Genomic DNA, 72089 nt, shown 5'->3' with positions numbered 1-72089 from the left:
GCTGATTGAAGCATCTTCCCCAAAGGGTAATCTATCAGCCATATAAAAACAGTTTTAGGATCACACTTGAATAAATTTCAAGAACCAAGCTCTTGATGCCAATTGTTAGAATGTATGGCTTTAAACTAGAGCGGGGGTGAATGGTTTAAAAAGGGTTTTCGCAATCTTTTTAGTCTAGAATGAAATTCCTTTGAGAAAACTTGATTCAGAATTCAGTTTGCCAAAAACACAAAGCAATTTAACACAGCACCAGAAAAACAATCGGTTGTTTTGCAGAAACAATTGGTTGTTTATACCAGTTGACAAATATACAAACTGAAGTTAAAGAGTTTAAGGGAGAGAGAGATTGCACACACAATTTATATTGGTTCACTCTTAAACCAATAGCTACATCCAGTCTTCCCAAAAACCACTAGGGAATCCCACTAAGTAACCAAACCTAGATTACTTACACACACCACCAAAGAAGTGACCTTGATCCCCTCAAGACACACACTTCCTTTGGCTCAGCACAAATACCACCAAGAATGTTGATCTTGACAACCTCAATAGCACACAACACTTTTTAGCCTATCACACCAGAGTTTACACAAAGTACAGAAGGATTACACTTGTTACAGAATGATCTGAAATAAATACAAATGAAACTCCTATTCCACTCTCTTTTAATCAAAGCAATCTTTAACTCTTGAAAGAAAAATCAGTGAAAAACTCAAATTTGTTTTTCTATGATTAAATCTCAGTTGTTGTTTGTTACAAAAGCTGAACAAAACTCTTTATAGCTTTCAAAGACTGGTCAAAGCATTTAAAACAGAAGCACATTCAGTTACAAAATCATTTAAAGCTCAGTCAACACTCAAAACAGTTTTCTGTTATGATTTGAAAACAAACAACAGTTGAATGTGTGAATCAATCGGTTGTTTTTGGTTTGACAGCAAGTCAACCACCAAAAACAGTTTTCAACCTTTCTCAAAACACCTAAGAGTAAAACAATCGGTTGTTTCGACAAAACAACAGGTTGTTTTTCACTTAGTTTGAAAAACACTTTCAATTCAAAAGATTTGAAAATACTTAAGCTTTGGATTCAATCAACAGTAAGCACATCCAGCCTTCCATCAAACTCAAAGGATTTGGATTCTTCAAAGCTTGAACACACTTGATTCAACACTAAGCCCAAGGGTGGCTAATCTTTTGGAGGCCCAATTGTTGAATGACCCACAATTTAAAAAAGACTAAGCTAATTATTTTTCTTGGAGTTAGGATTTGAAAATAGGACCAGTTAGAAAGTATCAACTTAACCACTGGTTTTACAATTAATGGCTTAAACAAGAAGATGGGTGAATTGTTTATCAAAATATTTTCGCAAAGATTGAATAAGAATGAAGTTTTATCGACAATCACAGACTAAGAAATCAAGGAAGCCAGTCAAACAATGTAAAAGAAACTGTTTGTAGAATTTCAATCGGTAAAAACTTTGTTTTAATCGGTTGTTTATGACAGCAACAAAAGCAGAATTAAAACAAACAATTTATAAGGAGTGTGTGTGAGAGAGAGAGAGAGAGAGAGATTTACTCACCCAATTTTATATTGGTTCACCCAACCTTGAGCTACATCCAGTTCCCAGAACAACCACTAGGTTCCACTAGTAATCAATCACATATTACAACTTACACAAACACAAAGAGGTGATCTTGATACCACAAGAACAACTCACCCTCTTTGCTATACACACCCTTGGTCAGAATACCCTCTGACTTTACAGGATTTCCACACACTTACAAGTTTATAAAAAAAATAATTACAAGAATCTTAAAAGGAATAGATTACACCTGAGTTTACAAGAATCACAGAGCTCCTATGATCAGACCTTGAACCAGTGGACAGCTATTTAGCAATCTTGCAAACCTTTGAAAAACTTTTCTCAAAATCAATCTCAATATCATTGTATTTGATATCTAACTTGTGTTATTTGTTTTAAAAGAAAAGGCATATTTATAGTTCTAAAAACTAGTCGTTCAAGGCAACAATTATGAGCCAAAACAGTTTTGATTCAAAAGCAAAACAAATTAACAGGTTTCTGAAAAGCTGTTATGAAATGTCACAATCAACCGGTTGAAAAGTCGTTTTAACCGGTTGAATTGGTTAGGCAGTTATTTAACCAAGTCAAAAACACTTTTAAAACCTTCAAACAAGCGAAGTGACACACAACCGATTATTTCGTGGTTTCAACCGGTTGTTTTACTCTTTTAAAACAAATTGAGCAAGCTTGTGCAAGGGACTAGGAATGATCTTTTACAAGAATTCTAAACAACCTAGACTAAGCCCAAACCAAAAGCAGCACAACTTCAACCTTCATCATAGATTTGAATTATCAAAGCTCCCATGTTGTACAATCTCCCCCTATTTCATGGAGACAAATCCTTGGGATGCTTTTTGGAATGTTCTTGTTTAGAATCTTGTATAACGTGCATTCATACGCAAACATAGACACACAGGATAATCTATTCCAGTTAATCAAGCACCACAAGTTTCCACTAGGTGATTTCCAAAGGGGAACATCAACCAAATCAATGTGAGAAATCAGTCAAACATACAAATGTGCAACATAGATAAACAATCGGTTATTTTGCAGGAATAATCGGTTGAAATTTTGTATCAGAGTTTCAATTTTCAACCATAAACCAGTTATAGCAATTTATAGCAGTTATAGCAATGTTCAAAAGCATAAATAAGTGCAAATATTAGAACATTACATATCCCAAACACTTCTCCCCCTATTTGTCTTCACAAATAGACAAAAAGAAGGATAAAAAATAGCATAAAATGGAAAAAGAAATTGTTCAGAAACATAAACCAACAATTTAAATGAAGGACTCCAGCTTCCTTCAATCATTCCTACCATATTGTAAGTCCAGAAGTTGATTATGAATTTCTTCAATCTGCTCATCCAAGGTTTGAAACCTTGAATCCATATGGTGAAACCTTGACTCACACAATTCATGAAGACTTCTCTGGTTTTCAGCAAAGGTATCCATATGGTTTACCATTAGCCTCTCAAAAGAAGACATTGAAGTCATCATTTCACCCATGTAACCATCACTAGGACCAGCTTCATGAGTCTCAGCAGCAGGTTCCTCTTGATTTACCACTGCTTCAGGTTCTTCACCATCATTAATTCCACTAGGGCTAACATGGTCACCATCCTTGCTTACCCATTTCCCACCAATCTTGGTAAATCCCATCTTGCTTAGAGATCCACTATTGATCTCACTTGAGGGTTTAATGATTTCAGCCATCTCTTCTTCAACATCCACTTCAAAATAATGTAGAAATTTAGAAATCAATATTGCATAGGGATAGTGCAAGTAACTTAACCTTATGGTCTTTTGCATATGATCTTTGATTATGTGAATCCAATTAAGCTTCACTTTGTTCATGATGCAGTAGATTAACAAAAATTCTTCTTCAGAGAGAGTAAAATGATTGCTCCCCCTTGGTGTGATAGTCCATGACACAATGAAGGCAATGAGCCTTTCATCAAGTTTCAGCCCTCCAAAAGAAAAGTTTCTTACCTTTGAGAGGGGGTTCTTGAGAAAATTCTTGTAGAATTGCATCTTATTGATCTCTTCTATCACCCCTAGATTTTCCTTGTTAATCCTTACTCCAGAAAACTTCAGCCCAGTTATGGCAGCCCACACATCATTGGTGATAACGATGTCTACCCCCTTCACATGAGAGTTAAGAGAGTCACCATTGAATTGAAGGTTAGTGTAAAATACCTTTACCAAATCTGGATAAATGTTTCTAGAAAGCTCAAGAAATATTTTCAGCCTTTGCTCATTGAGAAGACTTCTCACCACAGTCAAATTTTGTTGCTTCATCCATGTGAAAGAGACAAGTTTTGGTGTGTTAACAATCTTCCTACTTGTTTCATGTAGGTACTTGTCAATAAGTTCTGTTTCCCCTGAGAACCAGCCTTCTAGATTTCCATCACTCCTTACAGCTCTTGTTTTCATTCTCTTAAAGGATGGGGGAGTTGCAGCCATAGCTCAGATTAGAGAAGGATAAGCACACTGCAGAAAAAGACTTAGAGCAGAGTGAAAAAGGAAGAAAAACAGGTTGTTCTTTGTGAAAATAACAACTCATAGCTTCACATATTTAGCCACAACATTTGATCAAAGTTGACATTTAGTGGGTTGTTTTCAAAACAGAAAAGAGAATCAAATAAGAACCATAAAGCAGTTTTTGTCAGTCATAACAGAAAGTACAAAAAACACATGTTGATTTGACCAAACTTTAAAAGCAGTTTTAATTTCCAAGATTTAGAGGAATTTGATTCATAAAGAGCAATTATTACAGAGATACTTTGTATTCAAAGATGTAATTAAAGCATTGTTGACCACAAACATCACTGGGTTTGAACAGAAAAACAGATTAAAGCACTTTGAATCAAAAACAGATTTAACCAGTGCTGACAGAGTGAAAACAATCGGTTGTGTCGAAGAAACAATCGGTTGAATTTTTGCAACTAATGGAAAAATTTGAGAAAACCATATTATTTTAACAACCATACTATATACAAACATCCAGGTCTTAAAGCACATAGATTTGTATAATAACAAAAGGAATACAAAGCAAATATAATCCAAATACAAAAATAATGAAAATTCAGAATTGGATTTGTAATCAAATGTTCAACAATAAGAATAACAAAGAGATATTCTTCAAGATTTTAAAGTACACATATGAAAGCAGTACGTAGTATCAGAACAAGGCATTGTCTTGCAAATATGCTTTCTTGAGATCCTGATCTTACTGACCTTTCATGTGGAGTCAAAAATCTACAAAAGAAAACTTGTTAAATCACAAGATTTGATCCCTTAAAGAACTTGGGACCTTTTGTGTTAGATTTATCTTTGGAACCATAAAAAATTCTTGGAATCCATTTAAAGATTCCTTTAGGAACAAGAGATTTGCGAAACTTGCAGAATCTAACTGAATGACCTCTCTTCATACAGTAAAAACATGTAACAACCGGTTGTTTCGTTCTTTTAATCGATTGTTTTTCTGACACTGATGAAAAAGGTTTTGAAATTTTATTTTTTTTTTGCTTTGTGTATAAAATCCTAATCCAGCTTTTCCAAAGACACAATTTTGAGATACAAGAACATTCTCAAAGTTGGATTTTCCAATTGTAAGCTTATCCACAGTTTTCAAAAGATAGTGAATCTTTCTTTCAAGATTTTCACAATTTTCACAAAACTTTGAGTCACAACTGCATGTGGAGTTTTTGTAAACCAAATCAAGGTTTTCAAAATCAACTTTAGATTTTTCAAACTCTTCGTCCATTGTTTTGACTTTATTTTCAAGTCAGTTGTTCTAACCTTTCAATCGGTTGTGAGAGAGAGCCAATCAGTTAGCTTCTTCATGAGTTTCATTGAAAGCTTCAAGAAGTTGGTAATAATTATTACCTTTCATTGAAGAAGATGAACTCATGCTGCTAGTTACAGATGCTTTCAAACACAGGTTTGCTTCTTCATCTTCTGAAGAGCTAGAGGAGGATACCTCATTATCATCCCATGTTATATATGCCTTCTTGGCTTTTCCTCTTCTTTCACTTTTGAAATCTGCTTTTTCCTTGATTTCATTATTGGGGCACTCAGCTTTGATGTGACCCTGTTCACCACAGCCATAACAAGTATATTTGTTAAGATTAAAATCATTTGGCTTTTTAGAATTGTACCTTTTTTAAGCTTGGCCTTTATTCTTTTTCAAGAATTTGCTAAACTTTCCTGACATCAGACTCATGGTGTCTTCATCTCTATCACTTGAGTCTTATTGCTTTTTATGGTTGCCAACTTTCAGTGCAATGCCCTTGCTGCGTTTGTCCTCACTCTCTTCGACAACCAACCTATTCATCTCAAGCTCAGGCTCCCTTAGCTTACCAAACAAAGAAGCTATAATTGATGTTATGTCCTTCGATTCTGAAATGGCAGTGACCTTTGGTTGCCATGTCCTATCAAGACACCTCAAAATCTTGATGTTTAGCTCCTCTTTATCAAAGTTCTTCCCAAGGCTCATCAAATGATTCACAATATGAGAGAACTGTTTTTGCACATCACATATTTTTTCCCTTTTTTGCATTCTGAAAAGCTCATACTCTTGAATTAGAGCATGCTTTCTTTCCCTCTTAACATCATTTGTTCCTTCATGTGCGACTTCAAGGATGTCCCACATCTCCTTTGTTGAAGTGCATTGTGATACCCTGAAAAATTCATCACAACTCAAAGCAGAGGTTATTATGGTTTTAGCAATCCAATCAAATTTTGCTTTCTTGCTTTCAGCCTCAGTCCATTCAGATGAAGGTTTATCAATTAAAACATCATCTCTTTTAACTTGAGGAATAAAGGGACCATTTTCAATTGTTTCCCAAATACCTTTATCTATGGAATGCATAAAGATCTTCATCCTTACCATTCAAAACTGGTAATTTACACCACAAAACAGTTGTAGTCTATTTATGGAAGCACCTTCCCCAAAAGGTAATTTGTCAGCCATTAAAATATTTTTCAAGAACCTAGCTCTTGATGCCAATTGTTGGAATTAATGGCTTAAACAAGAGGGGGGTGAATTGTTTATCAAAATATTTTTGCAAAGATTGAATAAGAATGAAGCTTTATCAACAATCACAGACTAAGCAATCAAGAAAGCCAATCAAACAATGTAAAAGAAATTGTTTGCAGAATTTCAATCGGTTGAAACTTCGTTTTAACCAGTTGTTTATGGCAACAACAAAAGCAGAATTAAAACAAACAGTTTGTAAGGAGTGAGAAAGAGAGATTTACTCAACTAATTTTATACTGGTTCACTCAACCTTGAGCTACATCCAGTTCCCAGAACAACCACTGGGTTCCACTAGTAATCAATCACAGATTACAACTTACACAAACACAAAAAGATGATCTTGATACCAAAAGAACCATTCACCATCTTTGCTATACACACCCTTGGTCAGAATACCCTCTGACTTTACAGGATTTCCACACACTTACAAGTTTATAAAATAAAAAATACAAGAATCATGAAAGGAACAGATTACACCTGAGTTTACAGGAATCACAGAGCTCATATGATCAGACCTTGACCCAGTGCACAGCTATTTAGCAATCTTGCAAACCTTTGAAAGCTTTTCTCAAAATAAATCTCAATATCATTGTATTTGATATCTAACTAGTGTTATTTGTTTTAAAAGAAAAACCATATTTATAGTTCTAAAAACTAGCCGTTGAAGGAAGCAATTATGAGCCAAAATAGTTTTTATTCAAAAGCAAAACAAATTAACAGGTTTTTGAAAAGCTGTTATGAAATGTCACAATCAACTGGTTGAAAAGTCATTTTAATTGGTTGAATTGGTTAGACAGTTATTTAACCAAGTCAAAAACAGTTTTAAAACCTTCAAACAAGTCAAGTGACAAACAACCGATTATTTCGTGGTTTCAACCAGCTGTTTTTCTCTTTGCTTAGAAAAACATTTTTCTCGTTTAAAACATATTAGCAACCTTGTGCAAGGGACTAGGAATGATCTTTTCCAAGAAATCTAAACAACCTAGACTAAGCCCAAACCAGAAGCAACACAGTTGCAACCTTCATCATAGATTTGAATCATCAAAGCTCCCATGTTCTACAACTAGGACAAATGATCCTTTCTTGAAAGAGAGGGATTGTATTTTCACTTTATTTACTTACAAACGAGTCAAGACCTATAACTAAATTTGTATTTATATAATTTTGGAAATCATGATAAAGGGGAATGTTTTGACAATTTAATAGAGATAATATATCACTCCTAGGGTTTTTCTTTGCATCTTACGATCTTATCAAGAATCCACCAATTCTTGTGGCGATCATCCTTAGGCTTATCAAACTTTTTTTGTGGTACCTCCCTCTATCCAACTTTTCATTGTTACTATTTTTAATTGATTCCATTCCGTAACCCTAAATTCTCAGGATCTAAGGATTTGATTGAAAAGTATCTTTAAGTACCTCCCTCTATCCAACTTAAAGATACTTTTCAATCAAATCTAAGGATCTACATCATGATAAACAAGAATTGCAAATAAAATGACAATACCAATCATCAATCAATAACAAATATATTATATTTAAATATCATCTCAATACATAAGAGTTTGAACAAATTACTCTTAATCCCAAAGGGTAGAATTAGTCATTCATGTTAGCCATTACAAGCATCGAAAGCAAGAAAAGAAGATCCAAAATGTTTCTCCTTGATGACTGCCTCCTCTAGGCTTTTCTATCACCTCATATTCTCCCAATTGATGTCTAGGGTTGTGCATCAAGCCTCATATTTAACCTAGTTGGGCTTGGGTTAAGTGACTTCTCGCATGGGCATGATTGGGCTCGTCTGGGTGAGTTGGACGGAAACAAGCCCAATGTCTCTATGGTAATCTCGTCTGGCTGAGATTGGGCTCGCTTGGGCGAGATCCTCTGGGAGCTTCTGACTTGGGTGAGTTTGGGCGAGTGTTTGGAGTGTTCCAACTTTCCCTTTTTATCTTGTATATTCTCCTTTTGCCTTTTCATCTCCATTTTTCCCTAGAATCCTGAAATTAACACAAATTTGGGAATAAATCGTTCTTATTCATATTATAATAACGAAATATGTAAAAAGGATTAAATTCATAAGTTAGGGGTTATATTATAGTTATTTTATCAATTAATATCGATAAGTGTATGTATTTTAATATAAAATATTACTGAAATATGACACTTATCAGTATGCCACATACAACGAAGAATATACTAAAGCACATGCTTTAAAATGTGTTAAATAGGTGTTGGATAATCTTGTAAAGTACAAGGAATTATTTGAAGTCAAGATGTTGACAACTGGTTTAGTCAAACCTAATCATCTTGTTGTAAAAGGTCATTTATGGTGCATGTGCTTCTACTCCTTTTAGGTTATCTAGTGTAAGTGTCTCATCCAGTTGAATAAAGTGTATTTAATCAAGAGCGTTTGGTAGTAGAATCTCATCTACTAGTTAAAAGCATCTCATTTTATGAAGCACATCTTGAAAACTTATATGATGAAAGAATGTCTTGAATATCCAATTGTGTTTGTTGTTATATGTAGAACGTCCAATGTGGTTTGTGTCTTGTGTTAAGCACAAAACACACATTCCTCTTGTGACAAATTTGGTTGTTTAATATGTGGTCTGATTCACAGGGAGATAATTACAACTACATTGTATAAATAGGCACCTTATGTAAATTATGATAAAAAGATAGAGAAAATAAGAACCTGAATATGTAACAGAGTTATTGAGTGAGCTTTCACTATTCTTGAGAGAGTAACATTTGATTTAAGTTTTTTCTATAACACACAAGATTAAAAATAACTTGTACTTAGTGAATTTTTCTATTAACATTGATTTGAGTTTGTTAACACTCTAGTTTAACCACATTTAATTTTCATGTGTTTGATTCCCTTCCTTTTTGTTCCTTTATTTTTGTTCTCCTTGTTGTTAAAGTTTAAGATTTGATTATATGGTTGCAACCTCTTTGAACAAGTGTCTTGATGAATATTTAATAATAATGGTTGTGTGAGTAAATTCATAATGCTTCATTTTTATTAAATCATGCTTTCAAACTAGTTTTAAAATGATTTAAATTGAATTTTAACGAAGAACAAGTAATTTCAATTGGTGAAAAGTAATGCTTAAACATTCCAACCGATTGAAATAGGATTTCAACCTACAAAAATTATGGAACCTCATCAAAAGGAAAATTCGCTCTATTTCAATCGATTGAAATGTGAATCGAAGATTTGAATCACTAAAATGTAAAATTCAAATGATTTCAATTTATCAAAACATATTCCAACCAATTGAAATAGTCACTTGAACTATAATACAGTATGGATCAGTCAATCAAAATGTTTTCAACTAGTTGATTATATCATATTTTCTTGTTCATACTGAAAACCTTGTGTTAAATACATGAGCTTCATTGAATCAAAGGAACTTTTGATATAAAAAAATTGGTAATATTAATGGAGGACCATCTGAGAGACAACACATTAAGCCTTTGACAAGGTCCATGATAGGGAGTGTGAAAAATAAGAATTTACAAAAAAATGAGGATTGAATTATGATTTAATTACTTCTAATTATCTTTTAAAAAAATTTATCATTTGGTTAATAAGACAATTAGACTAAAAATATTTCATCTAATATGTCATGTTAGATGCACTTTTCCAACTTCTCTAAACATTTTTTGTCTGACGAAGCATAAACATTTTTCTTGAAGGGAACTTGTGACTAATATATTTAGATGGACATGTTAAAAACACTTTTTTTTTCTTATCTCTTTCACTCTAGGGGTCACATGAGGTGCAAATTTTTCCAATCAACTAAATTACTTCTTTATCATATCTTCGTGTTTATTTTAACAGGTGATTAAATCAAAACTTTAGCATTTGACCAAGCAATACAAATGCAAAACAATTACTTAGTTTTAAAAGCATTTTTGATAAAGAAATTTAAAAAGTTTCCATATTATAACTCTTTTTCTTAGGTTGGTGCAAATGATAATAACATGTAATGAAAAAGAGATAGGGAGGAAACACATGTACACAACAATTCATACTAGTTCATTTGTCACAACAAACTACATTCAGTTTTTTACCAACCAGATAAGTTTAACTAAGCAGACTATTTTCATGAAGTACATATCAAGTATTATTTGGGCTCTTAGCCACTCTTAGCTAACCCCTTTGATATTCTTGACATCCACTATTGACTTAACTAAATATCTTTTGGGTTCGTAGCCACTCCTAGATAACCCCTTAATTATTCTTCCCTCGTGCCACTCCTACCTGACACCAAGTATTCTTTTCTCAAACCACTCTTGGTTAACCTTGTGTATTCTTTACACCTAGCCACTGTGAAGTTAAGAGATGTGCTTTATCTTCTAAAATAAAGAATTTTGGTATAGTAAAACCTCTTCTCTATTGGCTTAGAGGAATACTCTTCAATTGAGCAATCTTTTAGCATCATATATCCTATTTTCTATATGTTCTTCTTCTAGATGAAATCATTTTAATATACTCTTGAAGAAGTTGGTAGTTAGGAGATCATTTCTAACTGTTGAGCATCTTTAGCTCCTATGCATGTCCATTTATGCTTGACGAGCTTTAACATGATTGTTGCATTTAAAGCAATATCAATCTTTGTTCTTTTCCTTTCATAACGTCCTTGATAACTGACTACGCTTATCTCCCTACGTAGTATAAACTTTTTACACAAATTCATGATTGACGTGCATTATGATGACTTTCTACGGCAAATGCACCACTTTGTCAGAAGTAATAATGTGTCCCTAAGGACAGATATCGAACCCACAAGGAACACTTGAATATTCAAGTAAAAGATTCACTACATATAAAACAGAATAATAAAGGTTTGTTAGGATTTGTTGGAATGGCAATTATTAACAAGAAAATAAAGCTAAGAGTTGTTGTTTCAATTGGAAAAATAGGGATTGGGTTTCATCATTCTCACTCTTTTGTATTTAGATTAACCTGATAATATTATGTCCTTTGATTAATATTGATGCTCGTATAAAAATCATTTATATCAATTCCTTGCATATAAAATTCTTAAGATGCTTCCTAAATATCGATTCCTCGCATATTTATAAAAATAACTCAGTATTAAGATCAAACGTTGATAGCAATTAACATTTCATGTCTATTCCTAGCACTCAAATATGTCAAGTATTATTGATTAAGTCCGAACCCTAAAAATACTCTCAAGTCAGATTTAAGATTCTAGACCAAGAATTAGAAGTAAAACAACAATACTAATAATCAATCAAGAACAAAATATTATGTTCAGAGATCGCCTCAATACATAAGAGTTTGAACAGATTACTCTCAATCCTAAAGGGTAGAATTAGCCACGCATCTTCTAACACGTTTTATTCTTCCAATTGGATTACAATTCACTCAATGGTGTTTTCCTCTCAATCGTGCACACTAGGATTGTGCCTCAAGTCCCCTATTTAACCTAATTTTCATGGGCTTAAGTGGGTTCTCGCTCAAGCGAGCCCATTCTCACTTGAGCAAGCAAAATAACATCCAACCCAACTTCATTGGTGTTATCTCGCTCAAGCGAGATATAGCTTGCTTGAGCAACCTCCCCTAATGGTGAAGTGGCGCTTTTACATCTTTGGGCAATTTTAGTGAGTGTTGATGCATTCCAACTTTCTCTTTTAAGCTTTGTATATTCTCCTCCTGCCGAATCATCTCCATTCTCCCTAAAATCCTGAAATTAACACCATATTTGGGAATAAATCGTTCATATTCAAATTTAAATCATAAAATATGTTAAAAGGTATAAATTCATGAATTATGGGTTATTTTATACTTATTTTAGCAATTAATACTCATAAGTGTTGAAGAAGAGCTTTGATGACTCAAAATCTTCATGGATTGCTTGAAGGTTGATTGTAGCTTAGTTGGGTGTGTTCTGGGGTAGTTTGAATTTGTTAATTCACTCTTAGTTTGAATCCAAAAGTTGGTTTAATTCAAATCTTTTTAAAAGAGTGTTTTATGAAGAAGCAGAAAAACAACCAGTTGTTTTATCGTTTTAATCGGTTGTTTCATACTTAAGGTTTTTGAAACTGGTCTTGGCAAATTTGAACTTGGTTGACTTTCCTGTCAAACCAATTCAATCAGTTGTTTTGACAAAACAACCGACTGTTTTTTAACTGCCTTAACAAAATTCTGTTAAGTTTGTTAAATCTGCTTTAAATGTTTTCAAACTGATTTGTCTTTAATAATAAATTCTTTTAATTTCTAATTGGAGTATAAATGTTCTGTTATACGCTCCTAGCAAAAAGTTACAAGATCAGTTTTTGAAATCAAGTTTTCTCCAATATTGCTTAAAGCTTTGGATATTTCTCTAAGAGTAAAGTAGGACTTGTTGTGTACTTTGATTTGATTTGAGGTGTGATTAATCCTATTTCCTCCTTCAATTGTATTTCTGTAAGGACTTGTGTTCACAGAGTCAGAGGGTGTTCTGATTTGTGGTGTGATTGTGCGTGTCAAAGGAAGTGTGTGTTCTTGAGGGGATCAATATCACTTCTTTAGTGGTTGTGTGTTTGTAATCTGGTTTTTGATTACTTAGTGAATACCCAGAGGTTTCTAGAAACTGGATGTAGCTCTTGGTATAAGAGTGAACCAGTATAAAATTGCTTGTGTGATTCTTTCTCTCCCTTATCTCTTTTATATCTTTTTTTTAGTTGTTTTTATACACTACTGCTAAAAACAACTGGTTGAATCGCAGAAACAACCGGTTGAATTTCTGGAATTCAACTAAAATTGCTTTCTATCTTGCATTCTTTTAATCCTTTGGTTGTGATTCTTCTTTGACTCTCTTCATACCTTCAAAACTTTCGAAAAACGTTTGAAAACATTTCACCCCCCCCCCTCTTGTTTAAGACCTACAATTCTAACAATAAGTGTTTATATATTAATAGGAAATAATACTTAAATTTGGCACTTATCACATTTCGTACAGGGCAAATAATTGCTTTGAAGTTGAAAATCTCTTTATTTTAGGAAGTTGATGAAGGGAACAACTTTAGCTTGCATCTCGAGTGATCTTTGATATCTAATTTTGAACGAATCTTTTAGTCAAATGGAAATTCCCTGTAAACATAGAGTAAGAACATGGATATATTTATTTTAGATATGATGCTTCTTAACCTATGTGTATCATATGATGTTTGGTGCATGTTTCATTTTTTTTATGTTCGCCTTATTGCACTTTAATAAAATGCTTTATAGTATTGTATTGTTTGTTATATGTAACACTTGTGTTTTACATTATTTTTTGTTTTTATTGTACTATTGTGAAGTCTTATCTTTACATCTAATAAGCGTAATGGATACCCATATGATCGGCATGTAGTCTAAGCTAACCTCGTACCTCTTTAATATATATATATATATACTTATTCTATGTTGCAAGAAATGTATGTTCCTTTCATCTGCCAAAGAGATTCTTCAAACACCAGTCACATCAAGTAGTCCCTTGGATAAAGAGCTGATATAAATAAGGATGAAGAAGAACTTGAGGAAGAAAAAGGAGTGGAGCTTAAAGGAGTACAAACAAGAAGAGTGATAAATAAAAGGGAACTCCAAGGAAGGTTAACTAGAGGGAAACTTAAAGCTTTGGTGGATTAAATTAGAGGATTGTTTAAGAGTAGTCCTTAGATTTTAGAAGGAACTTGAGACAAGTAAGTACTTGATGACTAGAACTTGAGAGACCATAGGTGTCTCCTTCATTTGTAAAGATAGGACATCTTGGAAAGTGAATGAAATCTCATTTGTTAGTTTTGTTAGAGTTTGAATTCTTCTCTTCTCTTGTTTTAGTTTTTATCTTGAGAAGATTTCTCAAGTGGTGAATCCCTTGCATTTATCCTTTTGACTCATGGATTAAAGTGTTGGATATCTCAGGCTACTCAACTAAATATGTTTGATGAAGTCATAAGCCTTGAAGAGAAGACTTGTTGCCTCTTAAAGAGTCTAGGTAGCTTAGTTTAGTGTTTGGGTGTCTTAATTTATCTTCTACCTTGATCCGATCGGTCATCGGTCGTCGATGACGTCAGCAGTAGGGGACCACGTGGACCACTCGCAGAGCGACACGTGGACCAGGTGGCAGAGAGATCAGGGAGACGACCGCCAAGAGCGGTGATCGGGGGGTCCGTAACCAAGTGACCACCGACAGATCAGGCGGCAGAGAAGTCAGGGGACAGATCACCTAGAACGGTGATCGGTGGTCAGTAACCAAGTGGCCACCAACAGATCAGTTCCCATGCGAGCGCCTGGGGGCAGAACGCGAGAAGCAATAGAGCACTGATCAGTCATCGGGGTCTCGTGTTACACGCAGTTAAACTGGGACTGAGGTTCCCAGCGAGAGCGTTACGCATGGACCTCGCATGAGCACATCTCAGGGAATCATGCACGAGAGTGGCATGAGGGAACTAGTAAACCAGTCAGTGATTGGTGATTCCCTCAACCCATTACGTGCGTGACACCGTGAAGGGTAGGCTGTATATGCAGAGAGCAACGTTTGGTGAGTGTGCCTAGACCAGCCACACCTGACGTTCTCCTAAGAGTATGCAATTTACCCAGATGAGAGAAATATCCTAAGTTACTCCGCAAGGGCGTAACTTAGGCACACAAAGAGAAACGCCAGAGCCCCTCCAGTAAGTGACACGTGTGTGGTTAGATGTGAGTTGCAGGCCCCCACGTGTCATCGTCTGAGAGGGGCGCGGTCCAGACAAAAGTGCACTCCGTACCACTAAAGGTACAGACAAGCGCAGCCAAGCGCAGAGACGCGCGGACACGCACAGACACCCACACTCTACTGATTCTGCAGGTACACTGTCTCTGAAAAGCATAACAGGGTTCTGACACATGCCAGAAAAGCATAACAGAATTCTGTTATGCCCAGAAGCAGAGAGAGAGACATAAGAGGGAATCAGGGAGAGATTGAGGGGGATACGAAAAACAGAGAGCAAGAGTTTTTCACACACACTACTGGTTTTCTCATTTGGTGGTTCTGTGGACTAACTTGATCGTCGGAGTGCAAACGGCCGCTAGAGGCGCCGTCTGTGTGTTTTGCAGGTCACGTTTGAAGACTCAAGAGAAGGTTCTGAGGGTGACTCTGCAGAGAACGCAGTCGCGTAGACGGGACAGAGAGTGCTACAAAGCGATTCCTCCACGTTCGAGTTGCCGGCAGGATCATTTGGCGCCCACCGTGGGGCTCGAGTGAATCGTGGTCCCATATACACCACAGTTTTGAAGCTTACTAGAGTTTTACCAACTTCTTTGATAAGGAAAGATGCCAAGAAATAGACAACCATCACCTGCGCCATCTGCTGACGAAGGAGCTGTGACAATGGCGCAGGTCCTGGAGATGGTGCGCACGCTGCAGGATAACGCCGCAGCGTCAAAAGCTGAACAAGAAAGGATGCAGACGGAGTTGACCGCGTCCCAAAGCAGGAACGACGAGCTTAATCGCGTCAATGAAGAATTGAGGAGGACGTTGCAGGCGCAGAGGGAACACGTGGTTGACGAAAGGGTGTCTAGGCAGCCATCACCTCCAAGAGCGTTCCCCATGCCATTCTCCCCTGAAATCATGGGAACCATGGTGCCTCCCAACCTGGTGGGGGTGAAGGCGTCGTTCAAGGGGGTAGAAGACCCGGAGGCGCATCTGACGGCGTTCCACACCCAGATGATGTTGTCTGGAGGCTCAGACGCTGTGTACTGCAAAATGTTCATGAGCACACTGAGCGGAATCGCCATGGAGTGGTTCGTGAGTTTACCAAAAGGGCATATCACGTCTTTCTCTCAGTTTTAAAAGCTCTTCACGGAGCAATATATCGTCAACAAAGCACCTGCAGTGGTGTCATACGACTTGTTCGACGTGCGTCAGTACCAAGGTGAGTCGTTGAAAGACTACCTCAACCGCTTTGGAGCACAAGTGGTTAGACTGCCCAGCAAAGATGAAGATATGCTGGTGCACGCGTTTAAGAAGGGAGTACTGCCTGGCCCCTTCAGCGAGTCTCTCATCAGGAGCCATCCCAGCACCTTTGCAGAGATCCGACGACGTGCGGTGGCGCACATAGTAGCAGAAACAGAGGTTTCTGAGAAAAGAGGAAGTGCTGCACCGCCAAGACCGCGTGGAGGACCAGGAAAACCACAGCAAGCAAGGGTGCATGAAGCCAAGGAGGGGAAAAAGGTGCGGGAAAAACCTCGTCCCTATGCACCAGGCAAAGAGCAGAGCAGGGGGCGTGCGAGGGAGAATAACGCACCCCCAAGATACAACTTCATGGTGGGATTGGCGGACCTCATCGCCCTTCCTGCTGTAGCAGCAAGACTACGCGTACCGGAGAAAACTGATAAGTTACTTGGTAGAAAGAAGAACGAGTGGTGTGAGTTTCACCAGGCCTTTGGCCACACACTTCACTCCTGTTTGGCGTTGGGGCACCAACTGGCAGAGTTGGTGAAGTCTGGTTTCCTAGCAGATTACCTGCGTGAGCCGCAGGGTGATCGCGCATCAGGATCCCAGACTGGAGAACAGCAGCATGAAGTCCCTGTGCACGGGGAAGTGCAAACCATCGCGGGAGGCTTCTCTGGTGGGGGATGCACGGCGTCACAGAGAAGGAGGTACGCTCGGTCGGTTATGGCGGTAGATGCGGTAAATGAGAGCCATTACCCTGAAGTAGATATTGTCTTCAGGAAAGCTGATCTAAGGGACGTTGTCCCGCACGACAATGACCCTGTGGTCATCTCCCTCATCACGGCTGGAAGACGAGTGCACCGAGTGCTCGTAGATCAAGGAAGCTCGGCAGACGTCATGTTCTGGCCAACGTTTAACAAGCTGCAGTTGTCCCCTGATCAACTGAGGCCGTATACCGGGTGTCTTTACGGTTTTGCAGGAGATCAGGTCGAAGTGCGGGGGTACATGGAGCTGAGGACAACGTTCACTGATGGAACGACAGCCCGCACTGAGAGGATAAAGTACTTGGTGGTGAACGCCCCTTCTGCGTACAACATTTTGTTGGGGAGGCCCACCCTTAATAGGTTGGGCGCAATACCGTCGACGAGGCACATGAAGTTGAAGCTGCCGTCGATGGAGGGGACCGTAATAACCATCAAGTCGGATCAGGCTGAGGCAAGACGCTGTTATGAAAACAGCCTGAAGCAGAAGAGAAGTGTATGCCACGTCACCACGAAACCACCACCAGGATCGCGCGAAGAGCGATCGGTGGTTAGGGAGACACAGGGCGCTTAGAGGATGGAGAACGCTACGGTAGGGGGGCTCCCGGGTAGCTCGGGAGGAAGAAGAAGAGGAAGGCGCGATCGCTCCTCGCAAGTCAGGGATCGCAACGGCGGTCATCGCCAGTAAGAGAAGGCCCCACCCAGTGGAAGGATGGGTCGAAGTTGTAAAGTAGTTGCGTTCTCGCGCTAAAGATAAATGCTTTGTATGTGGTGGAAACAGTTGAACAGACCAGGGGGCACTCTTTTCCCTAAGGAGGGTTTTTAACGAGGCCACCAATTAAAGAAAAATTTCCAGCATATCAAGTGTGAGCAGGTATTAAAGTTAAAATCCTCCTTGCCCCAGGAGCAAGTGTAGGTGATCGGTTAGGCCTTACTTGCCCTAGGCGCAAGTACTGGCACCGATCTAAGTCTTCCTCACCCCAGGTGTGAGCGCAAGCAGTTAAGGGTTTGAAAAGCCAGGGGTGCTAGTAAGACCAAGAGAGGGAAAGGAAAGACTTTGACAAATGTCCTTACCCACTTGGCATACACCAATATTGGCCCAGTAAGGCTCTTAGTCCGAAACCCTTCTCACCCCAAGAGTGAGGCAGGGAATGAACGACTCAATCCGCCGAAGGGTGATGACCTTGGGGAAAGTAAGAGGGGTTAGCGAGAAACACTTTTCTTTCCCAAAAACAAGGCATCACCTCGAGCGATCGATGTCAAGGTCCTCTATGCACTTAGCGCTGGAGCGACAGAGAAGCTAAGTGAAGATCGAAGAACGATCACTGATGAGTCGTCAGTGATTGGTTAGTGGTGCAAAGCAGCGCACAAGAACTGTTAAACACAAGGCTAAGGGAGTAGCTAGTCGTGATCAAGTAGAGGCCAAGAACAAGGGAGGCAGATCGCGCTAGGCCCAAGCTGGTTAACACTTAGCCGTGTGCAAAGGGAAAGACGAAGCTTAAGATCGCGCTGAACCTAAGCTAGCTAACAGTTAGTCGTGCGCATAAAGAAAGGTGAAGCTCAGGAAAAATACAAGAGAAGAAACTTATACAAGAAAAGAAGCATTGAGAGTTTATATTCACAACCAAGTCTTATACAAATTTTGAGTACTTAGAAAAGTTGTGCAGAAGTTAAAATTTACAAGAAAGAGAAGAGTTTAAGGGGCAGGAGGGATGAGCTTTCCATCTACCACTTCGTGATAGATGCTGAACTGCGAGAGGTCCAGGTCTGGGAGAACGCATCTGATTTGCTCGAGTGCTAGCTCGAACCCGTCGGTAAGGGCATCAGCACCCACGTTCATCAAATCAGCCTTCTCCACCTCCAGTTTTTGCTTTGAGGCCTCCGCAGCATCTCTCTCAGTGGTGAGGGCAGCAAGGGAGGAGGCAGCTTCTTCTAGTTGGCCCTTGGCTTCAGACAGTTTGCCTGCCACCTCCTCAAGTTTTTTCTCTCCAGCAGCAGCCGCTTCTTTGGTGGACTCGAGCTCCCCCACTAGTTGAGTGTTCAGTTGGCGTAGGGAGGAGGTCTCGGCCCGTAGCTCCACCACCGTGCAGTCCAGAGAGCTCACAGTCTGCCCCATCAAGATCTCCGTCTTGATGGTCTCTTGGACCTGCGCTAGGTACTCCCTCCTAGCTTTCTCCACCATGCCCCGCATCAGCTCTACAGACCCTTGAGCAGCTTCGAAGTCACTTCGCAGTGACTCCTTGTCGTGCTCAAGCTCCTTCACCCTCTTCTCCAGGGCTATTTGCTTGCGGTGCTGGGTGGAAAACTCCAGAGAGAGCACCATCTGCCTGGCCAGGTGCATGTCCACCTCATCACCGTTCCATTCGACGAGCTCCCGGTTGCTTATGAGCTGTCGAACCAGGGTGATGACCCTGCTGAAGTTCTCGTGGCTGGCTCCAGAGGCGCTTGGCCGCGAGCTGGACCCACCACATTCAGCAGTGGCGGTAGAGACTGGCAGTGGTGGTGGTGGACCCCCAGATCGAGCAGGAGCACCCCCAGCAGGAGGAGCAGATGGACCAGGTGATTGGCCTGCTGGGGGGGAAGATGGCGGTTGGGCAGTTGGAGGCAACTGTTGGCGCGGAGAAGGAAGGCATGTGGGCTCTGAGGCAGGTTGAGTAGAGGGAGGAGGGGATGAACCTTCCTCTACCTCCACCACCTCGATCTCCCCAGGCTGGAGAGACGAAGCCCCCTCGACCGCTGGCATCTTCCTCTGGCGGTGTACAAGAGGAGAGCCAGAGCTTTCCTCTTCAGTTGAGGCAGCAGCAGCAGCAGGAAGTGAAGTAGAAGCCTTCACCAGTCTTTTTCTTTTCCTCCCTTGCTCGGGGCCTTCAGCTGGCGCGACCGAGAGAGGAGGGGCTGCAATGGGCTCAGTGGTCGAAGAGGAGGAGCCAGTTCCCTTGGTTCCCCGACGCTTGGCAAGCTCTAGCAGGGCTAGCCTCTTGTCTTTCCCCGACATTGAGTCTGCATAGATGAGAAAAGGAAGAGTTAGATGGCCAAGTTATGCAAGTAAGTCAAAATATATAAAAGCATGCATGAGAGGGTGCAGGTATCCTAAAAGGTGGAAGAAGAGCTACCTATATACTTTTTCAGGGCCACCACATCGAACTCATCTTTGATGAGCCGAGCAGAGTTGTACTTGGCCCCCAGGAACAGCCCACATAGCTCGCGCTCGTAGGGGGCCATAGCTTCGAGGTCCCTGGATTTCTTGAATTCAACCCCAGGAACCCAGTAGAGGGGGTACCCCTCGAGCAGATTTGGACTTTGTGGGGTGGCAGATATCATGTAGAACCTGCCCTTCCAATCTTTGAAGGATTGCTGGTATAGGCCCAGGAGCACCCGTCCAGCAACCCCGTTCAGGCTAACCCAGGACCTGTCCCCAGGGTTCTTCGCCTCGAAGAAGTAGAGGAACACGTCCACGGAGGCGTTGTGCCCGAAATAGTTGCAGATGATCTAAAATGCCCGGATGAAGGCCCAGGCATTTGGATGGAGTTGGCAGGGCGCGACGTTCAACTCCATCATCAGCTCCTTTTCGAAGAAGGTGAAAGGGAGGCGCAGCTTCAACCTCTTGAAGATGGCGGAGTAGATGAAGACGAAGGGCACCCCATTGGTGGCCCTATCGTCCGCGCAGATGGCCATCCCTCGAGGAGGAATGCGGATTTGGATGTTGAAGTCATTTTCCCTGTCGATGGCGCAGGAAGGCTCATCGGGATTGTGGCTCAGCAGGGACGTGAGGTGCCCCTGGGGCAGTAGGGTGGAGGTTTCAGCGAGCAACGCCAGGGGGGCCCAGTCGTAGACCCTGGCATTGTCGTGGTAGGAGGTAGCGACAGGCGGTGGTGGAGCTGGCGCACTCGCGGAAGGCTGTGCACCAGAGGACGGGGCAATAATACGCGCGGTTTGTTTCAAGCGAGCCATCGCGAGATAGCTGCAAATGGAGGAAAAACGAAAAGTCAGAATGAATGGAAGAAGAGGGAATGATGAATGTTTCGGTGAAAACAGAGAGGGGAAGGGAGAAAGAGATGCCCAGGTGAAAAGAGGAAGAAGAAGAAGCAGAAGTCAGAGCGAGAACGTGAAAAAACCCTAGCGCGGGTCGAGAGAGGGAAAATAGAGAAGATGAATGCATGACAACGAGAAAGATAAATGCAATCGGTAAAGATGACCTAAAGGGGGCTAGGGAGAAGAAAAACCATACCTTTGAATGATCGCGAGAGGTTTGGAAGTAGAAAACTTGAAGAAAGATGGGTGCGCAGAGAAAGAGTTCGCAGAAGGTTTGAGAGTCGATTGAAGAAGATGAAGGAACAGTGAAAGAGCGCGCCAATTTGAATAAGAGAAGCGCTAGCGACACACCACGCTGGCCGTCGATGGGGCCACGTGTCGCGAGATTAAGGAAGGAAGTCCAAACGTTAAAGAAGCAGCACGTGAGGCGGCACGTGATGCGGTCCCACTTGCCACGTGGACTGAGGGCACGACCACTTAGTCTCTTTGCCGAGAACGAGTTCACGACTCGAGACTGGGGGGCTTGTGATCCGATCGGTCATCGGTCGTCGATGACGTCAGCAGTAGGGGACCACGTGGACCACTCGCAGAGCGACACGTGGACCAGGTGGCAGAGAGATCAGGGAGACGACCGCCAAGAGCGGTGATCGGGGGGTCCGTAACCAAGTGACCACCGACAGATCAGGCGGCAGAGAAGTCAGGGGACAGATCACCTAGAACGGTGATCGGTGGTCAGTAACCAAGTGGCCACCAACAGATCAGTTCCCATGCGAGCGCCTGGGGGCAGAACGCGAGAAGCAATAGAGCACTGATCAGTCATCGGGGTCTCGTGTTACACGCAGTTAAACTGGGACTGAGGTTCCCAGCGAGAGCGTTACGCATGGACCTCGCATGAGCACATCTCAGGGAATCATGCACGAGAGTGGCCTGAGGGAACTAGTAAACCAGTCAGTGATTGGTGATTTCCTCAACCCATTACGTGCGTGACACCGTGAAGGGTAGGCTGTATATGCAGAGAGCAACGTTTGGTGAGTGTGCCTAGACCAGCCACACCTGACGTTCTCCTAAGAGTATGCAATTTACCCAGATGAGAGAAATATCCTAAGTTACTCCGCAAGGGTGTAACTTAGGCACACAAAGAGAAGCGCCAGAGCCCCTCCAGTAAGTGACACGTGTGTGGTTAGATGTGAGTTGCAGGCCCCCACGTGTCATCGTCTGAGAGGGGCGCGGTCCAGACAAAAGTGCACTCCGTACCACTAAAGGTACAGACAGGTACAGACAAGCGCAGCCAAGCGCAGAGACGCGCGGACACGCACAGACACCCACACTCTACTGATTCTGCAGGTACACTGTCTCTGAAAAGCATAACAGGGTTCTGACACATGCCAGAAAAGCATAACAGAATTCTGTTATGCCCAGAAGCAGAGAGAGAGACATAAGAGGGAATCAGGGAGAGATTGAGGGGGATACGAAAAACAGAGAGCAAGAGTTTTTCACACACACTACTAGTTTTCTCATTTGGTGGTTCTGTGGACTAACTTGATCGTCGGAGTGCAAACGGCCGCTAGAGGCGCCGTCTGTGTGTTTTGCAGGTCACGTTTGAAGACTCAAGAGAAGGTTCTGAGGGTGACTCTGCAGAGAACGCAGTCGCGTAGACGGGACAGAGAGTGCTACAAAGCGATTCCTCCACGTTCGAGTTGCCGGCAGGATCATACCTTAAGTATATGATGAAGGGTTCAACCACAAGACATTTTTTACTTAGTTAAATTGTTTCTAATTAACTAAATGGTTTTTCAATCAATTAAAAATGCTTTCAACTGATTAAAATTTTGTTTCCTGAAAATCTACAGCTTTTTCAATTGATAGAAACTATTTTCAATTGGTTAAAATTCTTCTTACCTGATAAGTACAATTTTCAAATTGATTATTTGGAAAAACAATCCGTTAGAATTCTCTCATGAGTTTATCTTTTAAAAATTATTTTGAGTTAGTTTTGTTTCCAAATTTTCAGTTTCAACTATTTCATTTTATTCAAAATCTGTTTGAAACTAACTAAGTGTTTTTAGAAAAATCAACTTGTTGTTTTCTTTATTAACATGTTAATTTCTTAACATAGTTCAAAAACTATTTTAAAATCTGGTGCAGTTTTGAATCTATAAAAATGATGGTTTGATTTTTGAATAGATATCTCTTCACTACACATACATACTTGTTTTCAAGCTTAAGAGAATTTTGAGTGAATATTTATTTGGGGAGAATTAAGTCTTTGAAATTTTTTGGTGCCTTCACCTTCATCACTTCTTGAGTTCAAGGATTCTTCAAAGTGTATTGTTGTTTGGAGGTCCCTTTTTGAGTCTTCTAAATTTGTAGAAAGGTGTTTTCATTCTATACTCTTTACTATTTTGTAGTCTTTGTGATTCTTCTTGAAGAGGTTCATTGTTGTAATAGAATTTTACAGGGTGTATTTTAGTTCTTGTAAAGTTCAAGAGTTGTTCTTGGGTGATCTTTTGTAAAAAGATTCTTGTGATGAAATCCATATTAGTGTGAGATGGGACTTGATGTAGCTCAGTTTTGAGTGAACCAGTATAAATCTTTGTGTGCTTTAAAGCCTTTTTACTTAGTGCTTTCATTTTCTGCATAATTGTGAAAACTGATATGAAAATTTAATTTGTTGTTTCAAGAATAAACCAATTATATTTTTCTACGGTTTCTATTTTCTTGTTTCTAAACTGATTTGTTTCTATATTGTAACCTTTGCTTGTGTGAGTTGATTATTAAATAAAAGGTTCTCAAAGATTGAGATTATTCTTGCCTTATTAAAATCATAATTTTAATAGGTTATCTTGTATTGTAATCTGTTAAAACTTTTGTTTGATACTTAAAAATTAAATCTACTAATTTCTTGGTTAATCTGCTGTTTTGATTAGATAACTATAGTTAGAAATATAATCTGTTAATTTCAAAATTAATTTGTTAATCTTTCTTATTGGGTGAATATCTTAAAACAGAATCAAACATTTTTTAAGAGAATATTCCAATTAGTTGTTTTTTATAATAACCACATGATTTTATGAATTTTCTATCTACCAAGAAAATTTTCAATTTGTAATTTCATAAAACAATCAATTGTTTTCTATCAGGATTGCATAATTTGTCTTTTGCAAAAATTTACCTAAGTACAATTCCCTCTTGGACTTAGACTCTTAGTAATTCAACATAAAGGTGGGATGTTATTTCCATCCTTCTCTCTTCTATCCATTTTCACTTTCAAATCTTTACTTCTTATTTTCTTATAAGTTTTCTTGCATTTTCGAAATGAATCTTCCATAATGGCTTCTAGGTTGAACCGAATGACTGCTATTTCCATGGAAGTTCTTTTTTTCCACAACTCTTCAGTTGATCAAGATCCTTTCAACCTCTTAAGATTCATATCAAATCAAAAGCTAGAAGATAACTCATTTTAAGGAGGTGTTCATCACATTCCAAATAAGTGTTCTTCAAGAATTTGTATGAAACTCATTTCTATTTGGATGTGATTATTTCTTTTCTTTCTTGTTTACTCCTTGGAGAAATCATTATGATGATGTTTGGAACATCTTCATTTTTTTTGTTTCATTAGTTTATTACATTAATCAAGTCATTGTATTCACATCTTGCAATATTGGCCAAAATAATTTTAAGAAGATGGATATGATTTTGATGCTTGATTAATTTTGGGATTTTGTTCTTCTTGTTTCTTTCTTAAATTCTTTTAGATTTTTTAAAGTGTTAAATCTATTTTGAATGTTTTCTTAATATTGAACATATTTAGAAGGTTTGAGGCTCAAACATTAAGATTCAAGTGTTGTAATCCCATTTTCTTTAGAGATTGTTTTCAAGAATGATAAACTCAAATAAAATTTTCATGGGAGATGCTATTCTGATATACAAGAATTTCAAAAGCCAAGAATAGTTTAAAGAATTCAAAAGATAGAACATAATATCTTGAAAAATGGGTAGTTCATGAGTAGATTCCTAATCAATTTTATATGTGTACTTTCATTCGGGTTGCACGAATTGTTTCAATCATTTTGTGTGGTTTTTTAAAACTTATTAAATGTGCATATCATAAGTTCCTTTAATTAGAACATTTAGCATGATTCCAATGGGTAAAGTTTTGCCTAAATTTTGCCTTTCTTGAAAACTCTTCTTTGCACTTTTTGATAATTTTATATAATATTTTAGTACCTTTTCTTGAATTTCATTTTCAGTTTGTCTCTTTGGATTCCTTGTAGTTTTTCTCATATAACTTTCATAATTTTAAAGGTATAGTGCATTTTGATTTGTTTCCTCTTTCACTTGAGATATAGTATTTTATGATTTGAACTTTGAAACATTTTCCTAGAAAACTTGGACTTCTCTCTTGAGTGATTTGATTTCATCATTTTGAGTCTATGTTCGAACCAATACCCATTAGAAGAACTCATGATATGAGTGTCTACATGTTTTGATGATAACAAACATGGTAAGGTGTGTTGTGATATGACAAAGTTCATTCATGTGGAGTACAAGATCAAACAAAAACAAAACACTAAATGAACAAGACTCACTAGACAATACAACAAGAGAAAAGTTGTTAGACAAAATAATGATAATGCTCATTACATGATCCAGTCTTTATGTTAATTCTCATAATATATTCAAAGAGAACATTGAAAATAAAGAACATTGCGCATAAAATAATATCAAATGTAAAAGTATCACATAAGACGAAGCTCTCGTCAAACAAAGGACGTATCAAATAAAGCTAGTAGAGAGAACGCATCAAATAAAGTATCAGACGATGTAGCTGAGAATGACCACATTAGAAATCCTATTATTGATGAACTTATCAGAAGCTTATAACAGACGAAACCCCTTGGGCAACGCAAGGCAAATGCACAAAATCATAAGCATTATTCGCATGCTGGAAACTATACATATCAGACGATACAAGCATCGTCCAAGCGTCAGACGGAACACGATAATAGGGAAGTGTCCATGCTTGATCTTACATTCTTAGAATATGTTATGACACTGTGTTTATGTTTTCCAAATATTATTTAGCATTTCTAAATTGTAGAAAACATTATTTTCAGATAAGATCAATGGATTAAATGTGTTAGAAAGGATTTGAATAAATAGTACATGATTGTGAAGCTTTTGAAAAATATAGTGAATTTTTTTTATATCAAAGGGTTTTTGAAATATAACTAATGGGATAATATTTAAGTTAAAAGTAATTATGTTTCAACATTTTAAATCAATATTAACTTGGAAAGTTTTTTAACATAGAAGTAACTATGAAATATCTAAGTATAGAAAGTTTATATAATTCACATATATTCTAAGATATTGTTTCAGTGATACCCATGATTTAAATTGTAAATTAAATTATTCACTCATGTTTATTTTGTTCCCAAAAACTGTCAAAGGGAATTAAAGACGTGCACAAAGACGAAAGCAAAAGATTTCTTTCTTAGCATCTGATAGAAGAACGATAGAGCTAACAAGCGATATATGCATCAATCAAGTGTCAAGCAACATCAATAGGATTTAAGCAAAGAAAAACAATATGTGAAGTTCTCTTAAGATTTTACAAGAAGAAATCACATTTAAGATGCACACCAAAAGTTTCCAAGTTCAGCATCTGATACAAAAATGAAGATTAACAGTGCATAATTAGAAATATCCAAGTCCATAATTGGTCAAACCTCAATAGATAGAGTTGATACAAATGGAGGAAGTATTTGAAATACAAATACAACATAAAGACGTGAAGATTGTAAAGAAAAAATCACTTCCTTATCGAGTGTGTAACACATAGAAGATGGTGAACATAACCAAAAAGATAATATCCCAAGGCAGAAGTAATTCAAGCCTCAACATTCACATAAAATATAATTAAAGAAACATTTTTAAAGGTTTCATATGATTCGAGGAGCGCAAATTGCACCAGAACAGAAGTTATGAAGAGAAAGAGCAATGTGGCACATTCAACATATTGAAGTTATGAAGATTCAAATGCCAACGTGTAGATTTGAAGAAGATAAAAAAAAATTTTTTTTAGTGTCATCTATATTTTCAAACAAACGCTTAAGTCTCAAGATTATTGAAAGATACCAAACGACCTTGGTAGCAAGACCTTCCTTTGTGACTTCATCATTATATTCTTTTTTTTTCAACTTTAACTTTATAACCTGACAAGCCACACCTGGGACATCTTCTTAAATCTTCAAACTCATTCCTATATAAAATACAATCATTAGGATGTGAAAGATACTTTTATATTCCATACCATCGAACAAAGTATCTTTTTTACCTCATAATTTTGATTATGTAGTGTATTCCCTCTGGAAGCATTTCCTTCAGCAATTGAAGCAATTCTATAAAGCTTTTTTCGTTCCATCCATTCATTGCTTTCAAATTCATAAATCTTGACATTGTTAATAATCTTGTGAAGTTAGTTGAATCAGGATACAACGGAGTCTCTATATCATTAGACATATTTTTTAACACCACTTCAACAAAAGATTCTACTCCCACATCACAAATCATGTCCTTTAATTTGTCATTCATTGCCAAATCAACAAACTCCTAAGCTTTGCGCACACTTGGCAAGTGTAACAATTCACCATGTCATGTCCATGTTATAAAATTTCTCCAAAAGTCATCAAACAAGAGATGTTCTCTAATTTCGGAAACATTCAATATCCTTTCATTCAAACAATTCACACATGACACATCATTCTTACTCCGTTATGATTACTATCGACATTATGTTGTGCAAACTGTATGAATTCTTCCACGCCTCTCTCATACATCACTTATACATGGTGTATTAATCCAACTCTGGTCCATATAAGTGGTGGATCTCTAATGAACAAATACAAATACAAATTGAGCATAATACAATATAAATGGTAATTTGAGAAAATATAAAAAAAAAAAAAAAAACATTGTTGAATATTAGACACCCCCGGACTCATAATCAACACGTTCAATACATAAAAAAATTATCTTACTCACTATTTTCCCATATCTCAACAATGGTTCATATATGATTGTCGTTGTTTCTCAATAATCAACTTTTGATGATGGTTAATGGCATAAGCATTGTTGAAAATGTCAAGATAATTACAGAAAGGTCATTGCATTTTTTTTTTGCAACGATTTTATGTTAAATGTCGTTATTTATGGTCGTTGTTTGGATATTTTGTATTAGGGGCTTGATGAAATTGTACTCTTTTGTACTTCAGAAATGTAGTCTACTTAGTGTAACTTAAATAGTTGGTCAAGAATTGGACATAGTTTGTTGCAATAGAACCATTATCAAAATACTATGTAAACATCATCCTTCATCTCTTTTGTATTGCATGTTATTTGCATAACTAATTTTGTCTAAGAGTAGATCATCCAAATGAGATGAAGTATGAATATTTTGTTATTTAAGATAAAAAAAAAATTGATAAATAGAAAAAGTTAACTATTCAAACTTCACTTCACAAAAATAATCTCTCTAAAACATTTTTCCTCTACTTTCTCTTTAGATTTTTGAAATAGGTATTCATCCTTTCATAATTATATGTCAACAATATAGGTAATGTTCTTTATAGACATTACTAGTTAGTAACATCTTGTATGGATGAGATTTTGAAGTTGAAATGTGAAGGATATGATAAATTGTATAGTTTGTGATTGAAATTCTAATGGGATATACATAATTTCTTTATGTAGAATCATTGGGCAACTATTTTGTTTGTTGGGTGAAATTCATTTATTTTAAAATCAAAGAAGTTTAGTTGTGAGGCAACCATTTTGTTCACTAGGAAAAATTAATTTATTTGAAAACTCATGAGTTTTATTTATTTGGTGACCATTTCTTTGTTGAGCAAAATTCAATATAATAAAACTCCAGATTTTTATTCGTTGGACGACTAAAAATTCATTGGACAAATAAACCTTTGGCTAAGCAATATCATATGGTAAGAGTCAAAGGAGGTTCCTATAACCTAGTCTGTGACGTGAAAAAGAATTGTATCATTGATATTAATGTCAACGATTTATGACATGAGACATGAGATGTAGACAATGGATTGAGAGTTACACACTTGATTTTAATATATGTATAGTGAATTAATTGAATATGTATCCATGAGAATGTGTTGATAAGTTAAAACTGGATTATGTGAATTGTGAAAATATATGTATCTAGTTTAGATATATCATGTATATGAGATTTTAAAAACTAACTTAACATGTTTAGCATGCTTTTGTGTTATTTTTCAAACTATGGTAATCATGTGTTACACGGAACAAATGATATTTCTTAAGAAAAATCTCAACAGAGATAAATTAAAGAGAGAGAAAAGAAATTTATTTCCTTTTTTTCTTAATTTCTTTTCTTGAAATAATTATATATTATAATTTCATATGGAAGAAAAATTTATTATTAATAGTTTTTAAAGTGTAATGTGACTATTTTGTGAAGATTAGTCACAATGTAACTAGTAATGTAATATTATATAGAAATTGTCCTTTCATTTTTCGTTAGGTTGTGACATTCAATGGCAATCCAAATTTAGATAGTTCCATTAGCCAAGTTATCATCTTGTGAACGAGTTTTAACTTTTGCAACACTTGTTTTAGCTATTGCAAGCCAAGTTAGTATGGACCATGGTAGTAAGAATTGTACAATTCAAATCGCGATTCGTTATAAAATTCTTCATTTGCAATACATATTTTTTGTGAATCGTTTTGTAGTTCGAATCGAGTGAATCAAATGTGAATTATGTAATTTGGGATTCAGTTACATACGATTCGTGAGGAAGAAACAAAAAATGAAATATCACGAAGAAACGGGATGGAGAAGAAACTCAACGAAGAGGAAGTTTAATGTAGAAAATGAAGTTCAGCAGAAAAGACGAATTGCAAATAAGAGAAGTAAGAGAAGATTATCAATAAGGAGGAGACAAATGGTGAGAAGGGAAAAGGTTAATAGTGAAAAGGGAGAAAGGAGAATGGTGAATAATTAAAAAGAGAGTTGTGAATAACTTTCTCATCTTTTTTTCCACTAATAGTTTTAATCTTACTAACTTGCTTTAATGATACTAACTTATATAACAATAATATTTTATTTGTTATTTTTTATTTTCTCTTTTAAAAAAATTAATATGATCCCTCATGAAAAATTAATTATTATTTAAATTAATATATAAGTGTTATTATATTTTATTTTTTATCTTTTAAATTATTAAAGTTATGTATCTTACTATATATAATAAGATTTAATTCACCATTCAAAATACTTTAATTTTCACTCATTCCCAAATTAAGATTTATTTAAACATATTACCTTTTTCTTTACCAGTTTTCAAGATCAATCCACCTTTCAAAGCACTCCAATAAATATAGTCAATTTTATAACATAAAAGTACATAAGTAACATAATGAATAGTATGCACACAAAAACATATATGTAATAGAAGTATGACATTCTCAATTTTCATATATTGACAAAAATGTATAAAATTGATCCTGCCTGTTGACCAGAACGTTGGAATCTGCCTCATCAAAGGATCGACGTGTGCACCGCTTCAAACCTCCGTCCTTCTTCAAGATCCACCTCAAGAACCTGCAAAAGAACAGAGCGGCGCCGCTGCGGCCGATCGCACTCCAACGCCCAAGTCAGTGACCGAACCACCAAATACTAAGAGCAAGAACACTCAAGAACTCTCAAGGAACCGTGCAATGTTCTCTCTCACAGTACGCTCAAGAACTCGCAAGCGTAAAGAGTATAATCTGAACGTGCGTACCTCAGAAAGTTCGTTGAGAACTCTTATATACCTGGTCACTTTCTCTCTCCTGGCAGTTACAGACCTGGACACGTGGCTCGCATCCAGTCGTACACGTGCCATCATCTGGAGCCTCCTTGACTTGGGCGCTGCTTCTGACTCTCTTTTTGGCTAAGTTACTTATGCATGGTACTGCCCAGTGCATAGCTAACTTGGGAGCGCGATCTCTACTGGAATTGGCGAGTTAGGGTGCTCTCGTACACCTTCCCTGTGGTCTCGCCGGCCGCCTTCATAATCTGCACCACCTTTATCTTCGGCGATGTGCTTGCTCTGGCGATCTCCAATCACTTGGTCGCCTGAGTTTACATCTGGCGACTTCATCTTCAACTGGGCGATCGCCTGGTATGCTGGAGATCGGAGCACGCCAACTTAATAACTGGCGATTACACGAGCCCCCCCGACTTCCTTCCCTTCTGCGGATCTGGCGCCTTGTCAACACGCCTACACTGTAGCTTGGTGCCACGTCATCACTTCCGACTACCAGGGCGGTACAAAAATATTTTAAAAAATTAAAGGAAACCAAATGTACTATTATTATTAAATTATTTTATATACTTTTTCTCTTCAATTATTGTACTGGAAAAGAATGCTCGGGACCTTAGTTCAGGTATTTCGGGGAGGTTTGTTTGGCGTTTGGGCTCTAAAGGTGGGTCAGGAGCTCGACCCAGATAGGGGTCGGTCCAGGAAAGATAAAAGATAAAAAAGATATTTTATATGTTGTGATACTATTCTGAAGATGAAAGATATAATTGTTATTGTTTAAATCTGTTATCATATTATTCCGAAGATAAAGAGATATGTTATCTCTTGTGATAATATGCAAGTTAGTTATATATTAATTAATACATGTTAGTTACATATTAATTAATAGTTGTTGAGAATAAAAGAGGAGCACCCGAGAATAATGGTGCACATGTTAAACATAATGTTTTCCTGTTGTTACCTGAAGATAAGTGGTGCCCGTGAGCAGGTGGTTTTCTATTATTATTTTATGCTCTCAGTAGAGATTATATTCTTGTAAGTGAAAGTTGTTAGAGGAATAACTATAAAAGGGGCTTGAGACCCCCGGTAAAAGGACGTTGTTTATGAGTACTAGAAACTAAATACTTATCTTATTTTAGTAAGCTTTCACTGACTTGATCGTCGGAGTGTGATCAATAGAGCCCCCTCTATCCCAAAAGAGCCACGTTCCAGTGCAACGAGAAGATGGAGAACAAAATCTAGAGGAGACAGGTTAGGAGCGGAGCTTTCCACTCAAGTCAACCGGTGAGAAAGTCAACCGCGAGAACATTTGGCGCCCACCATGGGGCCTGATAAAATTCAATCTCACCCACATTCGTGTTTAAAATCTTTCAACGTGATGAGGAATACTAGGCAAGGACTACCAGGATTTGAAGGAAGTGATGCCCCCACCTTATAGCAACTCATGGAGACCATGAGGGCTCTCTAGGAAGCCAATGAGCAGTACAAACAAAAGCATAAACGGATCTAGCTAGAAGCTAAAGCCGAGCAAGAAAGGCTACTAGCAGAAGCCCGAGTTGAGCAAGTGCTTCTGCAGAATCAACGGATGACAAAGATAGAGACTTTCCAAGCAGCCAATGAAGAATTGTGCAAGACCAACAAGGACTTGTGCAGGAATCTACAACAGCATGGTCGACGTTATACAAGGGAGCGAGGGTTGAATTTTCCCTTGAGAGATCGTCCCAAGCCATTTTCACAAGTGATCATGGGTGAGCTTGTGCCACCGCACTACATCACGCCCAAGATTGTTTTCACAAGGGTGGAAGACCCTGAAAGTCATCTCACGACATTCAATGCCCTAATGATTGTTTTCGGAGGAACGAATGTTATTCAGTGCAAGATGTTCATGAGCACATTCACATGTACAACCCTACAGTGGTTCAATGGGCTTCCCGATGGCCACATCACCTCTTTTGAGCAGTTCTCCAGACTATTTAGAGAACAATTCTTTGTCAACCAGGTCAAGCCTCCAATGTTGTATGACCTCTTCAACGTGAGACAGAGGGAGGAGGATTCGTTGAAGGATTACCTGAACAAATTTTGGGCACTTACAGTAAGACTTCAGGCCAAGTTGTGATGGTGATCCCTTTCGATCAAGGGATTGCGACAGGGCTGTTCAGCGATTTGTTGATCAAAAATCCGACGGAGACATTCTCCGAGATATGACAACGAGTTTTTCCCACATCAATGCGGAGGAAGTTGTGGCCACGAAGCATGGCATCTTGTCTTCAAGGCAGCCTAAGCCTAAGGAGAGTAGCCGAGGTCGACCTTTAAGGGTTAACGAAACCTCGGCCGAGAAGAGAATGGACTCGAGGTACACACCATTCGCAGCCAAGAGAAACGAGCCCAAAACAAAGGCTAGAGGGGAGTTGGCATTTCGACCCAAGTTCTGAATGTCCTATAAAGAATTGCTAGGCATGCCAAGGGTAATGGACAAGATGAAGTTTCCTCAGAAGACTGACAAGAATCTAGGGCCACAAAAGGACGTTTGGTGTGAGTTCCATAAGGGGTTTGGGAACGACATTGAGCGGTGCATAGCTCTGGGTCACCAACTGGCGAGGTGAAGGAAGGGTTCCTGAAGGAGTACCTTGAGGCTGATCAGGAAGAACCAAAGGGAGAAGTTGCCCTCATGGACCAAGTGCATGAGATCCCATTCCATGAAGAGTTGAACACCATCTTGAGGATTCTCTGGAGAAGGGAGCTTTGCTTCCAAGCGTAAGCGATACGCGCGAGCAGTGATATCCCTGAAGGCGAGGAGACCTAACCATCCACCAGAGTCCGCTCTCTGCTTCACGAGCTCTGACAAGGAAGACATGGTTCCTCACGAGGATATGATCCAATGGTGATATTTGTTGTCACCATGGGAAGGAAGGTGCACAGAGTTCTCATTGACCACGGAAGTTCAGCTAATGTGATGTTCTAATCAACGTTCAACAGTTTGCAGTTATCTCCATACCAACCGAGGTCACAATGGGTGCTTGGTTGGCTTCGCGGGAGATCGGGTGGAAGTGCGAGGGTACATCGAGTTGAGGATGACTTTTTCTGATGGCACCTCGACTAGGACGATTACCATAAGGTACATAGTAGTTTATGCATTTATGCCTATAATTTGCTTTTGGAGAGACCTTCCTTGAACAAGTTGGGTGTGGTAGCCTCAATGGCACACATGAAGATGAAGTTGCTTTCTCTTGAGGGAGGAGTAATAACCATCAAGTCTGATTAGAAGATGGCATGGAAATGCTACGAGAGTAGCTTGAAAAATAGGATAGGAACCTACGCAATCACCATCCAGGCAGGAGAGCCATAATGGATCGCGAAGGCTGAAGTCGTAATGAAAGGTGACCTGGACCTGCTGGTGAGGTTCAGGAAAGGGAGAAAGAATGAAAGAAGTTCAAGCTCGGCACCTCGATATGCAAAGAGTTGCAAGATAAGATAGTTGAGGTCATATTAAAGCACATGGATGATTTCGCATGGTCATCCGCATACATGCTTGAGATAGACCCAGACTTTTTATGCCATAGGCTTACTATGGATGAAAAGGTGAGGCCAGTGGTTCAGGGGAGGAGAAAGTTCAATGAGGATAAGCGCCTCATCATTAGAGAAAAGACTCGGAAACTCCTAAAGGCTTACAACATAAGGGAAATCCAATACCCTGAGTGGTTGGAAAATGTCGTGTTGGTACAGAAGGCCAATGGGAAGTGAAGGATGTGCGTTGACTTCACCGACCTGAACAAGGCTTGTCCTAAGGATTTTTATCCGCTTCCAAGCATAGACTCATTGGTGGACAGCACCTCGGGTTGTCGGATGTTGAGCTTCCTAGATGCCTTCTCGGGGTATAACCAAATTCGTATACACGCGAGGGACGAGAGCAAGACTGCTTTAGGGCTGAGTTCGCCAACTACTGTTACAAGGTCATGCCCTTTGGCCTTAAGAATACTGGCGCCACCTACCAGAGGTTAATGGACAGGATCCTCGCCCCAATGCTGGGGCGAAACATACAGGCATATGTGGACGACATGGTCATCACATCAGAAGAGAAAGATCAGCACATTGTTGACCTAGAGGAGCTATTCACGATAGTAGCTAAGTATAACTTGAAGCTGAATCCAGAGAAATGTGTGTTCGGGGTAAAAGCATGGAAGTTCCTTGAGTTTTTGCTGACTGAAAAGGGTATAGAGGCGAACCCTGACAAATGTGTTGTCATCGTAGGAATGAGGAGCCCTGCCAACATGAAGGAGGTCCAGCAACTAACTGGCGCATGGTTGTATCTCGTTTCTTGTTAGCCAGTGGACATAAGGGGTACCCATATTTCCAGTGCCTCAAGAAGAACAACCAGTTTGTGTGGACTGGTGAGTGTGAAGAAGCCTTCACCAAGTTGAAAGAGTACTTGGCCAGTCCCCCTGTCCTTGATAAGCCACTTCCAGGTACCCTCGTTTGTCTTTATTTTGCGATCACAGATCGAGCGATCAGCTCGATCATTGTGAAAGACCAAGACAAGGTCCAGAAGTCGATCTACTTTGTGAGTAAGGTGTTGCAAGGACCAAAGACACGGTACCAAGCTATTGAGAAGGTCGCCTTAACCGTGGTATTCACTACTCGGCAACTCTGCCACTACTTTCATAACTTCACCATGATTGTGATGATTGATATGCCCATTCGTAAGGTCCTCCAAAAAGCTGACATAGTAGGTCGGATGGTCCGCTGGGAAGTTGAATTGTCAGAGTTTGATATACAGTATGAGCCTCGAGGGCGAATTAAAGGGCAGGTGTATGCTGACTTCATGGGAGAGCTTTCATCTGAAGGCCCCCAGTCTGATCCTAATGACTTCTAGTGGGTCCTTTCGGTGGATGGATCCTCCAATCAACTGGGGAGTGGAGCTAGGGTCGTTTTAGAAGGGCCAAGTAGGTTGTTAATCGAGCAAGCCTTGAGGTTCCCTTTCAAAGTCAGCAAAAATCAAGCTGAGTGTGAGGCATTGATAATAGGGATGTTGCTAGCCAAGAAGTTGGGTGCTCGGAGTTTCTTGGTGAAGAGTGACTCGTTGCTTGTTATTGGGCAAGTCACGGGTGAGTACCAGGCCAAGGAAGTTAAGAGGAATGCGGGGAAGTATACCTTGATAAATGGCAAGTTGTTTCATCATGGTTATACCCACTCAATCCTCACTTGCGTAAGTGGAGATCAGTTTATCCGTATCATGGAGGAGCTTCACGAAGGCATTTGTGGAAGCCATATCGGAGGAAGAGCACTTTCGTTGAAGGTCGTCCGATCTAGGTATTATTGGCCGACTATGAAGGAGGATTATGTGAAGTATGCTCAACGTTGCTAGCAATGTCAGAAGCATGTTGATTAGCACCATGCGCCAGCTAAAGAGTTGCGGTCAATTTATAACTCGTGTGATGTGAGTTGATTTTTAGATGTTTTCATTTATGGTGACACTTTTACTTAAGGTTGGGATTTTAGCAATTTATGGTGAGGACCTAAGGAAGATTCCCAATGGACACGAACTTAACCAAGTGGTTAAGTAAGTGTGAACACTTCACAGAGGCAAAGATAAAAAACGAGATATAGTGAGGATGAGATGTAATTGTGGAATTGAAATGGGCATAGGTAAACATCAATGGTGGACATGGCCTCCCAAATGATGCACCATACTCATGATTATGAGTGAAACCCAAGAGCAACAAATGAGAGAACTAAAAGACAAAAACATAAAATGGAATGGAGAAAATTAAAGGAAATGGAATGAGAAAACTTATGGTGGTGGATGAGAAATGTCACGCCACTTGGAGGATGGTTTTGCTCCAAGATGAGTGTGTTGGCCGCCACTTGAGAGCTTCTTAATCACTCAAGATAATACCTTAAACCTAAGAGGACATAAGTCTCACTAAGAGCTCACGCAATTTGTGCAGAGTTTCTTTACTTCATTCAAATTCAACTTGTGAAATACAATGAGGTAGGCCTCCTATTTATAGGTGAAGGAGCCTTGGAGAACAAGCATGAAGGGTAGAATGGAAAACACTAAAAAAGGGGCAACCTGTCAAACCCGCACCTTAGGCTTGTCCTTCTAGAAACTAGGTCAAAATCCCTTCCTAAAGGACTAGGAACAAGCTAAAATGCTAACTACACCCCTATTATGCTAAAGGCACCTTATTCTAGCCTATTTTTGCTATTTGGACCCCTAAAGAGAGCCCAAATTATTTACAAGATATTTGTATCTTACAAGAAGACCAAAAGGAAGAATAGTGGGTGTGTTGGTTTATGCTCAGCTCCTTTTGGTGAGGTCCATGTGATCCTTGGTAGGGTTATAAATCGTTCGCTGAGATGATTGTTCATCATGTGCTTTGTCTTTCGCTTCCTTGGCCATCTTCATATCTACTTGGATTGTATCATCGTGGCCTTTCCATACTTGGGGAATAGACATCCTAGGTCCTTTCCCTTTGGCAATACGAAAGATGAAGTATCTCATAGTGGCCATCAAATACTTCACCAAGTGGATTGAAGTCGAGCCAGTCTCACAAATAACTGTTCACAAGGTGCAGCATTTTGTGTGGAAGAATATTGTATTTCGTTTTGGGATTCCTAGACACCTAGTGTCTGACAATGGAACCCAATTTATTAGTCAACAATTGTGTAAGTTGTGCTCGAAGCTTGACATAAAGCATATATTTGTCTCAGTAGAGCGTCCCCGAACGAATGTCCAGGTTGAGTCAACCAATAGAGTGTTGCTGAGAGGGTTGAAGAGGAGGTTAGAGAAGGCCATAGGAATTTGGCCAAAAGAAGTTCCTCGAATTTGGTGGGCTTATCACACCACCCCTCAGTCAACAACCAAGGAGACGCCTTTCAATTTGGTATATGGGTCAGATGCCAATAGAGATCCAAGAGAGCTCTCCTCAATTCCAGAACTTCGTCATTGAAGAGTCTAACAAAGTAAGGAAGGTGGACTTAGATATGCTGATGAAGTACAGGAACAGGCATCCATTAACTCAGAGGCTTTGAAGAGAAGAGTGGAGTTGAGGCAAAAGACCAAGACAAAGCCTCGATAGTTCAGGGTTTCCGACTTGGTGATGCAAAAGGCTCACCCCTACCAGCTAGAGAACAAGTTATCTCCGAAGTGGAATGGCCCATTTCGCGTAGTCAAGGTGCTCAGGAATGGAGCGTACAGGCTAGAAACCCTAGAGGGGGAGTCATTCCTCGAACGTGGAACACGGCAAATCTCAAGTTTATTTCAACGAAGATATTTTGGTTTAATGCTTTCTTTTGAAAAATGTGATGATAAAGGTGACGCTCTGTTTCCCTTGAAGGGGTTTTTTAACGAGGTCATCGAATGATAAGTTTGCTCTTGAAAGATTATGCATTAGTTTTATTTATTTGTTTAGAGTTAGCACATGGCAGGATGACTTGTCTCGGTAAGATTATTCGAGTAGGCGCCCTGTGTGTAAATTGATTATCTATTGACAGATAAGACGACCTGTCTCAGTAAGATTATCCGAGTAGGTGCCCTGTGTGTAAATTGATTATCTATTGACATATAAGACGACCTATCTCGGTAAGATTATCTGAGTAGGCGCCCTATGAGTAAATTGATTATCTGTTGTCAGGTAAGACGACCTGTCTCGGTAAGATTATCCGAGTAAGCGCCCTGTGAGTAAATTGATTATCTATTGATAGATAAGACGACTTGTCTCGGTAAGATTATCCGAGTAGGCGCCCTATGTGTAAATTGATTATCTATTGACAGATAAGATGACCTGTCTTGGTAAGATTATCCGAGTAGGCGCCCTGTGTGTAAATTGATTATTTATTCACAAATAAGATGACATGTCTCGGTAAGATTATCCGAGTAGGCGCCATATGTGTAAATTGATTATCTATTGAAAAATAAGACAACCTGTCTCAGTAAGATTATCCGAGTAAGCGCCCTGTGTGCAAATTGATTATCTATTGTCAGGTAAGACCTGGCTCGGTGTTAGTGCGACTACCTGAGTACGGGCGCTTTGCAGTTTAATTTGTTATGGTTAAGTTGTTTGATTTGAGGCAAGGTAAGACAACCTAACTCGGCGTAAGAATGAGTTATAGGCGCTTTGCAAGCAAATGTCATGGTTAAGTTGTTTCAGTGCATGGTAAGTTGGGCTATCTCGGTGAATGAATGATCAGATGATCAACCGAGTAGGTGCTTTGTGAAACAAATCTTGGTGAGATCAAGATATATGGCCCGGGTCAAGTTTGCGAGATACACATATGCAAGTCGAGAGTGAGAATAGGCTAATCGTAGCTATGCATGTATAGTTCATCAAAAGGTTAGTTCTTTGTTAGTTGAGGACTCCAAGGATTTTCATGCTTAGATTTTGCCTAAGCTGCATTCTTGTTATCTTTATTACTTTATGCTTAAGAGGTAGATATAGCTTAGTTTGCATGTGTGTGATAGTACTTGTTATACTTAAGCTAGTTTGCTATATGATAAGTTAAGTAGCGAGCACCTGTGAATAAAGGTGCACAAGATTCTCTTTTGTTGTTAGCACCGTGAGTAAAGGTGCCCGTAGGCAGAATATTTTTCTGTTATATATGTTTTCAATTGACATTATATTCTCGTAAGCCTCTTCGCCTAGTCAGGCTCGGCTCGAGTCTGAAGGCTTGTGTATTGGATAGGAATGCTCAAGATCTTTGTCCAGGCATTTGGAGGAGGTCCACTTGGCGTTTGAGCTCTAGAGGTGGGTCGGGAGCTCGACCCAGGTAGGGGTTGGCCCAGGAAAGATAAAAGATAAAGAGATATTTAATCTTTTGTGATAATATGCAAGTTAGTTATATATTAATTAATACATGCTAGTTACATATTAATTAACCGTTGTTGAGAATAAAATAGGAGCACCTAAGAATAATTGTGCACATGTTAAACAAAATGTTTTCATGTTGTTAGCACCTAGAGATAAGTGGTGTCCGTGAGTAAGTGGTTTTCTATTATTATTTTATGTTTTCAGTAGAGATTATATTCTCGTGAGTGAAAGTTGTTAGAGGAATAACTATAGAAGCAGCTTGAGACCACCCGGCAAAGGCACGTTGTTTTTGAGTACTAGAAACTGAATACTTATCTTATTTTAGTAAGCTCTCACTGACTTGATCGTCGGAGTGTGATTAATAGGTAGAGTCTCCTCTGTCCCAACAGAGTCACGTTCTAGTGCAACGAGAAGACGCAAAACATAATCTAGAAGAGACAGGTTAGGAACAGAATTTTCCACTCAATTCAACAAGCAAAAACAGTGATAATAAAAAAATCATTCTTCCTATAAGAATTTATATAAACCATATATTAGAACAAAATTACACTTATGTTAATTATTAGATGGAATTTTGGGAGAACAACTTTTTGTTTACACAATTTTAGAAGTTACGAACACAAAAATATGTGAGCAAATAAATTTGAAAGATCAAAGTGACGAATATAGGCTAAAACGTAATTAAGCCTTTGAGCAATTTATTTAAAAACTTTGTGGTTGTAAATTGTACAGTTCTAGGACATATACATTGGGTTATAAAATTAAAACTTCAATCTTATATATTGAAGTATAAAAAATAAGACTCGGCTGACCTTAGGTTATAAGAATAAAGAAAATTGTCTTGAATATATTTTTTTTTCCGACAACCAAATAAAACATTTAAAATAAAGTTTTATATCATATCATTATTAGTATTATTCTTATTAATTATTATTACTTTATTTTATTATATTTATTATTATTTTATTTTAAGTAGTAATTTTATTTAAAATAACATAATAATGATTATAATAAAATAAAGTAATAATGATTATAATAATAAAATAAAGTAATAATAATTATAATATAGTAATAATAAGAAGAAAGATTGAAATGCATGCTCATGAACATAATGGTAGATGAGACTTAGTTTCTCTTTCTAGAGATGGCTGAAATGGAGAAGTTGGTAACCTCAAAGTTAAATTGGTGGACAAAGGATATATCATATTTATATCTTGATTATGGTGATACATTTTCTCCCGTTGCCATCTCCACCAACTAGATGTAAAAAAAAAAAAATCATGGTAATCTAGAATAGGATATTTACATAGAATAACCTCTTAGTTTTGTTGCTCGAGGGAGTCTGGCCTAGTTTGTAAGTTACATCGGTGTCTTTATGGTCTCAAGTAATTTCCTTGTGTTGCTGATAAAAAAAAAATAATAATAATCTCCTTGTGTTTTGTTTGGAAAATTTAGTCACATTGTTCAAACTTTTGGAATGAAACGTAGTGAGGCAAATCATCAGCTACTTATCAATCATCATACCTCTCCTGGAAAATGTGTTTACTTAATTGTATATGTTGATAACATAATTATCAAAGGAATGATGCTACTAGAATCTCATAGTTAAAGGAACACTTATGAAATCACTTTCAGACCAAAAACCTAGGAAGTCTCAAAAAGTAATGAAGTGGCTCAATCAAAGGAAGGCATTGGAGTTTCTCAAAAGAAATATGTTTTACCTTATCTATCTTTTGTAATGGGTATTGTTAGTCAATTTATACAAATCCTCGTATTGATCATTGGAATGTTGTCATTTGCATCTTAAGATACCTTAAAAAGGCTCAAGGGCATGGTCCTTTGTATGAAAATAAAAGGAATACCTAAATTTTTTGAAATTGTGATACTGATTAGGCAAAATCTCATATGGATAGATGTACTACTACATGGTATTTCAAAGACAGCAAAGCAGAATACATATGTAGCTTCTCTTCATATCTTAGAATTGATAGTGCTCTGAATGTTGAGATTATAGGTTATATGTTTGCTATCAAGTTGGTTGTGGTTCATGGTTGCACTTCTTTATGGCTTGACCATGTTAGTAGTTTCATCCTTCACTAAACCCAATATTGCTCTTTGATGCTATAAAGCAGATGGAAATGTTGTCTTGCCATGAGTGCTTTCAGAGTGTGTTTATAGTTTAGCAAGTTTGGGTGTGGATTTGAAACAAAAGTTGGTCCCGGTTTGAAAATATGCCTTTCTTGTCTGAAGCAAGATTTATTTTAGAAATAGTTTGATTTATCCAAGTATAGATTTTCTTGACTACATGGGTTTTAGTTTACTCCACATGTTTGTATCCCTTTTTTATAATAATAAATATCATCTAGGGTCATATAAAGTACCAATCTAGTAGGAATGTCATACTCTCATAGTATCTTGATTGATACCTTTATATATATATAAAATATACATTTGAGTACAATTTACAAGTGTAATGTACATAGTGTACATAATCTAGTTTGGACTATCAAACTCATCAAGAAATAGACAAATGTAGGAAAGAAACTTGGAGAACTTGAGAGGGGAAAAGGTAAAATCAAAATTTTACGAAGAAAAAAAAATTTTAAATTGTCATCGGTAATCTATTTAGTTTACCGAAAGTGACGTGTTGTGTTGATGTTAGGATCGTCAAAGATGTCAAATTTGTTGTCCAATACAATCAAACGTGCTTCTTTTCTTCCGCCTGCACAACAAGCGTTGAGGATTATTAAATGTTTGAAATGATAGTTTATTTCCACACAAAAGCAACATGAAAGTACCAAGGAATGCCATCAAAGACATTTGGATTTTGAAAATTTCTTCAACAACAAACTAGTACAAGTAACATGGACTTGATAGCTAAATTTCCTAGAAGCAACATGTTACTGATTTGTTTTATGCAGTCCGTTTTGAAATCATTCAATTAGCTAGTTTTGCCCAAACATAATCATCACCTACCTTCAGAAATAAATATCAAATCAGCATGGAACAAGAATTTGTTATTATACAAGAATTGCATCGCACTCAATTTAAGAGTTCTCACCAAACTCAGTGTCGAAATATTTTTCCCACGATCTCCAGAGTTATGTTGCCGTGATCTTTGGAACGTACGATATAATCTTCGAATAAACTCCTGTACATGATTATAGATGCTGCAAATGATCATGTCAAATCAAGGTTAGACACATACATTACTTCATTGATTGGTGACTGTTCAGAACTATTAGTGTTATAGATAATAAATATATGTGGGAATATCCTAACAGATCAAAAAGACTTATTTCCACATCTCCCAATTTCCTTATTTCATATTGTTAGAATCTTGTAGATTTTAGAATCTAATGTATATAGTAATTAACGATATTAGGATCATTTATATTGATTCTGTATTCATGTTATCAGCCTAAAATAGGGTAATTAATTATTCTGTAATTTTTCTTCTCCCCATAAAATTGAATAGCACGAATGTTGTATAAACACATAATTCATGTGTCTTCTCAACATAGTATATCAAGAGTCTAACCAGAAGGGAATCCTAATTTGTGCTTTCCTTAAGGACTCACTACTCATAGGTTTAGACTTTCTACAAATTGTATATGTTTTTTGGTTTCTGTTTTTTTTCCTATTGTGTTACACTATTCACGGCCAACAACGTCACTTTACATTATTGATGACCATCATCAGCATCACCATGTCGTGTGACGACAAACCCTGGCAATGACTCTTCCCACAGACAACTCACTTTGGCCCTCACGCACTCCAACCCTCTTGCAACTTTTAATTTTCCACTGCCACCTTCGCAGCGCATGGCAGCTCATTCGATGTTTCAATACGAACAAGTCTTTTTGCGACCAAACTTGCCCTACTATGTTCGTTCTTCATATGTATTCCTCCTTCAATTCCAACACCACTATTGGCTAGATATTATTTGTTGGGTTGGTTATTCTCTATCTACCTGTTTTTCACACTCTTTGCTTATTTGCCTCTTAATCTGAGGCAAATCCAGGTCGACTCCAAACCTAATGCATCTATTTTCACCAACTTTGTCATTGCCCTACCGTAACTAACAAGTCAAATAGTAGTAATTATGATTCTTAGGCCTGACCGGTCTAGATGGAATAAAATTAATGTTCAACTTTGTGGGATTATCAAGTACTATCCCTCCATCAAATAGATTTTTTTACATCAATGACATGTGTGAATCGCTACTCATTGTCTCCAAAGGAATTTTTTATTGTGAACCTTTCTTCCAAGCTCACGTTCATTATTCCAACGCCGCCTATGGCCAACCAACCTTCACCCAAGTTGCCTCCTCAGTTCGTTCCTACCCATGTGGTGGTGGTTCCATTGGAGTTTGTTTGGTGGTCTAATCTATTTGTCCCTCTCCTTAGGTTATTTTATTTCGTTTTTAGCTTTGGAGAAAGAAAAAAAATGTCTTCAAACACCACATTAATCTCTAGAATAGATTCTCTCGTCTATTCTAACCATATTGTTAGTATTCAGAAGATAGACGGGTCTAACTATTCCACTTGGGCTTCCAAATCAGGTTTTGGTTATGTAGGTTAGGTTACAAATCCCATCTCTATTAGTTCTAAATGCATTCTTACAAATATTGAGAACACTGGATAAAGATTGATGCTCAACTCTATAGCATTATTCAATCCATTATTCACACTCAAACCTATTTCCTATTTCCACGAGATGTGTTCATTAGTTTGGAGTGAGGCTCATGCTCGTTATACCAAAGGCACACAATGTTTGTATGGCATGTGCCAATATATCTTGTCACTTCTTGCTCCACAATATTTTGAAGGTCATGTGTCTGCTTATCTTGGGCGGCTTCATGTTGCCTTACATGATTTTAATGAGCTCCTTCCACTATTTGCAAATGTGAAGACAGAACCACAGTACCTTCTTTATGACCCCAGGCTTGTATGGCTGGCAACAAGAGTATGTTGCAACTCGTGCTCAGATTTTGGGATCACCAATAAACCCTACTATGACTTCTGCACCATCTACGCTCTTTGTGTTCCTCAAAAAATAAACATTCTGACACATACTTCTTCAGCAGGAAAACACTACATCACAAGAGTAATAATTATGCTCTCACACAAGTAATTTAAAAATCATCCAAAATGTGAACATTGTCACCGTATTAGACATATAATTGATGTGTTGAAAGCTGCATGGAAAACCCCTCGTTCACAAAATAATATGGCCTAAATATCTACTTTTGAGTCACATGTTGCTCCTACATTACCGACTGACCTAATTCCAACAACATTTGAAGACTTTATCAAATGGTGTGCGACACACCAATCCACTGCTTCGATGACACTGGAAATTCATTTGCTTGTCCTTCTCAATCTCCTTCCCTTAGCCCTTGGATCATTGACTTAAGTGCAACTGATTACATTTTTTGTAATCATTCTCATTCTCTTTTCTCTGCCTTTACTATTGCTGCCAATTTGTCTTTTATAACTGCTACCAATGGTTCACAAACACAAACTTGACACATTGGTACTACCTAACATTTCCATCTGTAATTGTTGACTTTGTTCTTTATATCCTTAATTTTCCTTTTAATTTATTGTCTATTATCCGATTGACTAAATCACATGATGTTATCCTCACTTTCACTACAAATAATGTTCTCCAAGATCAAATAGCGAGCTCAACGATTGGCATTTGAGTAAAATGGCCTTTACTATCTCTCTCCATGAGCATCAGTATGTGCATCAAGAGTCTCTCTAATGATGATTCAAGTATAATTAGGATGTCATAGGTTTACAAAATTCCAAAAGATGGTGCCAAGTTTAAAACATTTATCTACTTTGAATTGTGAGTAATTTTAGTTAAGAAAACATATTCATCAGTCTTTTTTTTTCCTATAATCTTAACAAACGAGTTTTGCCTCCTATTTCTTTAGTTTACTAATATTTAGGGTATTTCCTATATTGTTACCCCTACTGATTTTAAATATTGGTACTACCTTTGTTGGTAATTATTCTAGATGTACTTAGATTTGGTTAATAAAGAATCAATATTTCAAAACCTTTTTAATGAAATCAAAACACAATTTGATATCTCTATAGGTATTTTTCATAGTGACAATGCGTGTGAATATTTGTCTAACCATTTCTATCAATTCCTGCATCCAATGGTATCCTTCATCAAACTTCATGTCCTCATGCATCTCAACTCCTCATGCATCTCAACGACAATGGAGTAGTTGAACGCAAAAAACAAGCATCTTATTGAAACTACTAGAACACTTCATCATATTCATCTTCCTCACCACTTTTGAAGGGATATTGTCCTTACAACATGTTATCTCGTGAACCAAATGCCATCAATTGTCCTTAATAATCGGGTACCCTAGTTTTTCTTTTTCCCTCACTCCGCTTCCTCCACCTCTTTTTCGTAACACATATTTTGTGCATAACCTCACACCTATTTGAAATAAACTTTCTCCTCGATCATTCAAATGTATCTTCATGAGATATTATCACTCAAAAAGGGTATCAATGTTTCTCTCTTGATCTTCATTGGTATTTTGTATATGTTAACGTTTCTTTCTTTGAGTTTGCTCATATTAATTGTTTATTCTAAAGACAACATATATAGTCACTTACCCATCACCGTCAATCTTCTTTCATTACCACCAGTTGACTCTACCATGACTTAAGATGCTTCCCCAACACCTCTTAAGGTATATCAATGTCATTCCCTATTGAAATTTCACAACAGGATCCATTTTTGACAATATAAAGGAGGTCATACCTAATCCTTCCCTAACACCACCTCCCTTATCAAATTCAATCTCCTCTTAAAATGATTGTTCAATTGCTATTCGAATAGATACTCATCAGTTACCCATAACCCTTCTTCCAACTATACAAACCCTAGTTATCATCTTTCCACAATGCATTATACTTGTTTGTCCTGTTTATCTTCTACTCCTATTTCTATATGTTCAGATTAAGTTTTATCTCACTCGGAGTGACAACAAACAATGATTGGTGATATGTGCCCTTTAAACTAGCAGTACTTGGAAGTTGGTTCCTCCTCAAACTGGTAAATCAATTGTTAGGTGTAGATGGTTTTATACTCTTAAATAAGGATTTGATGGTAATATTGATCGTTGTAAAGCTCAATTGGTCACCAAAGGATACATGCAAATCTACGGTAAAATTATATTAGCACTTCCTCTTCCAACTGGAAAATCAATTGTTAGGCGTTGATGTTTGTATACTCTTAAAATAAGACCTATTGGTAATATTGATTGTTGTAAAACTCAGATAGTTGGCAAAGGATACACACAAATCTATGATCAATATTATCAATATTATACTAACTTCCTCTCTTGTTGTCAAAATGATATCTATTCAACTTCTCTTTTTTTACATTGCAATTCTTCACCACTGGACTCTATTTCAGTTTAACATAAAAAGAATGCATTTCTACATGATTCGTTTCTCAGGGAGAGTCGTCTAATATGGGACATTGTCCACACAATTCCCTATATGGCCTCGAGCAAGTATGCTCTCGATATTTCTAGAAGAAACAGGGATGATAAATGTAAAGCCTTTGGATACACCAATGGATCCGAGTGTAAAACTTGTACCTAACCAAGGAGAACCATATTTTGATCATGGGAGATACAAAAGGTTAGTTGGTAAACTAAATTAACTCACTGGCTCGTCCTAACATCGCCTTTGTGGTGAGTGTAGTAAGTCAACTTTCAAACTCTCTTTGTCAATACCATTGGGATTCAATTGTATGGATCCTAAAGTATATTAAGAAGGCTCCTAGGAGAGACCACAATTATGAAGATAAGGAAAATACTCTATTTGTTGGGTATTTTGATGTTGACTAGGCAAGGTCACCAAATGATAGAAGCTTTACTTCAAGGTATAGTGTTCTTGATGAAGGTAATTTAGTATCGCGGAAAAGAAACAAAATGTTAAGATCAAGTGCAGAAACAAAATGTTAAGATCAAGTGCAAAAGCAAAATGCAGGGCAAGGGCATTACTCACCTGTGAACTCATATGGCTAAAACAACTCCTTAAAGAGCTCAAATTTGAAGAAAGTTCTCAAAATGCACATTGTATGTGACAACTAGGCAATGCATTACACATCGCCTCTACTCCTAACTTTCAAGAGACCAAATATATTGAGGTGAATTGTCATTTCATAAAAGAAAAATTGGATTCTAGAGAGACAACACTAGATTTGTCAACTCTAGTGAATAGTTGGTTGACATATTCACCAAGTCTCTAAGAGGACCAATTATCGATTATATTTACAGCAAGCTAGACACATACGACTTATATGCTCCAACTTTTGGGAGAGTGTTATAATTATACAAGTACAAAACTAATCCTATATGATCAAGAATATCTAAATTATATATATATATATATATATATATTATTAGGAATATTTTTATTTATTTTCGTATCATATCTTTGTTATTAGAGGGTATCAAGTCTCCTCTATTTATTATATTGATTTCTTTTTTTAATGTAAATAAAGCACTTGTGTTGTCTCATAAACACATGGTCTCAACTTAATGTTTATCTATTTCCTAGAGTTTAACAAAGTACACATGAATAATATTTACAGTTGACCGTCAACAGCTTACTCTTAAAATGAAAATTGATCATTGACCAAAATTACCCTTAGCCACAATTGTTAAAGACAAGTTTACTAACCACTGTCCTTTAAGCTATAATACATAATTCAACCATCACACGACCAACCTTTTACTTGAAATGTCATTTTATGTTCTTTCATTTTGAAAACAGAATATTGTACCTTAGTCGATGCCTATTGCAGGCTGTGAAGAAGGCAACAAACCCATAGACTATGCTCTTGAGAGCACGGAAAATCTGGAAAAGGAAAAAGAAAAATATACCAAATCAGGATAGTCTTTAATGAAAACCACTGACATCCAAAATACTATTGAAATGCCATCTTACAACCTGGGAAAAAAGATCGTTCCAAAGAGTTCGCCACATGGATACTTCAGAGGCACTCACTGTGGCTTCAGAAGACGCTGCAAACTGGAAAATGCTACTAACAAACTGCCACATGTTGCCAAATGTATTACAAATGTACGAACATGTGGAATGCACAAAACTGAATATCATCAGGACAAGACGAACAGGAGCATATAGTAACTCCCAGAGAACCCAAAATAGCGGATATAAGATACATGTAGCTGCAGTATATTTAAAAAAAAGGTAAATCGAGGGAGTTAGTAGAATATCAGATGACAATTTATGTTGCCAAAAACAAGTATAAACTTAGCAGATAACACAAAGTACCAGAAAACTAAAACATATAATGACTTACCAATGCCCCAAACAACATTGAAGACAAACCAAAATGGTGAAAAGAATAGCTCCAGTACATTTCCCACTATATCAAAAGAAGTATCAACTACAAGCCAAATGACAGAAAAGATGCTTTCGGCTATTTCAAACAGAAACTTTAAGGTTGGGAGAAGAAATCCAAAAATCTCCACCAGTGATTCTACAAGAGGTTGAACAAGAACTGAAAAGAATGACCGCATAGCATGTGAAAAGGCAAGAAACCACCTAACAGCCTTTTGGAAGTTATGTAGAAACAGCATCGTCCCTAAGTATTTGACCCTTGAAACCATCTCCCAGGTTTCAATCCAATCAAGAAGAGGCCCACATATACGAGATGCAGTTACCTTAAGAACAGGAACATTTTTGTATAAATCATAGAATCCAATGAGAACAGTAACAAATGATATCAAAACATACAAAAGTCTTGCAAGTGGGCACATCCAAGGACGGTAAAGATTGCATAACACTGGATATGACTGAAGGAAGATGACCCAAGATGGAAGACCAGCCTCCAACAAAGTAAGCAATCGCAGATCAGATACAATGATCTCCCTTAATTTAAATGGGAGGTCATGATCATCAAACCTAAATAACAGTAGAACATCGTTATATTGTGTTGCTTTAACTGCATCTTCTTGAGTGGTTTCAACTGAATCATCTTGATTGGCTTCAGCTGTATCATCGGAAAAGCAGCTAGAGGTAGAGTCATCAATTTCAGCTGCAGAGTAGCTATCAGCCTCAACTCCAGCACTAAAGGAATTCATTAATTTTCTTCTCTTATTAGGTCCAGAAGGAGGAGGTGTGTGTAGCATATCTGCTGTCTCTTCTGGATCATCAGAATATACTGCAACATTGGTACCTAACCTATCTTCAACAGTGACATTTCTGCAGACACTATCATCATCGTTGTCATCATCATCAATGGATACATCACCAGAAAAATCTTCACTAGCATCATAAAATATTTCCCCTGTTAAAGTTGCAGACAAATAAGTAATGTTCATCGAAAACTCATTGGTTAAGAATTTAAAGAATTTCTATAGCCTTTAGTTTCTATAATGTCAGTTAGAATGTGATACCTTTTACAATTAGGCTATCTGTGCTGGAAGTTGATAGCCACAACAAAACAATGGTTTATAAAAAAAATGAAAAGGATGAAACACGGGGTATAAAGGGTTATGATGACTTTAAAAAGCCAGGAATGGAAAAGGTTAAAAGCTTTTAATAAAATATAAAGGTGTCACTAGTCCACATACCCCCACCCCGCAAAAGGAAAAAGAAGATTGGATGCTAAGAGGGAAGATTAAGTGGGGATGAGATCCTTCCGTTCCCCTTTATTTCCTATTCAAACAAGGTAATATCTCTGCATATACAGGGTCTTATTATTAACACAATCTGAGTGTTAAGTACTTACATACAGGAATTTTCTATCAGATAAGTGAGTGCATGTGCAAGAGATGCATGCATTCATGTCTTCCTACACATAAGTATATTTCTACTTGCATGAAATACAAATAGGTGCATGCATCTCTTCATACATTACTATATTTCTACTCACATGAAATACAAATGCTACAGTTCATATGCATTATGCACACTAGGTAAGAAAGAAATTATGAGAATCCGAATCACCACCTGAGGCAGAATCCAGGTGTTCTTTTAGAAGCATCTGTTCAGAAGGGGTTCCTGAAAACCATGAAGACATGCAGCTTGCAGCTTGAGCAATACTGTCAAATTCCCATCTTTTCATCAGTTTAGCTTCTATAGCCAGTGATGTATCAGTCTGCAAAACAAATGAAATAAATCAATAAATGATATCGTATAGAATCTACTGAGAAAATAACAAGAACATGCCAAAGAGATCCAGTACCTGAAGCTCATTATAGTAGTTGATACCACGAACACTAGTCCATGCAACTTCAAATACGATAAAACCATAAAGAGTTCTATGAAGCTCACTGCTCAATTGTAAAGAATTCCTTAAATTTTTCACAGGCAACAAAGCTCTCTTCTTTGACAACACCACCGCTTCAATCAATGAGAACCATCTCATAAACTTCTTTGGATTGGTTGAGCTTGATTGAGGACAAACTTCCTTCCTCTCTCTTCGAGCTTTGGAATATGCAAAGGGAGATAGCCTTGACTGCAAAAACATAAAAAAAATATATATAATTCTTATTCTAAGACAACAGCTACTTGAAAATCACATTAAATAACTGATTTTACTAACCTTAGTAACCATTAATTGCCAAATGTGTATGCCCCGTGAACCAAGGTCAGTCAACCATGGTCTGTTGTCAACCAAAATATACATTTTTTTGCTATCATTTGCAAGGAAAAGGCTAAGATCTGCAAAATAAGATTGCAAATCTCTGCAGAATACACATCACAAAGAAGAAATAAATCAGCACAAGAAAAATAGAAACAAAAAAAAAAAACTCTGCTAACCCAGCATATCAATTCAAATACAGCAGATAACGACCACCCAGCTATGACAGAAAATTTTGGCTAGCGAAAGAAAAATTTTACATGCAAAATCATTAACTTGCCGTAACTTAAGGTTGAGTAGAAGCAATAACAATTGCACTTCCACATTTTCCAATTGTCCCACACGATATATTATACAACATAATGTAAAAAGTGACTTGCAATATGACAATCTACACACAATGAGAACTGAAAATTAAATAAAGGCCATTGCCAAAACGGTTCCTGATCCATTGCATCTTCAGAAACCAGAAAAAATTATTCAATTCATCAATTTTTAACTGATTTTAATCAATGCAGGTAAACTGGCAACAGAGTTCAGAACATCATATTTTTCTCTAAAACAGCACGGTCACCATTTGCAGATATTGACTATAAAACAGCATCAGTGAACTCAAACTTCATATACAAATTTATCCAAAAAAAAAGTAAAAAGACGCACAACGCTGTACAGAGGTCATGATCATGAAAGAACCAACAAAGTTTAATTTAAAAATACAAAAAGAGAGGGGGTGGAAGTAATACTTTTTTCTCATAAATAGTAATTGATAAACTAAGGGGGAAGAAAAAGAAACGCATCATGCATCATCAAATAAAATCCAACCCCTTTCACCGGAAAAGTAAACAAATAAATACATTCAATCCAGTATCAATTTAACAACAGAACACATTCGTTAATCATGTGATAAAAAAATAAAAAATAAAACCGTGATAGCACATCATCTGAGCTAATCATGAATACAAAAAAGAAAAAAGAAAAAGAAAGAAAGAAAGAAAACATACCCAATTTGCAAACTCGTAAGAGAAAAAATGCAGCGTCCACCGTCACCTTTCCCCATTAAGATAAACAACACCCTCCAACCCCTTCTTATCACCAAAACCTTCTTCTCCAAATTTCCCACTAGCACCTGCTCCAATTTCCAAACCCAAAAGAACAAAAAGAAAAAAAATAATAAAAACCATTAATTCTCCACAATCATTCCCTCAACTTCCCTTAAAAGAAAAAGAGGCGTAGAAAGAGGACCAGAGAAATGGGTCTTCCATGAAAACGAACAAGAACGAAAGGCAATGGAACCCGGAGCGAGTAACTTCATAACAAAGAATATAAAAGAGAAGGAAAAAAAACCCGAAAGAGTTAAAGGTAGGGATAAGAGTGCATGTATGCGGGTTTGGAACCAATTTTTCTGATGCCGATTATGCTAATTAATTTTGTAATCAATTTGGTTCATCGTGGACAGAGAGAGAGAGAGAGAAAGTAGTTGAACTCGTCATGGGCACGTTCCTTGTGTTTTTTACTTTCTTTTTTTTCTTTTTTTTTTTTTGTTGCGATGCTTTGTTTGTTAGTGCTGTTATTAAAACCTTAAATATTGGAAGAGGACGAGAATTTAGTGCTTTTGTTTGGATATTATGGGTTTTCACACTACGCGTGTTATTCGGACAGATTTGGGCCGCATCAGAATTAATTCTATAACCATCAAAAACAATTATCACGTTTGCTTTGAAGTTATGATTCCTCGGAATAGTAAATTGTATGTACAATTAAGAAATTACTTTTAAACATGTATTAAAAATATGTTTAATTAATTTATTTATATTTTTATGAATACAAATTAGAGGGGCTAAAAGTAATTTCTCTCTCAAGAGAATATAATTCACTTACTATTATTATGGGTCTCAATAATTTCACAACTTGTTACAAAATATATCTTCAATAAATATTAATATTTTAATTATTTATGTATTTTCTGACTTAGTGTAACTTATGGAAAATCTTTCTATTTGTGATTGTAATTTTTTTTCTTCTGCATGGCGTTTTTCTTATATATTAATAATAATAATAATATTAATATTAATAATAATTATAATAATATTAATATATATATATAAATGTAAAGGGATTCTTCTCTTTTAACTACTCTTAATTTTTATTTTATTTTATTTTTATATTAATATTTAATTTTATTATTGTATTATGGTCATTGCGTCATTTTTTATTTTTTTTAAAACATATTAAAACAGTAATCATAAACAGTTTTGGAGGGATGTAGAGCATTTTTTTTTAATTTTTAAAATAAATCATCATTTCTTCAATTTTCACCAACAATTGTTGCTTTCTAATTTGAATTTTTGAGATTTTATCACCGTTTTTCTCTTTTCGCTTTTTCTCACTTTATCTTTCTTCTACCTCAAATCTCTTGAAACTCAATAACATGACATGACTCTCAGACTCTCTATGTGTCTTTCATGCTCTCTGTGTCTCTCATACATACGAATACACATAAATCTATATTTCATTTAAGTAAATATAAATATACATATAATAATAGTAAAAATAAAAAATAAAAAAATGGATGCACAGACGTGAAAACGCCTATGTTCCCGTTAGTGTTAATAATAATAATTATAATATTGGTAGTAATTATAATAATAATATTTTTAATTTTAATAATAATGTTATTAATAATAATGTTAATATTATTCATATTAATATTAATTATAATAATATTCTTTCAACTTAGTTAGTGTTATTTATCTATCTTCATATTCTTAAAATCTTAATTTAACTTAGTCAAATATGTTTTAAATAAACCAAATATTTCTCACAAGTATACTTTTGAATTGAACATTTTTGACATCATTGCTATAATTTTATTCAAAATGCATTTTTGTATGTTTAAAACCAAAATAAGTAGAAATGATTTAAAGACTCCTAAAACAGTAAGAACATAAGACTCAAGCAAAAGAGGTAAGGAAACAAACAAAAATTGACAAAAAAAAAATCAAAAGCAAAATTTAAAGTGTTTAATGAATAAAAAGCGAAATTGTAAATGACAAGGAATAAGTAAAGAAGAAGAACAAAATTAAAGATTAAAAGAAGACATGTATGGAATGGAAGGAGGCGTAAATAAAAGATAAAAGAGGAAGGGATGACGAGATCTTATGGGAAGAAAGGAAGTCACGCCACTTGGAGTAAAGGGACTCCAAGATGAGTGATGCAAGTGCCGTCACTTGATATATTACTCACTCAAGATAAGACCCAACATGAGAGCTCACAAGTCTCATAAAATCACTCCTGCAAAGTTTCTTTACTATTCAAAATCAAGTTGAAAATACATGAGGCAAGACACTCTATTTATAGGAAAGGGCGCCTTGGTGGGCAAGATAAGGGAGAGAGGTTACCTAAGGTGTTGACCATGGTCAAAACCGCACCTTTAGGCATAGCTTCTAGAAGGTAGGTTAAGAACCCTAATTCTAGGTGCCTTGTCTTGAAAAAGTGGACTTGGTACAAGCCCATTTCGCTAAGTACACTCCCTTTTATGCTATGTGAACCTACTCTAACCTATTTGTATATTTGGACCCCAAAAGTGAGCCCAAATTATTTTATGTTTTTGTCTTTTAAGAAGACCAAAAGAAAGAATAATTGATGTTCTGGTTTATGCCAAATTCTTCTTCTAGTGAGGTCTGTCTGATATTTGGTGGGGCCTTAACTTGATTGCTGAGATGACTGCTCACGGTGTGAATTGTCTCTTAAGTCCTTGGTCATCTTTTTAGCTTCTTGGATTGTATCATGCCCCCCAAGTTGGAGAGAATTTGACCTCAAATTTAGAACAACTACAAATAACATAGTTAGTTTGTTCACATATAAAATATTGCAAGGTGGGGTATGTGAAGTAAACTTATGTTCATGAAGCTTTGGGAGTTCATGTGGGTAAGTTCTAGATACAAGCCATTTTTTGAAAGAATGTTTGGGAATGAAATGACTTTTTGAAGATAATCCTCTTAGAAGGTGAGAACCTTTAGGAGGTGCTTGAATTGCATCCCAAAACTTCTTCGTCCAAGATGTTAGGTAATGAAAAAGACAAGGAAGAAGAACACCTTGGAGGTGCAGTTTGTGTTCGGGCATGGGTCAACATGATTATTTTTGTAGTGTAAGGTGAGATATTGTGACCCGGTTTATCTTTTCTTTCTTTATCTTTTTCATTTTCTCTTTTGTTTTTTATTTTTATTTGGTCCTCATGAACTTCTTTGGGAGAGAGGGGTTTTAAGATAACCTTATGCCCTTAGAAGTTGAAAGACATTTTATTAGTATGGTCATCATGTAAAACTTGTCTATCATATTGCCAGGGCCTTCCCAATAGAATATATGTTGTTTCCATTGGCACAACATCACATAAAACCTCATCTTTATACTTTCATATAGCAAAGGTTATGAGGACTTGTTTAGTAACCATGATTTCACCTTCGGCAATAAGCCATTGTAGTTTATAAGGCTTTGTATGAGAGATAGTGGGTAATCTAAGCTTCTCCACTACTCTTGTACTTGTCACTTTAGCACAACTACCCCCATCTATTAACATGGAACATAACTTTTTGTTGATAAGGCAACAGGTGTGGAAAATTTTCTCTTTGGGTGTCATCCAAAGGTTTTGGAATTGTCCCCAACATTCGCCTTATCACCAATAAGTCACTTTCATAAGGTATCTCACTTTCATTTTCATTAGGGGTTTTTGAAGAGGAAGGGGAGTTAGACCTAGAAGATTGAGATTGATCACTATGGTCACTTACTACTTGCCCCTCTTTAACCATCATGGTTCTTTTGTTTGGACAATTGGCAACTATGTGCCCAAAACCTAAACATTTAAAACATTTTGTACTTGAGGTTTTGGTTGGCGATTTAGTCCTAGAAGGAGAAGGATTTGTAGAAGTTTGTGGGGTGGATTCTTTGGAAGGATTATCTTGTTTTGAAAATTTATTTTTACCCTTCCAAGATGAGTCATAGAAGCCATCATTATGAGTATGTTTGAAAGATGTTTCGAACTCACTCAACTTCTACTCAAACAAATTCTAGTTACTTTTATATCTTCACAATTAAAAGCAAAATAAGTAGAATCAAAATAAGGACTCCTAGAAACATTAAGAACATATGACTCAAACAAAAATAGGTAAGAACAAAAAATGGACACAAAATAACATTCAAAAGCAGATTGAATAAAGAGAATGCCGAATTTAAAAAGCAAGATGTTCCGACCTCAAGTTCGAGAGATAGCATCGCTAGAGTCAATCACCGCATCCGAGGTATTGTCCACTTTGGAGGTCGGTGCTTCGTCACGGTTTTGTCCTTAAAAGGCGCCTCAGTGGGTTGGAGGAGGAGGGAGTATATAAACTGCCCTTGGCCTCGACTCCTGAGCGATGTGGGACTATATTGGCATACCGGAACACAAGAAAGTAAAGACTGAATTTAAATTTGCTTGAATGTAAAGGCAAGAATTTAAAGGTGCAAGAAAAGTAAAGTGTCAAATCAACTCAAAGCAAATATGCTCAAAAAAACAAAGCTCTGGTAACCACATAATGTGAGTTGATTTTAGATTTATCCATTTTAAGGGTGACACTTTGTTTATGATTTGAATTTTACATATAAGGTGACACCTAGGGAAGATCCCCACTGGACACGAACTTAACCAAGTGATTAAGTAAGTGTGAAGGTTCACTTCCAAAGGCAAAAGAAAAAACACATTATGGTGAAGATGATGCATATTGCGGAATTGAAAGACATAAAAGAAACAAATATGATGAAGGAAACCAAATGGAAATTGGAAGAACAAAACAAGAACATAAACACAATGAACAATGGTGTAATGGAAAATGGAAGAAGAGATAAGGAAAGAAAGCACTTGTGTGAGTCTTTTTTGTCTCTTGATCTTTTAGTCTCTTGATGTTTCGTCTCGTTTTCTTAATCTCCAAAACAGAGTTACTTGCAATTGTATTATAATTGTTAGAATAAAAAGGATATGACGTGCCAAGAGACGAAGAGAACGAATAAGTAAATGTTTTCTAACTCTCTCAAGTTCGTGGTAGTACAACACTAATTCACCCTAACAAACAAATAATAAAAATTCTATTCTATTTGATATAGTAAATTAATCATTAATTTATAATATTTATATATCTTGTGAAGATTAGAGTTAATAAACTATATCATATTAGTATTTAATACCTTATAATGGTTTTAAAGAAAATATTAAAATTAAAATATTTCAAAGTAAACTTACTCTCATTTAAATGAGATTAGTTTTCTCAAACTTATATTAAAAAATATTAATCATTTTAATGTCTTTTATAAAATACTAGCGGGAACACAGACACTAACGTTCCGCATTTTTTATTTCTGTTTCTTTAGTATTTTTTTTAATTTTCAAAAACAATTTCTCTTAATAACATTAAAATGAGAAGTTAAAGAGTATACTGGTAAAGAGTAGTGTGTATCCGCATTTTTTATTTCTCTTTCTTTAGTATTTTTTTATTCTTCAAAAATAATTTCTCTTAATAACATTAAAATGAGAAGTTAAAGAGTATGCAGTTAAAGAGTAGGTTAATAAAATAGTGGAGAGCCGTAATTAAAAGTTACATATGGTAAAAAGAATGAATGAATTTTCAAAATTTAAAATTCAAAATTACTATTTGATTTCAAAACCGTCTCTCAAGATAGAAAATAATTAAATAGAATTTGAGTTTCATATTTTTTTATAATTTTTAATATTTTATTAATTATGGGTAAAAATATATGTATTTGGTAATAGTTAAAATTTATTTAAAACTACAAACTCAACCGAACAAATAATTAAATAGAATTTGAGTTTCATATTTTTTTTAATAATTTTTAATATTTTATCAATTATAGGAATTAAACCAATATTTTTCATTAGGTCTATAAACAACCAATAATATTGGACAATCATTACAATACATATGACACCATTAAACAATAAATCAAAAATTCATTCTCAATTGTTTGAAAAATATTATATACAAAAGAAGAAAATATAGAGGAAGAGCAAAGATAAAGAAATGGTGATGACAAAAAACTTAAAAATCAAATTGAAAGTAACTTTTCCGTAAAATATGAGGAAATGAGAATATAGTTTAGTTAATGCTATGTATGATTTCATTTAAATCCATAAAATTGTTACCAAAAAGGGTCTTATGATGACTTTCATCATGTACCTCTGTCTCCTCCTCTTGTTGAGTCTTTCTTATCCCTCTAGTCACATGTTTCAATCATAATTTCAGAAGACAAATTAGTGTTTTACAAATTGAAATGCATATAAAGAGAATTACCTATTGTTGTGATGAAGCGCAACTTTTGAGTCTTTTAGTTCCCTCTAGTCACAAACTTCAATTACAATTTCATGAAACAAATGTCAAATTAGGGTTTCAGAAAGATTAATCAAAGAAATGAAAGTATGATTTTACATGAAAGTGAAAAGAAAGTGAGAAATATGGTAAAAAAAGAATGTGTTATGTATAGTGGAGAGAGAAAGTGGGAAGTAGGTTATATAGGAGAGAGAAAGTGGGAAGTAGGTTATATAGGAGAGAGAAAGTGAGAAGTAGGATACGTGAGTGGTAGAGAATGATAAAATCTATTTCTTAAATCAATTTTAAAATTCTACAATTTTAATAAAAAAAGAATATCAGTTTAAATCAGAGAAGTAACGTACCAAATCTTCGCTCCCTCCACCCTCTCCACTCTCCACTTAAATAATAACAAATAAAATAAATTTTAAAATTAAAATATTATTTTATTAATTTTTGAAATTATAAAATGTCCAAATAACCAAAATAAATTAATACAATAAATTATTAAATAAAGTTAAAATGAAAAAAAAATTAAAAACAGTTAAGATAAGAATAAAAAATGACATAATCATAATATAATAATAAAATTAAATATTAATATAAGAATAAAATATAAAAAAAAAAATTAAAAACAGTTAAGAGGAGAATCTCCTATATATATATACCTTATGTCCGTAAATATTACTATAAAAAATAATTGTTGCCATTAATGCTATACTTTTAATACCTTTATTTTAATTTTGAATTTCTCTCTTTGGAGTACTATTTTCTCTTATTTACGGGGGAGCGAGAAGGAGTTATGAAGATGCAGGACGTGGGAAACGGATTATTGTGGGTCCCGCAAGAATTATTGGATTGGAATTTTGCTCTTTGTTGGGTTGTCTGTCAGAATTATTGAGAGGAGAATAATACTGCTTCACGTTATTTTGTTTTTTTTTTTCCTAATAAATTGCGCAGTTGGGTTTGTTATAGAATTATTATATTAGTTCTTAAATTTTTATTTATTTTAAAATGAAAGAAAAATAAATAACTGAAGATTCGGATGATTCCTTAAGGTAGTCAAGTTCATAATTAAACTAAATAAAAAATTTCTGAATCAGTAAAAGAAAAAGTCGTGAGCTAATTCGCTCATATTGATCTTAAAAGAAAAAAAAATTTACATCATATCAATTTTAACTTGTATTCAATTTGTTATTTAAAATGACGAATATATATTTATAAAATAACGAAAATGACCTTAACAAAAAGGAGGGTGTAGATAAAAAATACAACTGGAATTCTTTTTCCAAAATACATTTTTGGATTTAAATTTTCAGAATACATTTTTTAATTTTGGAAATTTTTTTCTAGAACGAAATTTCAGATTTTGTGTTACCGATATTTTTTTCCAAAATATATTTCTGGATTTGGATTTTTGGAACATTGAATTTCATAATTTTGTTTTCATAATGCATTTTCAAAATTTTGTGTTCTAGATTTTTTTTAATGTATTTTTTGCATTTTTGTTTCTTTTTCCAAAACAAAATTTTGACTTCTTAATTATATTTTTTGAATTTTGAATTTTCAAATACAGAATAAAGGGTAATTTTGGAAATTTTAAAAAATATTAATTCACTTGTAATATATAAAGAAGAAAATAAAAGTTGAAGGAGACAATTTTGTATTTTTTGTTAAGATGTTTTTTCTTGCATCCCATCAATTTTCTTCATGCACATCATCAATTTTGAAAATTAATTTCCATAACATAAAAGTCAATTTTGGAAATGAAAATTTAGAAAAGAAAAAAAATATTTAACTATTTTGCCTTCCAAAATTCGATTTCTAAAATTGATGGGGTGAAAGAAGAAATTTGAGTGGGTATAGGAAGAAACACCCTTTTTATTATTATGCGGGCATTTGGGTTGACTCGTTCCGTTCCGTCCCGTCCTTGATCCACACGAGTTGCGGGTTATGCGAGTCATACCTAAATAGGTCAACGAGCTAAAATAGTGAGCTCACCCACATTTTTCTTAGTAGGATGCGGACTCTCCCTACATTACAACCCCTAGTAAATAATAAAAAATATTGAAAACCTACAAAATCTAGTTTGAAAAAGTTGCAACTTTCAAAATTATGAAAAAAAGTTAAAAATAGAAAAAAAGTGTAATATCGAAATTGAATAAACATGAGTATTTAAGTTAAAAAATTATATTTAATAATAAATTTAATTATTTGAATTATGTGTTTGTTTCTATATGAAAAATTGAAAACCCTAAAATATAAAAATTGGATTATTTGTAACAAAATAAATTTTATAGGATGTTGAAAGTAGAATTAAAATGTTAAAATATTTGAAAAACAAGTCAAAATACAAGAAGGGGTTGAATCATGTTTTGAAACTTTTAAAAAAAATTGTAATGTATTGTTTGATAAAGTAGTAATACAAACTTGAGTTGACTTACAATATGTAAGAAATTGTTTCTATAAATTTATTTGCAAATTTCTCTTTCGTTAACACAATACAATAATATACAATGAATAAGGATAATGGAAAGAAGAAATTATTTTATGGTTTCTATAATGGTTTCGTTTGATTCAATTAACTAATTGGGTTTCACTTTGCATATTACTATTGCAAGCTCAAATTGAGTATTATTTAGAATATAATCACTTTTGAATATTATCTACCTTCTTTTTTCAAGGATAACTTTATATAGTTCTTCGAAGAAGGAGTTGCAAATTTTCTTTTTGATTTTTGAGAGCTTTTAAACTTATATAGCTTTATCTTCTTTTGTCCAACAAGTGTAGATGTAGATGTGCATTATATGTGCTCCATGTAATATTAAATGTCAATCTCCTGTTCAAGCATCATCTTGATCGTAGAAAGCAAATAGTTGGATTAGAGTTGACATAGGCTTATGTCAGGATGGTTATTGAAACAAAATAACTTTAACTTGTAACTCATGAGATATTCATGTAGATTTGTACTTTGAGCAAATCATTTGGGTAGACAAAAGATGAAGACATTCCGTACAACACAATAGTAAGCTTAAAGAATGTTTTCGTTAAGTATAATACAAGCTTAAGATCTATATGTACTTTTCATCTAATGAAAATTTTACTTATTAGACAAAGTAAAAACCGCAAGATGTTGTATCGTTTATCTGACAAAACACTTTCATTTTGTATGATTTGCTCGCTTTCATAATTCAACCTATTTTAGACAAATCTTCATCACTTTTCTAACTTTGTTGTGACAAATCAAAACTATGAGGATGATGTAATTTTGCTCTAACAAAATATTTCTAAAACATGATATATTGGAACAAAGGTATTATCAAAATAAAAAATATATAAAATAACAAATATTATTGTAGTGTTTAGAAAAAATTGTTTTTTTTATGTAAGATTCACGGTTGAAAATATAAAAAAAAAGTTCCAAAATTTGATTAACTCGAAGTGTTATATAAGTTAGACAGAAAAAACATAAAAAGTAATCTTGCGAAATAAAAACATATTTATGGAGAATTAATTCTAACAAAAAAATGTATATTTATTTACAAACGAAATATTTTAATTAAGTTTTGTATTTATACTAACAGTTGAAAAGCCTAAAAAATGTAATTAATCTTTTCTATCAGATTGACAAATGTTGTTAAAAAAAAGTAATGACATGACAATATGTTGGTAATGCGTATGGCACGTCGACAACACATAAATCATTCACTTATTATCATGTCTTCACCAAATTAAGAACTTAAAAAATAGTGAGATTGATATTGAAATGAAAAAAATAAAATAAAAAATAAACTCATTATCATAAATCCTTCACGTGTTTTATCTGTTAGTTTTTGTTTTTTAACAAAGAAAAGAATTGAAAAAAAAAATGCTTATAAGTCTATTTTCATATTTTACAAAAATCTAAAAATTTTGTGCTTAAAATTTTTCTTGTCCATTAATTTGTAATTATTCGTAATTTTAGTTGTTAATTTTTTTTATACAATTTAGATTCTTTAATACTTAATTTTGCACAACTTTATTCAACTTTTTTATTTAGTTATCTATAAATTTTATTATTATGTTTAGACATGACTGAAAAATAAGAAAAAAAAATGGAAACTTATACTTCATGGTGTTTAATATATTTTTTTGAAACTTCAAAATTAAACATAAGTATATATTCTAATAAGTACAACAAGTATCACATCACTTTAAAATTGAAACCAGTAATAATTTATATAAGCATTTCTATCTTAATCTACCAAATTCTTTCATTTAAAGAAAATTGGAACCTCAACAATAGCGTATTAATAGATTGAACCTTCCTGTAAAATGTTTTTCACAACATTACATGCAAGAATAATATAAAGCATAAATAAGTTTTGATGATGAACTAACCCAAAGACAAATATAACAAAATACACGTTTAATTGAATTTATTTTGAAAAAGTAGTATCATTTTGACAACTTTATTCTTCAACACAAGAATGTTATTCCTGCAACTTGTAAAATTCTTAGACATCTTCCATTCTTTCTGGAATGGAATTTCTAGAATATAAAAAACATTCTAGAAAATCCTATTTCAGAATAAATGGAAACCAGAAAAAACAGAGTTTAAATAAGGTATGCAACCATAGACAAAGTTGCCATCCCAACCAAGCTAATGATATTACTCATAAATTTACTTATGATTCTACTTTGAAGAACCTTGTAGCCACACAGAAAGGGATAGAGAAAAATAAACTTTATTGAATCTACACAGCATAGTCCCAAATGCTTTACAATCCTCTGGTGGACCAAGGTTTTAGATGGTGAACAAAAAAATTGGGTGTTGGTAAGGGAAGAATAGCATTTGTTAGTCATAATGAATTCTGGCATGTGCAACTCATAGAAAACCTAAACTACCCTGACTGGTTCTCATCTTCCATTAAGTAGGTGGGAAGAACCTGTTGAGATTGAAAGGCAAAGTGTAGAATTCTTCGTTTCTGTTGTCTCCTCTAAATGTTCTAAACTTCACCCACCATGGCATTCCTCTGTCTTTCTTTGACCTTTCAACCTCAAGAGTGTTGTCAAGGAACACTGCAACAATCAAACCTACCGTTGCCGGCGACGAGAATATGGTGTTCAAGAAAGCATTGAACTGCAATTACCAAAAAGTAACATCCTAGCATTTAGACAAAACTACTAACTAAAACAATGACAGTAGTTAATATAGTGAGGAATTTTTGTTGCTGTAATCACTAACTTTGATAGTTACTATAATTATGACTATGATTTATCCTGGTGATAGAAACTAGGAAAGGTAGTGGTTATAAGAAATCAATTTTGCTCATTACAAATGTCACAGAAGTATTAACAAATACTCACCCATCCAGCATTAGTATGAACAGGACCGTGGTGTGAACTGGTCCAGTATTGATTGAAAAATTGAGGGACGGATATTCCAAGGAACAGTGTGAGCCCGGTGATAATAAGGTTTCTCATAGAGTTCATGTTTGTGAACTGAAGAAATGATATGCCAACTGCAGCTGATGAACATGGAAAAACATTAGTGAATGTATATGAATAGGAACAACTTGTGACAATGCAATCTCACTACGTACCAACAAGGCCAAAAACAACACAATATATTGCAGCAAATATCGGGAAGGGTATGGATGCAAACACAGCTCCAAACTTTCCTGCAGGTAGCACAAGACCATATAAGCAAAACTGTCTTCTTTTTTCTCATTGCTTACTGCTGACATAAAAGCCAAAACAGCTTTGATTGATCAAGTATTATTATAGTCAAAAGTTGTGTATGAAACATCAATACTGACCTAAAGTTGAGAAAAATATCATAAAACCAGCAGAGATTTGAACAACTCTGCGACTTCCAACACGGGTTAGACCAAGGAGTCCCACATTTTCCCTAGAATAACCAACCATTAAAGCTCATCAAGCTATCATAGAAAGATATAATCATATAAGATCATATGCAGGGATCAACTAGTATTAGTGATTCCTAAAGGCAACTTACACAGATACAGTGGAACCTGTCCCAGTTCCATAGAGACCATCAAGCAAGATACCAATCCCCTTTAATAAACAAAAATAAGCTCTCAGAGACATCTATAACTATTATTATTATAATTAACTAGGGATTTGTTTGACCAAACTTATCTATATAAGTATAAAAAAAAAATAAAATAAGTTTTTCCAAATGTTAAAACTAGCTTAATGCAAAAGCACTCTTGTATGACTTTCGTAAAATTCTATTTTGCCATCACTAACATGGTTTGTTTTTTACCTTACATTGTCGTTGTTCATGTGTCTCTACATGAAAAATAAAAAATAACATAATTAAATTTTAAGGTATTTTTAATTGAGTTCTTATGAAAAAATTATTTGTTTCTATTGAGTATCTAAAATCTTTATATTTTTCAATTAAGTGTTGTTTTTTTCGTAGAGTGGAATGATTGTTTGATTTTTCTGTCTCAAGCACAACACTCCAATACTGTAATGACAATAAAAACAAATCTCTAAAACCCTACTTATCTTTTATAAAAAAATGGTATCATTTTTTTTAAATTAAATACTAAAACAAAAATCTAACCAACCATGTGGTGGCACGAAACAATCTTGTAAAGTAAAGATGATTTAGGTTTCGAAGCTTCATTAAGTTCGTAAAGTTGTGCTTTATGACTGCAAGATCAAACAATCACGTCATCCCAGTTGATGGTAGGACCCAATTAAAAAATATAAAGATTTTGAGAAAAAAACTTTTAATAAACCCAAACTTATGAAAGATTTAAAATTTAATCATACCATTTTCTTTATTTTTTATGTGGAAGCACATAAGTAATGACGGTGTAAAGTAACGACCATGTCACATCAATGACCGAAACTCAATTGAAAAATATAAAACTTTTGGAGACTCAGATTTTTAATTGGAAAAGTTGAAAATACCAAAATTTATCAAGGACTTAAAATTTAATGAAGTCTTTATCTTTTAACTTGTACATAAGCTAATTTTAACAAATTCAAAACTTATTTCATTTCTTCTTTTCTTATATTTTTGTCTTATAAATCCTTACACGGAAGTTTGTTCAAACATGCCCTCTGCTCATCAATGTAAACTTACCTGCCAACCAATGCCTCGACTCAACACATAAGCAGGAGGTGGAGTAGCAATTGCCAAACGAGATGCTGCCTTGTAAGCACCAGTTGACTGCATGAGAAGTGCATGGTCAAGTCATTGTTGGAAATTAACCCAAATTAAAGGAGGGATTCTTGTGATGATTATAAATCCCCTCTGAAAGTATTACTTTGTCTCTTCTAATCATGAGTGGGGTAAAAGTTTACAACAACTTAAGCAGGTTTCAAGATGAGATGAAGTAAAATCCAAGTAAAGCAAAAATCTTTCACTCATTTCTCAACCCATTTGAGTTTAGTCCCTTCTGATCATGATTGGGGTAAAATACTTTTTTACAACAACTTAAAGCAGGTTTCAAGATGAGATGAGAATACTGTCATAATGAAGTTATAGAAGCAAAACCCAAATAACAGTTGTCTATAACTAGACTAATGAGAATTGGGAATGGGAAGGGAACAAAATAAAATACTACTAGGAATGAAATAGATACCTCCACCATTGATACAATAACTGCAGACATCATGGCAAATGAATGACCAGCAGAAAATGTGGGTGGACCCCATTGGAGAGGGTAAGGGAACATGAACCTATTAGTTTTAAGAAAATAAATAAACTGAGAACTCACCAAAACTAACGAAAATCAGATGATACAAAATTAGTTTTTTTGAGGTACCATGGTGCAGTAGATATCAGATTAGCTCTGTCTGTGCGACAACTGTTCTGTGTTATGGTGGGTTTATACCTATAAGCTCCACTGGCAGTCAAGATGACAGAGTATATCCAAACAATTGTGACACAAATCAAAACAGGAAAACGCTCAAAGATAGGAATGTCTCTATACAGTCTCACATGCTTTAGATACTGCAAATTACACCAAATTAGCTTGTCAGAAGGAAAAAATATGAATAATTTGATAAACACCACATGCTGGTTATACTAAATCACTTACTTGTGACAACCCAACAATCAACAACAGCATTGGTATGCCAATTTCTACACAGTTCCCCAACTGAAACCAAAAGTAATAAAGAAAGTTATGAAAAATAGTATGGAAATATTGTTTCCATCAAGCTATACTGAGCATGGTTAATCAAATCATTTTTCTGAAGAAAACTTTATCCATACTAGTGTTAGTTGACAAAATATGCCATGTTTTCAGAGATACAATCTAGATTAAACCTTGATATTATGGAGTGCCTAAAATCCCACATCAAATAGTATGGGATATGCTCAGTCGAGTATTCAAGTATTTGGTTCTCCTCTCTTAACAGCTAGCTTTTAAGGTTGAGTTCTCCAAGTGCTAAGATGCTTATCAGATTGTAGGAGAATTCTAAGATAGATATTTAAGTAGCCACATCCTTACATCATTTTCTAAGTGTTTGCAACCATGAAAAATAAAATAGATTGAGCCACACCTACCGCAGGAAATCCTCTTTGAATGAACCCTAATCCAACCAATCCAACTACAGGTGCCATGCCAAGAGGACTGAAAAATCTGGAGAAACACATAATAAATGATTGAACACTTTTTTACTATTTTCAAACTTCGAACACATTTCATGCAATACCTTGAGAAAAGGCCCCATATTTGGCTGTAACCCAGAACTATCTGAATACTTGAGGCGACAATTAGAGCTCCTTGTATAGCTCGCATGGTATGTAAAAATCTCTGCAAACCAATCAGATTGCAAGATCTCTTTCAATACCCTATGAAATAAGAATTTTTTTAATTATATTTCAAAGAAAACTTAAATAGTTTTATGGAAGATCCCCAAATTAGTTTAGGTTGCCAATATCATGTATCTAAACATCTAGTTCACATATCACTGGAACATATACATTAAACTAGAATGCAAAAGTTAGTTTAAGTTCTTCAAAATGCAAAAAAGATAAAATAAAATGAATAGATGGAGCAGAAAACTTACTTCGTGAGGATCATTAATTCGCTGCAAGGACGAGTCACTAATAATATAAGCAATTGGAATTACATACGCAAACGAACCTCCAACTACAGCAGGAAGTCTCGTTCCAAAAAGTGCTTGGAGAAGTGTGTTAATACCAGCTACAAAAAGCAGTGTCTGTATTACTTGTGCCTTGTCACCCTGATCAAACAAGAAACCAAATCACTAACATTTAAAATCTGCATCAAATGAATGTGAAAAGAAACAAGTGATTTACACATGAAAATGGTGGATCCTGCTAAATATCATCCCTTCTTGTAAAGAAAAAATCGCTTAGAATAAAAATGGACAAAAAATTAAAACCTAGAAAACTAAATGTTGAACTGAGACACAATGGATTGGATGAATATTATAGGATCCTACTAAGTAGATCAGAACAAATGCATGTCTAAGTGGCACTTTGTGAATGGAGAACATCTAAACTAACAATAACACAAAATCAACTTACAGAACTTCCTCCCATAGCTGGAACAAGCATTGAAGGGATCATCACACTTGTGCCAAGCATCAATATGTAATTTTGAAATGCTAATAGGATAGTTTCCACTGCGATACAAGTCATTCACAGAGAGGTAAGAAGAACAGCAATAGATTGAAGACGGTTAAATTCTATTGACCTGTCTTCCATATTTATTCTCCTCGTAGAACCATCAGAAAATTAAACCTTCTTTCTCTAGCAAAGGACTAAATGAAAGAAAAAAACATATATTTTATTCTCAACAAGCAGAAATAGATAAAGGAGATTACTAAGTATACTAACTGTTTAAAAAACCAGCTGATAAATGGATCTCAAAATTCCATCGTTTAGTGAATAGCACGAGAGTGTCTTTTCACATTTCTTTCGAACAAAATTTCCCTTCTTTTCACATAACTGAGAAAAAGGAGAGTATCCAAATTCCAAGGAAACTGCTGCCCATATGAATCATCATATATTTTTCAATTTCATCGTAACAGAAGAGACTAGATCCTTCAGTTCAGTTCAGTTCAAGTTCCACAAACTTATCTAGCTTCAGATAACCCATTGAGAGAATCCAAGAACCCCAGAACATAAAAACAAAAGTAAAACAATTCAAATAAATGTGGGTAAATTATATATTAATATAACTCGAGCCATTGCTTTAAAATGACAGGGCATAATGGTAACTGCCATACAATGCCATGATTACTAGTTTCATTTTGCTATGGTTATTACTTATCACTGTTTCAAATAAAAGAATAACCTCCTGAGCAATCATAGCCAAACAGAAAGTTTCTAAACAAAAGGAGAACAAATTGAAAAAAAAACAGTGTAACAGAAAAGTGCAAAGTCCCACTCTATCTCAACGACAACATAAAGTTTTGAACTTTAAATCCACATTTTCGGGACTAACGTAACAGCATAGTCTTACACTTCTAAGAAACGTTTAGTGACATATCACAGAAAACCCCGACACATGAAAGAGCTTCAATCCAAGCAAAGCAAAGATCTTTCACTCATTTCTCAACCCATTTGAGTTTGTTACCGTAAAAGGAATCAACTTGCCTAAAATAGCATCGGCAAATAGAAGAAAAAAAACACTTACACAGTTCACATTAACAAACTCTTTGTTTTAGGATGGAAAGGAGCATTTGAAACTAAAAAAAAGTGTACAATGAGGAGTGAAATAAGGAAGTTTGAAAGTGAAGAGAGGCTTGTTTGTGTTGAGCATGAGTTTGGATTGTGTGTGGAAAGTTGAAAAAAGCAAATGCAATAATGAGGGAGAAAGAGGAAGAAAAGAAGGTACCCCATGGAGGATTGGAGTCTATGCAGTACTCGAGGTCCTGAAGCTGTTCCATAGGCGGGTGAGTAATGTCAGCCATTGTTGAAGGTTATTCAGAGAAAGAAGTTGAAGGGAGAAAGGAAACTAAGTAAAAAAGAAAGACATGAAAAAGAAAACGAAAGGAAGGAAGGAGGAAGCAGAGAAAAGAAGAATTCAGAACAAAGTAAAGTGCAGATATAAAGTGAACTACAAAAGCATGAATATTTGTTTATATTTATATAAAATAAATCAGAAATAAAGGTGTGCTCTCTTCTATTCTGTCATATTCAACTTTCTTTTCTTTATTACTTTTTAAAAACAAATATTTGTAGATATATAATATATACAAATATATATATATATATATATATAAGCTGTTACTATTTAATTAACCAATCGCAGTTACAAAAAAAAAACAACTTATATATTATATGAAAAAAACTTTTTCATTCTCTTTCTTCTTCCTTCTTACTTCTCTCATGCTAACTCTTTTCATTCCAACCTTTATATATTCCTTGTCACTCCTAGTAATGATTACACTACATTTTCTCTTAAGGTTCTACTTACCATAAAAACGCGCTTATGATTTAGTAGAAAGCTAATCAATTTTAATTTTTAGGTCTTTGATGTGGCTTAGGTATTCTTCTTGTTCGAGGTGGAGGTTTGTATGAATTGATTAAGCATCACCTATAGTTTTTTTTACACTCATATAGATTTGGCTTAGATGTTAGGGGTGTCCCATTTGAAGGATCTGCATTATTTTTGTTAGAGTAAGTCCAAGATCCCTTATTTTATTTAGATTAAGTAATTTATAATAAAGTATAAATTATGGTTTTTTTTATGCATCTAATCTTTTAAGAAAAGATCAAACATCTTATAATTTTGACTAAGTGTTGAAAACACAATGCATTATTTGAAAGACGATTGGTGATCAACATAACAAGTCATGTAAGTTGCAAGTATTTTATTTAATAAACGAAATAATATTGTATAAGTTTTTTCTATGTTTAACATAGTGTTTATATAATAACATACAATCAGATGATACACACAAATGACATTATATATCTTGATATATACATATGTGTGTGTATTATTTGGATGCAGGAAATGTTCACTGGCTTTGTTTTCCAAATAAATCCATTGAAGATGCAAGATAAAGTCAACATCAAATGATCTTTTAGGAAATGATGTGAATTGATTTTTGATTGACACATTTTAGGAGTTGTTCTTTTGTTTAATATTTTTGAATTAATAATTATGGTGATAAACTCAAAGAAGATTGTCATTGGACATGAACTTAACCAAGTGGTTAAGTGTGAAGGTTCTAGAGAGCAAAAGAGAAAACATACTTATATGGTGATGATGATGAGATGCGAAATTTTAAGACAACAAAAGATAGAAATGGTAAAGATGACCGAATGGAAAAGAACATTAAAGGACATGAAATGGAAAGAAATAATGGCGCAAATGAAGAAGGAAAAGAGAAAGAGTAAGAGAAGCTTATGGATGTTGGAGGTGTGGTCACGCCACTTGAAGTGGTGGAAGATCCCAATATAAGTGGTGAAAAGCCGTCATTTGAAGTGCACTACATTCACAAGATAAGACCCAAGAACCTTTAGGAGACAAAGTTCATTAATCACTTAAGTAGAGTTTCCTTTCTCTATTCAAAATCAAGTGAAAATACATGAGGCAAGACGCCATTTATATAGGAGAGAGTGACTTGGTGGGCAAGAGTGAGGGGAGAGGAGAGAAGGAGCGACTAGGGTTGACTCTAGGTTAATGTCGCACCCTTTAGGCTAGATTCTAGAAGGTAGGTTAAAAACCATAAACCTAGGTGCACATGTCATGAAAGGTGGGCAATTTATGATAATTTCACCATAATCTATTGAAAATAAAAATAAAGAAACTAACTAGTATTGTGGGCTCTGCTCCTAGTAATCCTCTAAGGAATGATAGGTTCTGAGGCATTGGCTGTGGAATGATCCTAAGCTAGTCCTAGGTCCTATGTCATGCTCCTAGACATCCTTCTGAAAGGTTGGACTAACTCATTGGATGCTCTATCTCTCAGGGCTTCATTAGAAAAAGAGTTAAAGCTTACTTCGCCACTAACCTCGTAATACAAGAACGTTTCAACTATCACTCAATTGTCTATGGTGTGCACTTTAACCATGAATTGATGCAAAAGGTTATGCTACCTTGGGGAATAA

At 35.8% G+C, this 72089-nt stretch overlaps 2 protein-coding genes across 4 annotated transcripts; both read right to left on the bottom strand.

Annotated features, from left to right (window-relative positions):
- Positions 1–42395: 42395 nt before the first annotated feature.
- Positions 42396–53227, bottom strand: LOC137830998 (G1/S-specific cyclin-E protein). The gene is made up of 10 exons (XM_068638464.2): positions 52917–53227; positions 52676–52800; positions 51636–51777; positions 51276–51548; positions 51041–51188; positions 49386–50375; positions 49013–49251; positions 48846–48919; positions 43069–43177; positions 42396–42729 (listed from the first exon to the last, which is right to left on the bottom strand). Exons 2-10 carry the CDS (start codon positions 52729–52731, stop codon positions 42706–42708), a joined length of 2055 nt encoding a protein of 684 aa, XP_068494565.2. The 5' UTR covers positions 52732–52800; positions 52917–53227; the 3' UTR covers positions 42396–42705.
- A 10507-nt stretch (positions 53228–63734) lies between these two features.
- Positions 63735–70088, bottom strand: LOC137830999 (nucleobase-ascorbate transporter 1). 3 transcript variants are annotated; one of them, XM_068638466.2, is made up of 14 exons: positions 69865–70088; positions 68550–68647; positions 68066–68242; positions 67709–67809; positions 67560–67635; positions 67090–67149; positions 66814–67001; positions 66631–66727; positions 66129–66215; positions 65025–65083; positions 64825–64916; positions 64609–64686; positions 64373–64533; positions 63735–64145 (listed from the first exon to the last, which is right to left on the bottom strand). In XM_068638466.2, exons 1-14 carry the CDS (start codon positions 69938–69940, stop codon positions 63933–63935), a joined length of 1563 nt encoding a protein of 520 aa, XP_068494567.2. In that variant the 5' UTR covers positions 69941–70088; the 3' UTR covers positions 63735–63932. The 3 variants fall into 3 exon arrangements, with proteins under 3 accessions (XP_068494567.2, XP_068494568.2, XP_068494570.2); XM_068638467.2 differs by lacking the exon at positions 69865–70088 and adding an exon at positions 68862–69171; XM_068638469.2 differs by lacking the exon at positions 65025–65083 and having other exon boundaries at positions 69865–70068.
- Between the last annotated feature and the right edge of the window lie 2001 nt (positions 70089–72089).

The sequence above is a fragment of the Phaseolus vulgaris genome, chromosome 6 (assembly GCF_051622355.1).
Source record: "Phaseolus vulgaris cultivar YP4 chromosome 6, ASM5162235v1, whole genome shotgun sequence".
NCBI classification, from domain to species: domain Eukaryota; kingdom Viridiplantae; phylum Streptophyta; class Magnoliopsida; order Fabales; family Fabaceae; genus Phaseolus; species Phaseolus vulgaris.
This window is presented reverse-complemented; position numbering and strand designations above follow the sequence as displayed.

What these genes read in the sequence shown, in the direction of transcription:
- LOC137830998 (XM_068638464.2), bottom strand. Translation starts at nt 52,731, where the DNA reads ATGGGGAAAGGTGACGGTGGACGCTGCATTTTTTCTCTTACGAGTTTG. An exon ending in GGCAATTAATGGTTACTAAG is followed by an intron (nt 51,549 to 51,635) that starts GTTAGTAAAATC and finishes ATGTTTTTGCAG; the next exon opens with TCAAGGCTATCTCCCTTTGC. An exon ending in ATATTTCGACACTGAGTTTG is followed by an intron (nt 42,730 to 43,068) that starts GTGAGAACTCTT and finishes CTTGTTGTGCAG; the next exon opens with GCGGAAGAAAAGAAGCACGT.
- LOC137830999 (XM_068638466.2), bottom strand. Translation starts at nt 69,940, where the DNA reads ATGGCTGACATTACTCACCCGCCTATGGAACAGCTTCAGGACCTCGAG. An exon ending in AGACTCCAATCCTCCATGGG is followed by an intron (nt 68,648 to 69,864) that starts GTACCTTCTTTT and finishes CTTGTATCGCAG; the next exon opens with TGGAAACTATCCTATTAGCA. An exon ending in CTGATATCTACTGCACCATG is followed by an intron (nt 66,728 to 66,813) that starts GTACCTCAAAAA and finishes TAAAACTAATAG; the next exon opens with GTTCATGTTCCCTTACCCTC.